The 71266-nt window shown below is 42.4% G+C and overlaps 4 protein-coding genes across 5 annotated transcripts; 2 read left to right on the top strand and 2 right to left on the bottom strand.

Moving 5' to 3' along the window:
• Positions 1-2466: 2466 nt before the first annotated feature.
• ankhd1 (ankyrin repeat and KH domain containing 1) lies at positions 2467-31758 on the bottom strand. The gene is given in 40 exon segments (XM_039812805.1): positions 2467-2526; positions 2675-2842; positions 2934-3118; positions 3247-3498; positions 3668-3793; positions 4152-4335; positions 4551-5250; positions 5252-6082; positions 7173-7322; positions 7535-7687; positions 7895-8247; positions 8396-8592; positions 8729-8897; positions 9004-9120; positions 9211-9306; positions 9397-9559; positions 9971-10146; positions 10261-10474; positions 10965-11107; positions 11973-12118; positions 12237-12348; positions 12460-12599; positions 12707-13139; positions 13260-13547; positions 13727-13989; positions 14150-14252; positions 14410-14553; positions 14660-14787; positions 15332-15419; positions 15694-15803; positions 15930-16121; positions 16328-16409; positions 17302-17457; positions 18353-18447; positions 18575-18808; positions 18905-19052; positions 19160-19307; positions 19536-19692; positions 27985-28138; positions 31295-31758. Coding segments are annotated over 40 exon segments (8037 nt in total). The 5' UTR covers positions 31574-31758.
• A 4897-nt stretch (positions 31759-36655) lies between these two features.
• hnrnph1 (heterogeneous nuclear ribonucleoprotein H1) lies at positions 36656-42545 on the top strand. Its single transcript, XM_039812803.1, is given in 10 exon segments — positions 36656-36779; positions 37765-37861; positions 38094-38249; positions 38337-38480; positions 39416-39554; positions 40302-40486; positions 40752-41039; positions 41136-41219; positions 41422-41514; positions 41748-42545. Coding segments are annotated over 9 exon segments (1269 nt in total). The 5' UTR covers positions 36656-36779; positions 37765-37779; the 3' UTR covers positions 41846-42545.
• A 6-nt stretch (positions 42546-42551) lies between these two features.
• On the bottom strand, positions 42552-52161 carry rufy1 (RUN and FYVE domain containing 1). The gene is made up of 17 exons (XM_039812800.1): positions 51828-52161; positions 51408-51587; positions 51167-51284; positions 50956-51057; positions 49290-49413; positions 49111-49172; positions 48831-48966; positions 47713-47814; positions 47511-47627; positions 46179-46346; positions 45991-46088; positions 45784-45903; positions 44176-44305; positions 43757-43851; positions 43616-43664; positions 43422-43499; positions 42552-43338 (listed from the first exon to the last, which is right to left on the bottom strand). The coding sequence occupies exons 1-17, from the start codon at positions 52159-52161 to the stop codon at positions 43195-43197; spliced, it is 2157 nt and encodes a 718-aa protein (XP_039668734.1). The 3' UTR covers positions 42552-43194.
• A 2407-nt stretch (positions 52162-54568) lies between these two features.
• On the top strand, positions 54569-58111 carry hbegfa (heparin-binding EGF-like growth factor a). Of its 2 annotated transcripts, XM_039812801.1 has the most exons (6): positions 54570-54824; positions 55637-55870; positions 55970-56168; positions 56269-56424; positions 56571-56657; positions 56772-58111. In XM_039812801.1, exons 1-5 carry the CDS (start codon positions 54737-54739, stop codon positions 56641-56643), a joined length of 750 nt encoding a protein of 249 aa, XP_039668735.1. In that variant the 5' UTR covers positions 54570-54736; the 3' UTR covers positions 56644-56657; positions 56772-58111. The 2 variants fall into 2 exon arrangements, with proteins under 2 accessions (XP_039668736.1, XP_039668735.1); XM_039812802.1 differs by lacking the exon at positions 56571-56657 and having other exon boundaries at positions 54569-54824.
• Positions 58112-71266: the final 13155 nt, after the last annotated feature.

Raw genomic sequence — 71266 nt, 5'->3', positions numbered from 1 at the left:
AATAGTGAACATGTTTGCCAATCTTTTTTTAATAAGATCCCCACTCTTCTCACCAAGCGGCAATATGTACACTGTACGTACGTACGTACATACATACACACACATATATACACTCAACTAAAGGATTATTAGGAACACCATATTATACTGTGTTTGACCCTATCCTATCAATATGGGCCAACATTTCTACAGAATGCTTCCAGCACCTTGTTGAATCAATGACAAAAAATGAAGGCAGTTCTGAAGGCGAAAGGGATCCCCCCCACACCATTATACCCCCACCACCACCAGCCTGCCCAGTGGTAACAAGGCATGACGGATCCATGTTCTCATTCTGTTTACGCCAAATTCTGACTCTACCATCTGAAGGTCTCAACAGAAATTGAGACTCATCAGACCAGGCAACATTTTTAGTCTTTAACTGACCAATTTTGGTGAGCTCGTGCAAATTGTAGCCTCATTTTCCTATTTTTAGTGGAGATGAGTGGTCCCCAGTGGGGTCTTCTGCTGGTGTTGCCCATCCGCCTCAAGGTTGTTCGTGTTGTGGCTTCACAAATGCTTTGCTGCATACCTCGGTTGTAACGAGTGGTTATTTGAGTCAAAGTTGATCTTCTATCAGCTGGAATCAGTCAGCCCATTCTCCTCTGACCTCTAGCATCAACAAGGCATTTTCGCCCTCCAGGACTGCAGCACACTGGATGTTTTTCCTTTTTCAGACCATTCTTTGTAATCCCTAGAAATGGTTGTGCGTGAAAATCCCAGTAACTGAGCAGATTGGGAAATACTCAGACCAGGCCGTCTGGCACTAACAACCACGCCACGCTCAAAGTGGCTTAGATCACCTTTCTTTCCCATTCTGACATTCAGTTTGGAGTTCAGGAGATTGTCTAGACCTGGACTACACCCCTAAATGCATTGAAGCAGCTGCCATGTGATTGGTTGATTAGATAAATTCATTAACATGAAATTGAACAGGTGTTCCTAATAATCCTTTAGGTGAGTATATATATATATATATATATATATATATATATATATATATATATATATATATATATATATATATATATATATATATATATATATATATATGCCATGGGACCTTTAAAGTGAAATTAAAAGTCTGTTGAGTGTTAAGGTGGACATTGAGACTGGGCCTGTCTTGTGTCTAAAAGCCTCCTTCCATTTAGATCGACTCACCCAGGCTATTAATTTAAACTGTGTTCACAATGAATTTCCCTACTTATGTTTTGTTTTCTTTAAATAACCTGGTAAATAAAGGCTGTATGTGGAGTAGATGTCACCTGAATGCAGGTGTGAGTGTGGTGCTTTATCTCAAATACAAACAGGACACCATCTTCAAACGAAAATGTATAATCAGGTGTTATGTTGATTATTTCAGTGACAATACATGGGAACATTTGAAATATAATCTTAAAGAACAAGAAGCATATCATTTATATGTATCAGCATTTTTGCTTCAATGCTATTAAAGCACAATAAAAGGTCAAATCCAGCTTGCTGGACTGGTACGGAGCCGGTTATACTTTGTTGTTCCATAGTGCTAGCCTGAAGCTAAATATTTTATCACCATGAGCAATTTAGTTTTACACAATAAATAGTGTGTGCGGTGTGTGTGTGTGTGTGTGTGTGTGTGAGAGAGTGTGAGTGAGAGTGAGAGAAATCTGATAGGACCAATTTTGCATCAATAAAAGGCAGCTCTCAAGACTGCACAATGACTCCAGCTGTAAAGAGGACTGTCAAATATGAGATGCAACAAAAAAGCCAAAAAAAATACATTACTCATTAGATGAAATGTGTACCATGTCTTGATGTCAGTTGAAGTCAAAACATGAAAAGGTAGTAGAGAATGTTTTATAAAACCACACAAATATATTTTTCAATCTTTTTATTGAATATTAAGGTAAATATTTCACATTAATACAGGCTACATAAAGTAGAGCCACTATACGACATGAAATTTACTCTCATTTTAACCCTTTTTAGTATGTAAACAATTATACATGTATTTACCACTCTAAAAGGTTCTGATTTCTCTTTCTCTTTAGGTAATCATCTAGTTCTGGGCCAAGTTTAAATAGCTACTTCATGTTGAGCCCCCTGCAGCCCAAGAACGGTGTATGCGGGTTTAAGTCAAAATCGCTAAACTACGCAGAGAATGGATCCTGTTGAACAGGTGATTGCGCATGTTTGTTTGCATCATCGGGAGACTGATAACAGCTCTCGCCCAATTTCCTCTTTATGTTTGAGATAGGCACATCAAAGAATGGCGTCAAGAGAACTTCCAATTCTTTAACCTCTGCTCTGCACTCTCAGGTCACTACTAAAGTTAACAAGTTGTACATTTTTCTTTTTTCGTTGTCTTATTCGGTCATATTTGTCAGTTGGTATTTGATGTTTGCGCTGTGGGTCATGCTGTGTGCGTTTGATTGCTGTGGACGCTGTCTAGTTGACGTGGTTCAGGTGCACATTGCCCACATGAGGTGCCCAGGTACCAGGCCACACCTGAGGGGAGAGACACCAATAAGGGGTATATGTTAGAACAACTGTAGTCAATATTATGTGTATCTTACTAATGGCAGAAGTGCAAGCCTGACAGTTTAACTCCAAGCATATGATTAGACAGCATGGGTATAATAAAAGAGGACAATACCTGCTGTTGTGGGTCAGAGTTATCTGCATTGTTTGGGACCACTTTGATAATTGGGCTCCATGCAGGGTCACTAGCGTGCAAACCATTGTACATCGGTCCCCCTGGCCCCTCTGCCATGGGAGGATGAGGGGGCAGCATAGTTCCTCCATACATTGACATAGGCATCCCCTGAACAGGCAAAAACATGTAATTGTTAAAAGATGCGTACAAATGAGGAACTGGGGATGAAATACTCTACAGAGCTATGGCTTTGTGTTACCTTTGGGAAGTCCATGTAACTGTTGGGCAAATGCTGATGCTGGTGGTAGTTGTTAGCAGGGTTTGCAATGCCTGTGTCATCCTGCTCCATGGGCTGGTGCTGAGAGAAGGCTGACTGCTCTGCCTGCAGCTGAGGGTGCATCATGTGGCTGCTCATCAGGGGCTGGGACCAACCAGACATGGCCTCTGTATCAAGACACACAGAGGGTTGGCACTAGTAACTATGTGGCTGTGTTTAAGTCACCTTTGTCTTAATTCTTACAAACAAAAAAGGACAAACAAAATACCACATCAAAATTTGCATTTGCTCTTACCTGAAGCACTGCCGACCCCAAATGACCAAATGCCTCCCTGTCCAACAGATGCCGTGTAGCTGGTGGTGAGGAGAGGTGGGTTGACAGAACCCGTCTGCCTGATCCTTGCCAGCCGCTCTGTGCCGATGGGTGGGGGAACCTTCCGGTCCTGCTGCGAGGAGCTGCCTTGCTTAGGTTGGGGAGGAGGGGGCACAGCGGAGGTGGAAAGGGCAGAGGATGACACCGTAGATGGAGGTGGGGCAGGAGACTCACCTGGTGAAGAAGAGACAGTACAGGAAGAAATCGTTAGGGGCAAATCAGATTTACACATTTTAAAGTATTACTAAAAGCAGAAAAAAAGTCTAAAGTCTAAATAGATCATTTTAACTAGAAAAGTTAAAAGAAAATCCCAATGAGAACAAGAAGAGTGTGAGCCTATTACCTGATGTGGATGCACTCCATGGATGAGGGGAAAAGTGCTGTCTGCTGAATGAGGGTGTGCCAACTCCTGTATGACCGTGCAGATACACAGGGCTGCCAGTGATACTAGTGGCATAGCTGGTCAACGCTGTAGGTGCACACAATTAAGAGACCGCTCATTATTGAGCACATCAGAAAGAAAATTGTACCTCAAAAATTCACCTTACCATGGCCTCTGTTGTAGGTCATTTGGTGTGAAAATTTGAAAATAGTTAAAAAATAAATTAAAAATTCACCTTACTAAAAAAAAAAAAAATACAAGGCCTTTTGTTTTGACGTGTTTACGATGCTACCTTTTTTATCACATGTATACAATTACTGTTAATAACCCCTATTTTGATGCAGTTCATTTAGTTAGGTTCCTCTTAAAAACTGATTCCTGTAATTAACCCAGTTAAATAAACATCACAATGAGCTTGTATATACACTACAATAAATATTCATACCGATGGGGCTGTTGACCATCCTCTGTGAGGCAGAGCGGTAGCCAGGGGCTTTGGAGCTGTCTGGAGGAGGTGGGGGCATCATATTCTCCATTTGGCCCATGTAGGCTGGTGGGGCCGAGTATGACTGCTCTGGAGCCGATCGAGTCGGCAGATGGCATGCACCCCACACCTGATTGTTTCCAACCTGCAAGGCGAGCACAATTGATGACAAAGTAGTAACTATTGAGTGTGGTATTATTGATCTTATGTAACAGCAAGGATCTCATGACATGTGTACCGTTTAGTTTATTCAGCCATTTAAACTCCTTCTGTATCATTTAAAGTCTCTAGATAAGAACAGCTAAAAGTAAAACAAGATGTCAGGGTAATGTTTACATTATAAATGTTACTTTAACTCACCTGGTTATTGTTATCAAAGATGCTGCTGAAGTTGAAGAGGCCTGCAGGACCAAAGTTGGGGGGGATCTGCTGAGGCTTGCCTGCATTGGCCACATGCTGCATCTGGGAACCGTTCATCATCCCCAGGTTAGAGACCTGAAGGGAGCCTTGAGCCTGGGCTTGAGCTTGGTTCTGGGCTTGTGGAGGCAAAGTTGTCGACTGGGACGTTTGGTTTTGGGTCTGCTTCGGGGGTTCTTGCTGAGCATTGAAGGGCACAAACACAGATTGTTGCTGCTGCTGCTGCGGTTGTTGCTCAGGAAGCGAATAGTAAGGCCCTGGTGGCTGCATACGATGGGAGACTCTGGGCGCAGGGGCTGAGAAGTGGGGTACAGTGTTGTTGGGGTGTGCAACATTGTGTGAGAGGACAGGAGGAGGTGCTGATGGGTGGTGGGAGCTCGGCTGTGGGTTGAGGAGGGGTGGTGGAGCCTCTGTGGATGGTACAGAGGAGGGAGGAGGTAACTGCTGCCGAGGCTCTGGCTTGGGAGGTAAAGCCATGGCAGGGGCAGTGAAACCCACAGAGTTGATGCTCTCGCTGACAGAAACAGCCTGGTTTTCTGAAGATAGAGAGGGCTTCTCTTTACCAAGAGGGGCGACGGCACTGGACTCTGTTTTAGTTAGCTGGATGGGGGGCTGTGAGATAGGTCCGACTGACTGCGGGGGGGGCGGTAGTTGTAGTGGAACTGTGATGTGCAGGAGAACCAGTGCCTCGTACTGCATTGCCGCCACTAGTTGAAGTAGCCACAACAGACACGGGGATGACACCAGCAGGCTTTGGGTCAGGGGCGAAGAGCTGTTTCCTGACAGAGGAAGGAGTGGGGATGCTCGGCTGGGGATTGTATGGAGTAGGATTAGGGGTATGAGGCGAGGCCGTAGATGTGTTAGGTGCACTGGTGGTGGCGGTGGTCGTGACTGAGGCTCCTGAGCTGGCTGAGTTGCTGTGCTCATTATGGGTCGAGTTGGCTCTGGCCTGGCCTCCAGTGCCGTTGGTTCCTCCATTGTGCTTGGGGGAGCTGTTGGCACTGCCGGGACTCACAGGACGCACGGGGAAGGATCCCCAGGTGCTGGCGGCGGGAGCGAAGGTGCCACCAAACTGGGCCATGGGTAGACGAGGGTGTCTGATCTGGTGCATGGTCTGAGCAGCTAGTAGAGCCAGCTGAGGGTGGGCGTACGCCAAGGGCAGAGACACAGGGAAGGGCTGTCTGACATTTGATGACAGTCCCTTCCCAATCTTTCCCCCGGCCTGAGAGGAGGGTGAAGACGAGGATGAAGAGGGCTGGAACGAGACGCCTGTGGAGACCAACGAGCTCAGGGATTTCGGCCCAGTGGTTGAACCGCTGGTGGGCCCTGTGGTACTGGGGAAGGAAGCTGGGGTCATTTTAGAGCCTGGGGCTCGGATGTGATTCCTGGGGATCAGATCTTCAAGCTCTTTGGCTGGGTCTTGGATTAGAGCATTGATCAGCTGGACAGCATACCTTGTAGACTCTGTCCCTCCTCTGAAACAACCAAGCACACTTCATTCAGACTATGTTCTTGTGTTAAAAAGTATAACTTATCAAATTCAGCCTGATCTTTTTCGGGCCTCAGTTTTGAGTATTTTGCACAACATAGTTAATGTCATTCAATTAACCAAAACACTGTTTATCCAACTGGCTGCAGCACATGCTGTTATTAGAACCATTGCTGATATGTAAAGCCATTGGTCTACTAACCTTAGGTTTCTTAATGCACAGGAAATGCTTTGAGCCATGTACTAGCAATAGCAAATGTTTACTGTTTATACCATAACAATGGTGAACAAAGCTGCAGGCCCCACATCCGCAAAGGCCTACTGACGAAACACATTCATTGGTTGCAGCCAGTGCGAGCGGAAGCCAGCTGGCCTGATCAACAGTTGATACAAGTCTCTGCATCTATGAGTCTATGTTCCCCAACACTGTTGTTGAGACAGAGAATTTTGTGTGTGAAATTTGTTCTAAACCTTATAGGCCTAAGAGGGCTGATGATTTTATGTATTAGCTCAGAAAACTATTGTTTTGGAGAGTTTATCGACTGTTTTGAGACAATTGACCATTTTTTGTGTGAAGTGATTTGGAGAAAATCATGGAAGGAAATCATGTCATGTCACACTATTGACTTATGTAAAATCTGGGTTTTTTCATACACATTCACAATTAAAAAAAAAAAAGTTAGTGTCAGCTCTTGCACTCAAATGGCACTTAGACTCTAGCATCGCTACACGACAATATGTCCTGACTTGTCAAGTGTGACACTGTTTGGATATGCAGTTCTCGAAAAATATCACCGTTCCGAACAGTTTTGAACGGGCACTGCACTAGTTAAATGCTAAAAAATGAGTAAAGAGGATGAGATGTAAAGAGGATAGGAACATTTAACTTCCCTGAATTCTACAAATCCATTTGTCCCCATATTTTAAACCAAGTGTTGGACTGTTGCACTGTAAAACTAGCCCAGTGGGAATGAATGACATCATCCGGAAGGGGCTTACATGCTTTATGCAACTAACCAGCTGTTATACACAAGCTGCAGTGCTGTTCATAGTCCACCAGAGGGCATTATTTTTACCTTATGGTGATCATCCTCTCCCCGTTCTTGTCCTTCTGTTTGTCTACGTCAATGTGAGCTCCTGTCACGTCCTGGATGGCTGTGATGTTGCAGCCACCTCGGCCCATGATCCGAGACACAACAGAGGCTGGCACAGACAGCTTCTTTGATCTTCAAAAGAAATTTAATTATTTGTGCGTCTATACTGGCAGATGTTAACACTACTGAAGGTAATTTACATTAATCGATACCCTCAAACCAAACAAGTTTTGTTTTATCTTACAAATGTGTGCACATTAATAAGTAAGACGTGGCCATGTTAATCAAAACCCTGTGGAAAAAGGTTGCAATGCTCGCACAAAAAATTAAAACAAACAACTGACCTTCTGACCACTTCCTTCCAACCTTCTTCTCTCTTCTGGCCTCTCTTGGGGCTTGTGAGGCTGAGCTTACTGTTGGGTGAGGTGATGGGAAGAGCCATGGTCTTGAATGGAGAGGGTAAGCAGTTTGAGGTGGAGTCGCTCATGTCCAGAGCTCTGTGACAAAACCGGCAAAATAATGAAGATATAATCCGTTATCTGTCATGTCGGTTGACACTTGGAAAATGTTCCAATGTAGTTTGAATGTAAGGCTGCAATTTAACAAAAACGTACTGCATATAGCTCACACGTAAAATATAGCATTTTAGCTATTAGCTTGTTCTCCCTAGATGATAAATGTGCACTGCTCCATAAGGGACTCACTTTTGCGTTGGTTTTGAGATGGAGACTGTGACCTTGTTGTCCAGCTTGCCGTCGGTCTGCGGCTGAGGACAGTGTCTCTTCTCTAGGCCGCGCAGGAGGCATTGGGCTGCTCCTGAGGAAGGGACTGAGGAGGAGGAGGAGGAGGAGGAAGAGGAGGAGGAGGAGGCGGAGGAGGTGAGGTCAGGGAGGTAGTTGAGCTCCTGACTCTTGCCGCCGCTGCTGCTGCTCTCACTGGCACAGTCTGTGCTATCCAAGGGGTCAGAATCGCTGTTCCCGCCCGTCGCTCCCCCTCCCCCACCCCGTGGCTCACCGTGGATCTTGTTCTTGTCAGCCTTGTGCTGTGCTAGTGCAACCTAGACGGAAGACACGTACACAGACGTCATCGTATTGTGTTTTTTTGCATAGATTGAGAGACATTTAATCTTGAAAATAAAATCTACGAAGCACATTATGAATCAGCAAAGACAAACAATACCATTGACAAAAAGCAGTAGTGCTCACCTGCGGATCCTGTAATATGATGGGTTCATTGGGCGAGTCCTTGGTCTTGTTCTTTTTGTTCTTGCGATTGGTGCTTGGGGTAGTGGCCACACCCGCTCGCTTCTTACCAAAAGCTGTAGTGAAAGTGGTGGAGGTGGCAGATATACCAATGGTGGTGGTGGTGGTTGCACTCGGAGGATCAATAGGAACCTCTTCTTCTAAAGGGGGGGAGGGGGAATGGGTAAAATTCAAACAGGAACATTTACCAGCCACTTAATTACTAAGTATATAAAATAAAACTCAAAAACAATTATGCAGTCTCTAAATGTATAGCAAAAGTCATAAAAAGGTTACCGTCAGCTGAGTCCTCCTTCTGCTCCAGCATCTCAGAGAAGTCATCCTTGGTTTTCTGCCCCTCCTCTTCCTCTTGCTTTCTCTTCTGCTCCTCCTTCTTCTTCTTGCGTTTCTCCTTACGTTTCTCACGTTTTGCAGCCAGGGCCTGCTTCTTGCTCTCCTCTCGGGACTGTCGCACACAACACAGTTGTATAAAAACGATGTTTGTCCACATCCACTGTATGTATTTAGAATGCGTTAACCTCCCAAAGCACAGCCGTGGGGTCAGACATTACCTTCTCCAAGTCTAGCTCCTTAAGGAGAATGCTAGCATTCTTGTTGGCCTCGGCTGCTTGCTGGTCTTTGGCTTTGACAATGGTCTCCATGCACTGGTGGCACTTCTTCAACAGCTCCTGCAACAAAGGGAAACCAGCAGCTGGAGTTATAGCTCTGCCAATTCCAATAGATGAGGCAGACTTATGACTTAAAGAAAACCAACCTACCTTGTCAGCGATGGTGGCGATATATCTCATGCACTCAATGTCTGACGGGAATTGGTTGACCTCTTTCACAAGATACTGCACCACCTTCACATGACCCTGAAATGTTAAGTAAAATGGTTAGTAACCAGAGGTTTGCTGAAGTGTAGCGTGACACACTAAAATTCAGGGTTTTGGAAAACTCTGCACCTTGCGAAATGCAGCCATGAGTGGGGTAATCTTGCGGTTATCGGCTGCATCCACATCAGCACTGGCATGAACTAAGAGCTGGACCACGTCAAAATGACCGCCATTTGCCGCTAGCCAGAGAGGAGTGTTCCCTTTCTTGTTTCGTACATCGATATGAGCACCCCTGCAAAGACAGGAAGACGTGTTGCCTTAAGGAGTCACATAAAGGCATTGCAGCTAAAAGGGCAGGGAGATAAGACATGTACATGGATGAATCTATGGGCGATGCCGGATTTAAATAACCAAAGTAAGTGTGCCTTTAAATTTATGCCTCACCAGCATTCAAAATGTAAAACATGATGTGAAAAAACACCATCTGTAGTTGCATTGAAACCAGCAATATGGGGCTTTGTTCACAGACAGCCTGTGCCAGCACAATGCCCTACACACGCATCAAACTACTCACCGGCAGGAAAATTCTGACCTATTGCCCAGCCTAAGCAGCTAAATCACTCAACAACAGGAGCGACTGAGGATTACATCATAATAAAAACTAGAATACGGTTCTGTACAGAAAACACCCAAAAGCACTTACCTGTTGATAAGCAGCTCACAAAACTTGTAGTGGCCCTTGTCAGCAGCAATGGTGAGGGCAGTGTCTCGGGATGAGGGAACAGGGGGAGCGTTGACATCGGCGCCTTTGTCCAGAAGCACTCGGCCCACCTCTGCGTAACCTCCTGAGGCTGCCTCCATCAGAGGAGTAAGACCAGTCTGCATGACGTGAGAAGTTACTTAGCATGATGGCCAGCTGCATCGTGGGCTCGCCAGTGTGGGCCCGCAATATTGACAAATGTATTCATTATGTCTGGAAACTGGGAATCTCACCTTAGCACGATGCTCTACGTTGGCCTTGCGATCTAGCAGCAGACTGACGACCTCAGCCCGCCCCTGGAAGCAGGCTAGAGTCAGAGCTGTGTTTCTGTTGGTCTCAATCTGCGCGTTGATGTCCGAGCCCATATCTAGCAACAGCTTCACTGCCGGTACATGACCATTCATGGCTGCCAGCATCAGAGGAGAGATTCCCAGCTTACTGCCAGTCCTGGTGAGAGTGTAAATAAATCAAATGTTTAGAAAAATACACAGAAAAAAACAAAATAAAAAACATTTAGCTGTTTAATGTGCTCTGAGAAGCATAACATGGATCACCTAATATTTGTCTTGGTTTCAGTAAACATTATTGTTTTATTGCAATTTAACTTTACATGCATTTTTACTTTTTGCAAAGCAGCATTTAACAAAGTAGCAGCTGCTATAAAGACTTGGTTTTCAAGTTACAGCCTTACTCTTTCCTCACTCCATATTTATAACAGAGTTAATCACTATGCTATTACTTTTGGGTGCGGCTAAATCCCAAAAGGCACATTTTACAGAGATGCTGTATTTGTTTGGCACTTCAATAGCAAAGTGCAACCTTATTCACTTTCAGGAACTAAAACAATGTTGTCCCATTCAGATCAAGGAGAAGGATTGTATCCTGATACTGAACCTAATGTTTCACTCATACCAAGGGGCCAAAGTTCTTTACTCACCTGGAGTTTATCTCAGCTCCAGCATTGAGGAGTATCTTGATGATGTTGACATAACCCCCAGAAGCAGCCAGGCTAAGAGGCGTGTAGTCGGAAACATTGCGGTGTTCCTTATTAGCTCCCCGAAGCAGCAGCAACTCAACCACCTGACCAGAATAAATGACAGTTGCATAGTAAAAGGTCCAATATGTAATACATTTACTGTAATAAATACAAAAATAACCCCAATGCGTCATCAGATATTAAGGAAACATGCTAAGTTGAAATACTATCTTTTCTGACAACAATGCTAATGCCAGTATTTTCTCCTTTTGAAATTTCCGCTCCATGATGGAATTTCTGTTTGTGCTTTGGCCTGTGTGTTGTTATCAACTGTCCAGTTTGACAGCCAGCCCAGGTTGCCAGATATACCTGTTAAAATGTAAACCCAGCGCGCTACAGCTGTAATGTTAGTACAGCCATGAAAGCAGCAAACAAACAAAAAAAACAGGATCAACGGAGATAGATTCTACCCCACCTAAAAAAAAAAAAAAAATGTTTTTCACAGTTGCGTGACCAGAGACGTAACCAACCCCGGATACATATCAGAGATGCATTTTAAAGATGGCGACAGCTTAGAGCCCAAAAGGTCGCAGAGTTGGCTCATTTCCTCCTGAACAGGGGGGTTGTCTGTCAGTTGGGTACAGAGCTCCGCGTGACCACGGGCTTTTATGACAATATGTCAATATAGCCAGCATCTAACATTAGCTACTCGGCTGTGCTGTGGAGTAATGTCTGGCTATGTGAGACAAGCGTCTAGCAACATTGTTGGATGCTCCGGTCTGGCAACTAACATGAACTTGGAGTCTGGGGAGGAGGCGTCGGGCGAGACGACTCTCTCCAGTATTTTAAATTTGTACTGCAGTAACTATTTTAAACACTAGCTGTCATTATTACATATTGCACCTTTAAAGCCAGGAAACGACTGAACAGAAATGTCACTATTGTAAGGTAAACTGAAAAGACGTTTACCTCCTGGCGTCCCCCAGAGCAGGCCAGGGAAAGGGGCGTGTCTTTGGTTCTCTCTGACTGAGCCTCAATGTCACCCCCTTTGTCCAGGAGCACTTCCACCACTCCTACATGGCCAGCAGTGGCAGCCAGGATCAGAGGAGTAAAACCTGCAGAAAACAGGGGGAATATCAGGGGGTTTGGGTTACTTAATATATGAATCAGCTGTTATGAATTAAAATCAAATTCACACCTCCCTATAGTACATAATACCATCACATTTTTTACCTTTTTTGTCCCGGTGCTCAATGTTGGCTCCCCGCGCAATGAGGACCGACACAAGCTCTTCATGTCCTCCTGCACACGCCAGCGTCAGAGCGGTGTCATGGTTACTCTCCGTCTGTGGGGGAAACAACATCTCTTAACAGGGTAGAGGACTTTCTGCAAAAGTGTACTCACTTCAATTGTCAATTTGAAAATCTGTCATGTTAAAATTGGCCTTGAGTCTTACATGTGCATCAATGTCAACAGAGGGGTAAAGGGGCAAGACCGAAGGGGGCGAGGCGATGTTTGCAGGCATCTGTGTGGGTGGCTGGGACAGGGGTGTGGGTGAGGTTGTAGTGTTCAGCATGGGCACACGGCTGCTCACAGCTGCAAAAGAGGAAAAGAAAAAAAGTTAAAGGGACCAACAGATTAGGGATTAGTAGACACTCACTTCCAATGAGAATCAACAAGAATCCCAAATCAAATGCACTCACCGGCCATGATGTCATCCAGCGTGTCCGTGAGCGTCTGTGCAGGTGTAGCGACCATGAGCCCATCTGGGGCCTGCTGAGGTATCATACCTGGGCCTAACCCAGCCAACTGTTGACCCTGCTGCTGCTGGCCCAGCATCTGCTGCCCCACAAGTACCCTCTGTAGCTCTGGGCTGGTGCTTCCCGGGTAGTCTGCAGGGTTGTAGTCCGGCAGGGGTTGTATAGGGACGAAGGCAGTCTGAAGAGGCGGTGGAGGAGGCTGGGGCTGGGCCTGTGGCGAGGGGGGTAGAGGAGGCTGCTGTGGCGGCTGTGGCCCATTCCTCAGGATTGTGCCCACCTGAGGAAGCTTGGGGTAATCATCCTCTTCTCCGTCTGCCTCTTCCTCAGAGCCATCGTCGTCATCGTCGTCTTCGTCGTCGTCGTCCTCCTCTTCTTCCTGAAAAAGTAGAGAAAACACCTTAAGACCCTAGGGTCAATAAACAGTATTAAAAACGAGTCCGAACTAACATCCTAAGGACACACAAAAAAAAAAAAAAACTAAATTTCTGAGTTTCACCTCATCCCCTTCGTCTCCTGGCTGCTCCTCTTGCTCCCCATCTTTGTTGGCCTCTTCATCTGTATCAGAGCCGGTGTGTAGCTGGGCACCTGTTGCGGTGGGAAGTGGCCCTGGAGCAGACGTCGTACTTCCCGGCCCCGGGCCTGGGCCCTGGCTCTGTCCAGCCTCCTGCTCCTCCTTTAACCCCTTCGCCTCCATGTACTCTTTGGTGAACTGTTGCTGTGTTTTCAGCTGCAGCTGGCGCTCAACCTTCTGCAGCTCCTTTAAGATTTTCTTCTTCTTCTGCACCTAAGTGGGGAACAGCCACATCCGTGTTTGACTAACTTCTGATACGGTGCTATGCATGCAACATAATATTTTAAGTGTGAATTTGATGTAAGACAACATCCATCTTAAACTTTCTGAAAAAAAAAAAAAAAAACAAGATTCAAAATGGGATCACATCTTAAATGGATGATGGCTTATACCTGCTCCTCTCTGCTCTTCTTCAGCTCCTCAATCTTGTCTTTGGTGAGCGGCTCCCCCTGAATGAGCTCTAGCGACTGAAGCTGGGCCTTCTCAATGGCGCTGATTCTCTGGCCCAGCTCGTTCAGCTTTCCCTCCGTCTCTTCCACAATGCACTCTAGAGGCTGGCACAAGTGGAAGGGCGGCAGAGGCTCTGCTTCAGGCCCCCGGCCAACTGAGCTGGGGACACCGGGCTGAAGGGCTGCTTGTCTCTGTTTGGACACGCCTGGATTTGAACGGAAGAGATCCAAGAAGTTGGGAATTAGGATGGGTTAACAATAAAATGCCTCAAAACTGGGGATCTTACAGCTAAATGGCTGAGTAAAGTCTGCAACTCCACTTCGTGACTACGCGCACTGGGTGACAGGACTTGTTGCACGGATTACCTTTGCTGGAGACGGGTGGGGGTGTGGCGATGTTTGATGGGGCTCTGTCGGGCTCCTGAGGGGGCACTACCATCGCGAGAGCTTGGAATGGGACACGAGGAACCTGTTACGGCAGAGGGCAAGTTAGTATTAAGCAATCAAAAACAACTATTAGACTTGCCTTTTACTAAAAGAAAAAATAAAGAAAAAAAAGATCTATACCAAAAGATCTATTCCCCAGAAGAACATTAATACAAATTGTGATTTATTGCTGTATTTACCTGAGAGGTATCTTGCGAGGGGGGAGTGAGCTGAGAGAGGTCAGGTGCTGGGACAGACAGGATGTTGTTGGGGTAGTCCAACAGGTAGGACACCACATTGGTGTGGCCACCCTTAGCAGCTTCTATCAACATGGTTGAACCATCCTACAAAAGAGAAGACATGCATGGTTTCAATGATGCGTTGTTATTAAACACATGTGGACACATAAATATTCTTACTGGTCTAATCTATATCCAGAGTGAGCATTACTTTGAGTCTGTGTGTAGGATCTGCCCCATGTGCCAGCAGCAGCTCCACTACAGCCAGATGTCCTCCAGCACAGGCCAGAGACACCACTGTGTGGTCATTATTGGCAGTAGCTCTGTTCACATTAGCACCTGGACAAGAGAAGAAGAAGGGTAACCACAGTAAGTCACTGTGTGCGAGATACGGGTCTAATTATTACATTCACAAAAGCAATCTCCCTCAGCCTCTAACCCATATGAATTAGGGATACATCCTATACACAAACAAGTATTCCTGCATTAGGATGGGTGAGACTACATAACATGTTTGTAGGCTCATCAATTCACCAATACAAGTACTGTGAAAAATTAGTAATCTAAATATATTACTGGTGTCTTAGCACTTAGTGACAACACTGCATATAAATTGAAGACAAAACCTTTTAAATGTCTTTAGCACTTCCACATTGATCAGCCTATAAGTGTAAATCCATCCAGGATGATGCATCTTTCAGTTTAATTGCAATCAATAAAACCTTTCAAATACATATTCAAGCTTTTGATCTCATCACTTAATTATAATGATCCTTGACTTTTTAATCAATTGACTCAAATAGCTTTTTAGTGGATTTAGGCAAAGACAAATAAATAAAAGGACATTTAACTTGTTTCTCTGAACAGCTGTTCAATTACACACCTTTGCTGATAAGGAACTGCACTGTACAGAGATGTCCCGCCCTTGCTGCTTTCATCAAGGGTGTCCGCCCACCTTCAGACTCATGTTCCTGGAAGACAAAGATGACGATGTGTTTGTGAATGTTTAGCCCAGAAGTTAAACAACAGAGTTATGAGTCTTATTTATCAAGAAAAATGTGACTCATCAAAAAAAAAAAAAATCAGCTACTGTTGTAGCTCTACTAGGTAGACTGTGTTCAATTGGAACAATTAACATATGCGAACAAAAGACTCAGACTTTATTATGCATCTGTTCTGGTTTCTGGTGTTATCTAATAGCAAAGGGCCAATCATAAGTGACAAAGATTTAAGGTTATGGCGTACCAAGTTGGCTCCAGCCTGCAGCAGCACATCCGCCACATCAGTGTGTCCGTTCTCACACGCGTATGTCAATGCTGTGTCGCCCGTTGCCGTGGTGGCATGAACGTTTGCTCCTGAATGACAAAACCAAGAGATTAGGATTGTAAGAACAGCAGTATAACTAAGATATTTTTATATTGCAGCTAAGCTTATCTCTTTGTTCTCCTAAAGAGCTCCATGCCTCCTTTCCTCTAGCTCACCTGCAGCCAGTAGGTATTTCACCAACTCCAGATGGCCTTCCTGTGCAGCCTCCATTAGAGGTGTGGAGCAGCCCAACTCAATGTCGGCGCCCGCCTTGATAAGGAAGTCGGCCACTTCCAAGAAGCCTCCGCAGCATGCTAGAGTCAAAGCTGTCTCCTGTGTCTCCTCTGTCTGGGCATTGATGTTAGCACCTGGACAACAGAACAACAACAGTTAGTGATTGGTAACCAATTTGTTTTCATAAAATGCAATAAATGCATGCTTTCTTTAATAAATCAAAAGACCAACACACACACACACACACACACAAACACACCCCCCCCCCACCACCACACACACACACACACACACACACACACACACACACACACACACACACACACACACACACACACACCTTGAGCCAGCAGCAGTGCTACCATCTCCTCGTGGCCTTCTCTAGCCGCCTCCATCAGAGGTGTGTAGCCTTCATCATTAACCTGGACACAAACCGAAGCGAGCTCAGATGAGAAAATATTGGGGAAGAGGTATGACTCACTGCAAGATTACTCTGTGTGTCGGCTTTTCTTTTGTGTCCGTGTACTCTCACTGAGGATGGAACATCACACACACCCACTGTAGTCAACATCTTTACATAAAATGTGTGGTGAGGAGGAGAGATCCCCAAAAACCTAAAGCAGTGTAATTTAGCCTGGCATCTTGTGTTCAAGTCCGTTACCTCACTGCCATATGAGTGCGTTCATTTCTTTATTAGGATTTAAATAACCGCAATGAAATATGACCAAATAATTTTTTAAGTTTTCTTACTTGCTCTATCTTGCATTTTCGTGTTGGTTTCATAAATGTCAATTAAATGTCGATAACTTAAATTTGCATTTCAGAAACTAGTTCTTATCTAAACTCTTATTCCTATCAATATTCTAAGACTATAGTTGGTAAGGTATTCAGCACAATGTTTCCCAAAAGTTGAAGGCTATTCACCACAGAAAAATCTCTGCTGCAGTATGTGTGGAATCAAAAATTGCTACATACACAGCCAACCGCTCCATACTCCCCATCAGAAACACACTCTCTGCTTACTGATCACTGGCTTACTTTATACACACATATGCGCCGAGTAATTCTTCACAAGGAGTTAGCTACTTGTTGTGTAGTCCAACATATTTTAGTTGTAAAATTATTCCAAGATGCTCAGACCTAGAGGGCGCCCAGCAGCGTTAGATAAAAAACAATAGCGGTATCGTTTGTCCAGGAGCTTATCGATACTTTGGTTTTGACCAGTCCGGAACCGGTCCCAGTTTAGTATAGGTTCTGGATATCCACCCCTACTCCTGTATTTTATGGTCTTCCCCAATCTCTCTCTTTACACACCTCCTCCAAATTGGCTCCTCTCTCGATGAGCAAGGCTGCCAGCTCCACGTGGCCTCCACAGGCTGCAAGAGTGAGGGGCGACTCAAAGGAATCGGCTGGCATGTTGACCTGCGCACCGCTGTCCAACAGCAGCCGTGCCACCTCCACATGGCCGTCCTGGGACAGCGAGACACACAGAGAATGTAGAGATAAGCACCTGAATAAATATATGGGATCACTGTATAATTAAGCTAATGTATAGTCACTATGCATGACTCCAAGAACCTCTACCACTCTCCACAATTCACTTTTAAAAATGAGGTTTTCGATACAAAACAATTCCTGATGACTCAATATTTTGTTTCCATACTTTTTCCTTACGGTATTGTTACATTCACAAGAGTGTAATCATAAATGTGCATTAAAGAATACAGAAAATATGATGAATATTATCTCACTATTTTCCCCATCATCATATGTTCTATTTATTTTAATTTTTAAAAACAGTCTGTAGACTAGGAAACATGAAAAACACCATCAAACTCTAAACTAGCACTGGGTAAGAAGGTTTAAATCATGATTATGGGACATAGGTAATCACACTTGCGCTTTCCAAATTTACTAAAACAAGTCAAGTTTTTTTTTTTTTTCCCCACTTAGGTGCACAAGTACATGACTGTGTACTTTGCCAAGAGCTCTGTTAAAGAGCTTCCGAGTGTGGACGCTGAAGGCTTGCAGCTGTTGATGTGCTAATTTTGCTGCGCTATCAGTTTAGACAATTCATTCGCTCATTATTATTTTAAACTGGTTTTAACGTTGGATCTGCAATTTAACAGGGATACAAAAGGTAGTCTAGAGATACACACTGGGACTTTACAAATGTGACAATTTTGATGTTGTTGGAGATTACATTTGAACTTAAACTGAGTCGAAAATATTAAACAAACTTAATTTTTACTAAAAATGAATTCAATACTTGTTTGAAACAAAATGCAAGCAAATATAAAACAAGAGGCAGTGTGAAATAACCGAGAAGAAAATATTTAGGTAATGGTTTGGGTCAGATGCTCACCATGCACGCTTCCATCAGTGCCGTGTGCATCTCATCCGTTTTATGTTCCTGGTCTGCTCCGGCCTCCAACAGAAAACGCACCATGTCTAAGTGACCTGCAGGAGACAAACAAAAAACCCATTTTCTAAACCCTCTATCACTAAGTATGAATAAACAGCATGTTAATGAAAAGAAACCTAAATGAGGTAATCAACAGGACACACACTATATTTGAGTTCTGACCTTTGTAGCAGGCAAGTGTGAGAGCACTCTCCTTGAACTCATTGGAGTGAGTGTTGATGCCGGCGCCATATTCCAAGAGTACCCTGGCCACTTCTACATGGCCAGCACTGGCCGCCTCCATTAGAGGTGTGTGTCCGTTCTCGTTGTGGTCCTCAATATTAGCACCCTCTTTTAGCAGCACCTTCACCACATCCACAAAGCCACCGGCACATGCGTACGTCAGAGCTGTGTTGCCTGGAAAACAGCGGAGAAATGAATGTAAATGAGCGTAAAACACAGAGTGTAAAAGAAAATAATCCCAATTGTAGAGCAACGAAGAGGGGGTTTTACCTGTGGACGATTGTGCGTTAACATCTGCCCCGTGGACCAGAAGCAGTTTGACGATGTCGACATAACCTCCACTGGCAGCAGCCATAAGGGGCGTTATGTCCCCCTTGATGCCCCGGTCCTCCACATTGGCATGCATGGCCAACAACACCTAAGGATGAAAGATTAAATGATATTAAGAAACAGTGTACAAGCACTACAGACTGTAAATCAAAGTTATGCTACATCACTTCCCACTGCAACCTCGCTTTCACATACCTGTGCTAGTTCATAGTAGCCAGCTGAGCACGCGAGGCACAGAAGGCTCTCCCCTTCCTCTGTGTGTTCGTTGACGCTCCGTCCCTCGTCGAGCAATTTGCGCACAGCGTTGACATCCCCGTCTGAGCACGCCTCTGCTAAACTACGGCTGAAAATAACCAGACTGCTACAATTACTGCCACTGTGACAGGTGAACACACATACGCCTCACATTTACGCAAACACTTCCAAGGAGCCAAGACACCCAGACATGCATACACACTGTACTGATTTGACAGAAAAGAGAACGACTATACTAGGATTTAATAATTCATTACTAGATGAAACTGTGTAGAGGACAAACATATGTCAGTGTCAGTATGGGCGAGATACATACTTGTCAGCTTGGCCGGCGTTGAGTGTGTTTTCAGCTCTCATGCGGGTCAGGGCTGCTGCGGCTTCGTCCAGGGCACAACTCACAGATGACGTCAGTCGCCGTAGCACCTCGGGGTCTGCAAAAGCTTTACCATCGGCAGTGGAAAGTTTACCTATGCCTGCCGAACACCAAAAGGGCAGAGGTGCATAGGGCAAGGCAAACCACAGGGGAGCACAACCACACCAGACCAGATGAAGAAGCAAGTCCAGTCCAGCCAATCCAATCCAGGGTTAGTAGCAGCATACACAAAGAGGGAAAAAAGAAAAAAAAAAGAAACAAAAGAAAATCACACACAGAAAACACACACAAGCATTTGTTAATATGGCTTAATATCTTTTCACTACTTTCAATACACCATCTATGATTCTTAACTCTACTATAATGTCGCCTGGGTCAAATGAGAAGGTACAAAACAATATCTGCTGGGTTACTATGGGAATGTCCAGGTAAGAACATATCTGTGACCAGAATTTGAATGAATATAGGGAGGGAGGTGACGTTTGTCCTATAGGCTAGTAGATATAGGTTCAGGCGGTTAATGGCTGAAGAGAAAAACGTCTCATCTGTGTGAATTATAGATGGGTAAGAGGCAGTGAATGTGGGAGAAAACAGAAAGTGGAGACAGTGGTCAAGAGAGAAAAACAGCTGGGAGAAAAACAAAATGCCATATGAGAGAAAAATGTGTTTGTGTATGCACGTTTGTCATGAAAGAGAAGAAAAGCCAAAAGAGGGGAACAAAAGGTAAGAGCAAGCAGGAGGAAAAAAAAACAAAAAAAGAAACAGCTTTTGCTAATGGCCTACATTGAAAGATCTTTTTCAGAAGACAGAACAAGGACCATTCCCTAAGTAATGAAACCAGTCCAGTGTTTGTGTGTGACAGCGTATGGTTTTAAGGCATGTGTGTAAAAAAAGGAATCAAGAAGAAGAAAAAAAGTGTTGGCTTTGAACGTTTTCGGCCTCCGCCTAAACCCACCCACTAGCCATGCAGACGTGAGCTCCAGTACTTCTGTCCTCCTGTGTTTCCACCACCAGGCCTGCGACTCAAGCTAAACTTAGCACGGCTCTCAGACAAGGATTTCGCAATAGTCCCAAAGGCAGAGGGAACCAAGAGGTCAAGGAAGTTGATCATTAATGTTTTACTGTATCATGTTTATCTCGGAAAACACAAGTAGTTCACTGAACCAAAACAGACTGAGCATACATCAGGGGTTTTACACACTGCAAATACCTCGGATGAAAACAAAGAAAAATTGAGGGCGAGGGTTTCCTAACAATCTTTTGGAAGGCCTGTTTGTACATTTCTAAAAAAATAAAAAAAATATATATGCGCTTATATGGCTGTGAATCACTCTCAACAAAAATAACTGTCACCCATTTAGAATGAACTCCTTAAATGAGCAAAATAGACACTGAGCTCTCACTTTAGGTCAAGACTGACTTGGAAGTACAAGCAGATATTTTTGCTGTGTTTCAACTGTAACAAGATACTGGCTAGCCACTGAGCAGCCTCCATCCACTGTACCACCAACACACTATGCAATCTGAAGAAACATTTTCATCCAAGATGCTAATTAAAAGCTCAGCAAACGTTTGTTTGAGAACAGCAAACACAAAAATGCAAGCAGGTCACCTTTAAACCTCATTGAATATTTGAGCAAAAGCCGCCGTCACCTGTTATTTTGACATGAATGAATCAGTTCGTCAATCTATAAACTAACTTTCTGACGTAGCAAATGGCTCACTAGGCGGAAATACACATGACTTGTATTTTTTGGTTATTCTTAACAACATACCAGCCCAATTTACTGTTTATCAGACCCCAGATGAGACAAGAAGCTAATCTTAGGTAATGTTGCTGTTACAGTCCCTCTGCCTCCGACTCCCGTTGCAGGAGAACGCTGTATTCCTCCGACACGCTGTATTAACGTTACGGTTTTAAAACTGTTTTCCAGGTTAGTGGGGGTGCATACCGCTCAAAACCAACATGAAAAACGTAGCTAGTTATTTTCACTCAGCGTTTAGTTTTGTTGTTAAACTGTGTGTGTAAAATGAGCGCCGCAGTGACGTTAAATCACCCTACGGTACCGTCTATTTGCTGGATGGTTTCAAGGTAACGGTCCCCAGCTAACATTAGCAGATAAGCCCGTACACTGACGTCCAATTCACCCCCCCCCCCTACCCCGCCGAAAACAATTCTAGAGGAAACACCGCAAAGGAATCAAGTCCAAATCCAGGACTGTACAGTGTTTACCCATAAGCACTTGCTCCTGCACTGCTCTCCCAAAAACTCTGTCATGTTTACATAGACAACATGATCTTCTATCTAGTTGGGCTAAAAATAAAAAATAAAAATAAAAATAGGGGAGGTGTATATACCAAATGCTTGTTAAGAGCATATAACAGGCATTTACACTAATCTGGCAGCACCAAGACATTTACATGCAAATTGTAGCACAATTCACAGATTAAGGCGGTAGTTTTGTCATATGGGTCACATTGACTTGACAGCTGATGAATAAACAGGTTTGATATTCAGGTTAATATCCAGAAAGATGTAAAGGAAACATTGAATTTGCTGCACCGAAATCAGAGGTCAAATGAGGGAATTTGTTGCGTTTTGTATGTAGAAACACCACTTTGCATCCAGTCCAATCCATGACCTTTCTGACAAATGAGCAAAATGAAAACTGCAAATGAAACCCCACAATAATTCAAAAGTAATTCACATCTGTGAATTGGGTTAGGATTTCCCCAATACCAAGCTTATTTTGTCGGACATAAAGCTTTCCAATACATTTACCTAAAAGCTTCCAACATCAAGGAAACCCTCACTGGGGCGGTCCCTGACTTAGATAGTGTCCTTTCCCATACAAATAACTTACTTAAGGAAGAAAAAAAAAAAAAAAAAGGGGAGGGGGTCAAATGTAGGCTTCTTGTGGTGGCAGGGAGAACTTGTTGCATTCTGGGTAAGATGTAGTAATGGTAGTGCTCGTGAGCTAATGAGTTACTGCAGTTTCTGGTGTTTATTATAGTCAGTAGAGTTACTTTTAACACTGATGTAAAATGTGTGTTCAGGAATTAGTCTGAACGCTTGGTTTACCTCTTGTTGACAGTGAAGAAAACACAACCCCTTGTGAAAGACCAGAAATGCCTCTTTACTTCTTAACAGCAGAAATAAACTGGTCAACTGATGAATATTAACAGACAGATAATGCATTGGCCACGCTTTTCAGCTACACCTTTGGGCTCTACAGTTCAGAGCCACAGATCTTTAAAATGCAGGCCAGGGTTGTATGCAAAGTGCATTTATCAGCATGAGAACTCATTTTCTCTCTGCAGTTGATTTACTATTTTGTTGTCCACTTGCCTTCATTAAATTAGGTTTTGGGGCCATTTATTACTGGACCATAACTGCACTGAACCTCCTACCTTTGTGTGTTTGATTGTTTTGCACTTTAGGTCTGCTTTATTGTTGTTCTATAAAGTTTACACTAATGTATTAACTAGGTCTTGGACCGCCATTGAACCAGTTTGGTTAAATATAATAAAAGATCAGGGTTGAGTTTACCTTACTTTTATTCTTTGGGTTATCATTTGTTCATTTTTATTATATTTCACTTTGTTTTACTGCCTTTTCTTTCCCCTGAAATTGCCATTTTAAAAACGCTGCTTAATGCATTTGTAGCCAACCAGTGTTTGCCCTATCATTATACGGAGAGGCCCGTCTGACTGATGAGGAATGATTGATTTCATTCATTTGGTTTTTTTCATAATAAATTATCTTAAGAAATAAACTTGATATTTACATTGAAATAATGTCCCTTCATGATGTATAGTGCAAATTTTGTTTTAAGTAGTATTGATTAAGTAGTTTTTCTGAACGTGTGTTATTTCTATTAGATTGTTTGTCGTCATAGTGGTTTATCTTTAAATGTTGTAGCATACAGAGTTGATGCATTAGGCTACACATCACCAAGAAACGTACAGTGTCTGACAAAAAAAATTATTTAGCTCTGGACCACCAGAGAAGCACAGGAGCTGACCGAGTAAAGACAAGCTAGTCAAGCTAGTCAAGCTAGCCATCTCTCGCATCTCAAAATCCCATGTATGAATTTGCTTAATGTTTCTTACTTACTAGCTAATGTTATTTAATTTTAAATGTGTACCATGCACCTCCCTCATCTAAGTTTGATTAGTGTGCAAAATTATGGTTTGACAGACGAGCAAGTTGTGACTGCCAAGATGTGACAAAGGGCACAATTTAAATCTTATTATCATTTTAGGCTGACATTGTAATCTACAACTGACTTAATCATGATAGCCTGCCCACATGATTTTATTTCCAAACATAGAGCAACAAAGGCTCCCCAAACATGTATGTAAGGGTATATATGTAAGGGTTGGGCTTCAGCTTTAAAAGTACCCTGTGGAATAACATTACATTCAATGATACTCCCCAAAGTGCATAGTCTGTACCCTTAAGGCCTTATAAACATGTATAATGTATTTCTTAATGTTTTCATTCTTGAATGGGAAAAAATAAAGTATTATTATAAGTAGTATTTATAATGTATTTTGTGTATCATTAAAGATGACAAACAGTCTTCTTTTACAGGCACATGGTTATTTTTTGGGGCACAAGCAACAACTGTCGCTTTCTGCAGTTAGCAGAAATGTGTATCACGTCTCCCCCATGCTCAGCGTGTACGTGCGTCCTCGTCCATGCACTGTTAGAGCACTAAATGCCAACAATTTATGGACATGTACATCACAACATTGCTCTAAAAGCACCACAAGTGTTCACAAACTCAACCTGGTACATTTCAATGTACATGTATAAGATATCTTAAGGGCAAAAATTTGGTCATCATGCTGGGTGTGCATGTTAGGGAGTTACAAGTAAAGGCATTGAGCGGTCAATCGGTGTATAACTGCTCTGGCTGTTGTTCAGAACTCTATGCTGATTTATGTCACACTTTTCTCATCTCTTTTCCGAAAACACACAGCCTATCATCGCTGGCAATAGAGAGGAAAATGGAGTTCAGCAGGGAGCACAAACTATGACAGAAGCAGGACTGATTATTACCAAGAACCTGCGGGGGAAAGTCCATTTTCACACCCATGCACACCTGGTCAACTGCTGCAGAAAGCAACATGCCCACTGCATTGTCACAAAAGTTACAAAAATACGAGCAATGCAGACCTCTAAAAGAATCTTTTCATCGCGTTAACACTTCAAAAACTGTACATTATAAACTTTGCAAAGGTAAAATATCTGGCAGATATGTTCTATTGAATTGCAACAAATTGTAGAGATATACCCAATAAAGTTCATGTAATAGACAATTATGCTATGAGGAAGGCGTCTACAATCTTCAATGATTGTTTTGTCCATTTTCATCACATTACAGCTTTATTGACAAGAGAATAGAAGATATTAGCCCAAGTATGGTAGGCGGCATCAATAGCTTTCATTAATAATGATGACTTGTCTTAAATCTTGCACTTGTTGTAGTTAGGTCTGCTGGGCATGAATAGTTACTTTACAACACTTACAACAGGCTTGAAAAACAAAACTAACCCTAACCAAATAAAATACATTTTAAATGGCCTTATTCAAATAATTAGTTTTCATTATCAAGGTTTTTAACCAGATCACCCGAGCCCTTTAATACCTTCTGACACCAAGGGCCCCATTTTAACGATCTAAGGGCACGGCGTGAAGTAGGGCTTTGACATTTGCCCAAAAATCATATTCGAAGTTCGTTTGTTTATTAATATTAGAATATATTCAAATATTTATTAATAATATTTTGACCATTAAATGCCTTCAGTAAGACCTATACTGATATCAAATTTACGTTTTTTTATTTATTTTTTTATTACAAGTCAGACCCTGGATTTAACACAAACACTATACTTTGGACAGGAAGTTCGGAGCTTTCACCGTAGCCTACATAAGTGGTCTGATGTTAATACTTGTGTGCTGGTGTGTGCGTCGAGTCGGCGTGTGTGTGGCGGCGACAAATCTGGCGACTTTCTGTAGAAAAGACAGCGACTTTATTGTCCAGCGATCACGGAAGGTATTTCTCTCCTGTGGGCCCCAAAATAGTCTACCCTCTCTTCTGTTCTGTGACTGAGGAGCAGCCCCGCCCTCCCCTCTGTGTTCTCTCCTCATGTGCAGTAGCACTGTAGCAGGCAGGTAGAAAGGGGAGAAAGGACAGGGTGCGGGGGCCGGTGTAGGTAGGCAGGGAGAAAGACGCCGCTGAGCTGGCCAGCCTCCTTTGAGAATTAGGGGGGAATGCAACGCTACCAAGCCACGGCCGAGAGACGTGCGTCGCCACAACGTTTAGTTACAAATTTAGAATGCACGAAAAAGCCTCGGAATCTGAATTGAAAACATTTACAAGCAAACACATTACAAAAAATAATGCCTATAACAGGTTCGAATATTAAGGGCTGCCTAATATTCGTTCAAATATCATAATTTTTTTTTAAATATTCGAATGATATTCGAATAACGAAGTTCGGAGTCAAAGCCCTAGCGTGAAGCGCATGGCATCCAAATCCACTTTTGCTAGTTTGACGGCAGAAAAAAGGGTCTGTGCGCCGGGTGTACTTAGTCTCTTCATTAATTCATAGGTGTGTTTTGGGCGTAACATGCAATAAACCAATCAGTGTCATCTCCCACTCCCTTTTAAAAGCCAGGCGCGTTTGTACCTTGGCGCATGTTTGTGTGCTGCTGTGCTTGCGTGTGTGTGTGTGTGTGTGTGTGTGTGTGTGTGTGTGTGTGTGTGTGTGTGTGCGTGCGTGCGCGTAACAAGCATAGTGTGCACGCGCTGTACACGAGCCTAGGCGCATTTTACTAATTCGCTGTTAAAATACCAATGAAATGCTATTGACTTTAGAACAGGTTACCTCAAGATAGCAATACGCCAACAATTCACCTGAACACACCTCCCTGTAAGACCAGCACGCCCATGGGCACAAAGATGGGCGCAGGTGCATTTGCTATTTAAACGACGTGGACGCTGGACGGGAAATTGACAACTGCGTCGCTCTTAAACTAGAAAAGACACTTGCGTCGGGCTTTGCGCTGCGAAGGGTGCAAAATAGGGCCCCACGTCTGATCCTTACGGTTTTTGACCTACACCTACCTACATATTACAGCTGCACAGTGCACATGTAGCCTACACTTGTTAGAGATTAAAACTAGAAAAGCCAATGAGAAAAATACAGCCTCTTTTCGGTCCCCAAAAGAACAAAATGGTCAAATTCAGCAACCAGCAGCAGGACTGTGTCAAAATGTTTTGTTATTTTGGCTTTGTAATCCAGCACAATGGCCTGGAAGAGAAACAATGACACAACAGCTATGGAAGGTCAAGTGCCATAATTCATCTTTAAATTGAAGGTGTTTACATCCACATCAGATTAACAACATGGATATTGTTGCCCTTTTCATAAACAGTACCCTAATTTAAAAGGGGTCTAAAATGTTTTGAGAAAATTAAAATAACCTCAAACAAAAGACATTCATAGTTGGTTGCAAATCTTTTGCAATAAACAATTGCCTGAAGTCTACAACCCATAAGCATCACCAGATGCTTGGCATCTTCCCTGGCGATGGTCTTGACAGGCTTGGTATTTGGCTACTTTGTTCATACAGGGAATGAAGAGAGGCTGTCTTAATCTTCCTGCCACAACCGCTACATATGGACACTCCTCTCTCTCTCTCTCTCTCTCTCTGCTAATACTATAGGAGACCTCACAAATCAATATAAGAAAACATGGTATTATTATCATCATCATTATTATGCAAGCTGTAACCAATCTTAAGCAAACAGATTAACGTAAATTGTCAACTTTTCTGTTCTGAATAGTCAAGGAGAAAGGGGAGTAGTATGAGATTAGCCATTAGCCGTTCAACACAGACTCTCTACATGCTGTGTGGAGGCTCAAGCGTGTTGCAGCGTTAATCTGCCCGGTAATGTTCATAAGCCTAAACGAGGCCAGGACACCCAGCCCTAATGGATTAATCTACAAAAACCTTCTTACACCTAGATTACAAGTTCTAATCAAACTAGTTTACCCAAATCACTTTCAAACTATGTGCTGATTTGACACTCGCCGAACCGGCGGGTTCTCTTTATTGCCATTTCAGCCTTAGGCCTTCTACAAACTAAGACCTCAACTATTGTTGGGATTTAAAAGGGATAGTGGGAGAAACGACAGAGGCAGAAAGGTGTGGTTTTACTTATGTAAAGTTAGTGTATGTAGTTAAAGCACAAATCAAGACAGATTGGAGACAAAATAGGTGTGGCCAATGAGATACTGGTCAGCTTAAAATAAAAAATAAAAATAAAAAACGTGACAAGTTAAGCTGAATTAAGTTAAGACGAAGCAGTCATACCTGCAGCTTCCAGCAGAGCTTCAAGTCGAGCCTGTGTTTCTGGATCAACAGTCCTCAAATCTACTCCATCTGTGGCGCTGGACAAAAGCAACTCTGACGCTGTTTTCATGATGGGGTTATCCAGGTCCTCCTGGTCCAAAATGAATGACTCCACCTAGAAGAGGTATAGAGGGGAGGGTAAAAGAACAATCATTAGCTGTTTGTCAGCGGTTTTCATGTTCATTTCTGATCAACAACTGGAATTTATATAAAGTCGAGACCTTGAACAGTATTTGTGATATAGAATAACTCGTGAATACGTGCGGAAACAGTGCAACATGTATTATATTGCTTAATACATCACTTATTTCCATTATTCTGTACAGAAGTGGCATGTTGCGTTTGTTTATTTACGGTTTCTTTCACCAGGAGGGAAAGCAAAAAGGAGCACAGGGTGTAAGAGAGTCAAAGCACAGGAAGTGCTATGGCCAGGAATTAAAACCCCTGCACACATGGTGAGATTCAGCTGAGAGTCAGCTGCCCAAGTACAGCACCACAGTCTCATACCTGAGCTTTGGCCATGTTGGCTATCATGTATTAGACATTTTATTTTACTCCCAAAACCCCAAGTGAGTCAATATAAGAAAACAAACTTTACTAAATCAACAATGTTTTATTTACTTCTAAAGTGTAGCTGCAGTGTCAATTAATGGCCATTCATATTGTTTACCATATAAATTACAGCTTTACTCATATAGGTTACTGTACGGTAGTTTACAGATGAAAATAAATGATTACATGCTTTTCATCTGATGACAATTCAAAATTGAGTAATGTTCTAAAAATATAACATTACCTAAAAATTATTAATGTAAACAAACACCAAAAAAAGTTAAAGCTGACTTATAAATATTTAACCAATTGTTTCAAATTTTAGAGGTGGAACTTTAGTAACTTCTTAGTTGCACCACAGGTAGTAGTGTAAATTACTCATGACATATTCAGGTACACAGGTGGAATACATCAAAGTATGTCCATAAACATAAGCAATAAAAAAAAAAACAGCCAATATAAGAAAGAAAGTAGACTGTACAGAGAGGCCAACTTAAAACTACAGATTAGAGCTTTTAATAATAATAATAATAATAATAATAATAATAATAAAAAAACACTTCAGATCTCTCCTTAAAAGATAAAACTTTGTTGTTACGGGAAAAGTATTTTGGTTTTCATCTAAAAGGAACATCCTATTGGCACCTGGGTATACTGACCCCCTATTTACAGTGTACCGATGACTGGTTTTTCCTAAGTGTAACGTCATGTTATGTCTTGGAGACCTGGTATGCTGGGAATGACAAATTTGACAGACATTACAACTAATTCAGCCTACCCAGAGGGTAAGAATTTTAAACAATTAAGATTTTGAATAAATAACAGTTTGCCAAACAACCTTTGACTAAAACTGACAATCCCTGTCCATGTCCATCCATAAGCTGCAGCCGGCATGCAGGGCCTGGCCCATAGAGTAAATGTTGGGAGAGAGTCAGCATTCAGCAATTTGGAGGAATTCAGCTATACGATCGGAACGCAGAACAAAACAACCCATGGGGGATGTAGTTCTACTAGGGCCTTTATAATCAACAATGGACATCAGTCTTCCCTATTAATGAACTACAGTTCCCAGAGTGTTGGTATCCAGAGAGCTGGAAAGGCCTAGAATGGCATCTGCTTAATCCTGGGGCTCAGATTTTAGCTACTGCCCAGAGCAGCGAGTTCTCCTCTGGAGTAAAACACCACAACAAATGCTCCCTTTCAGGCTTATATAGTAGGCTGGGTGAGCTAAGAAACATGACACGGAGGACACATTTGCAATCTGATTCAATTACACTGCGCAAGATGCAATTGTCAAACTTGATATTTTCTCCTTCGGCTACTACACAGCTGATGCTCAGACAAAAATGGTCATGCTATATTGACATTGGTATCAGCTGACATTCTTAATGTCATGGCTGTAGTATGTTTCAGACGGATGCCACTATGGTCAGATATTAGTTAAGTATAATAGAGACAGCTCAACAGGTAATGTGCATTGCTCAGCTCCTTGATTACAGTGTTTGACCGTAAATACAGCATCCTCTTTTAGAGGACATTGAATATTACGTTAGAATTAAAATGTCATTAATCTGAGACCTTTGATACGTTTGTGCAAATCACATATTTGCTTTCTAGCAGTCTGATCGGTCGCGATTCCTGTGTCTGCTGCAGTCATATGACATGGTAAACTCGATTACACGACAATATCATGGCTGAGAAGTCTGAATATCTTAATAATGACAGCTCACATTAGACAATATTAATTAGGCAGTAGAAAATGGTTGGGTTATGACATAGTAACCTTTGGATTATTTTGTGAAAATTCCTCAATGGCAGGTTGTGTCACATTCTTGTCATCTAAGAAGGTGACGTTTAGGTGACTTTGAAATTAGTGCTGTAGCGACAAATATTTTGTATAGTTTATGTATCCATCTGAGCTAATAGAAAACGTGTCTAAAGTATGTTAAGCTGAGGAGTAGATGCCATCACACCTGTCCCCGTGTGTGACTGCTAGCACATGGAAAGTTGGACACCTCTCAACATTAACTCTAGCTGCTCTCAATTGTGACAACGCAAATCAAGTTAACACAGTTACTGGTTGGTTGTCTGGCCGAAAAAAGGTGAAGGGTGGGGGGAAAAATGGTTTATTTGTCAACACCGACTGTCTAAAAGTCGAGGAGTTCTGCGAGGAAAAGCATAATCTATACGTATCGAAAAGTTAGCGGAGGGACGATCGAAGTTAACGTTAATTTACATGATTTGGAAAAGTGACGTAATTGCACCACAACTACGACATGGCAGATAGTTAGCTGGCCGTGTGCGTCCCTGGGTTCACGGGCATCTTCCATTTGCTGTGGCTGGAAAGCTGTTGGAAGAGCTGCAAACTTGTGATGGGTGTTGCGAGACGGCACCGAACGAGGCCGTCGTCTCTTCCACCCGAGCTAGGCCGTGGTCACAGCCTGCGCTGCATAAATAAAACATTTCAGCTGCTCAGCGTGAACAACTGCTCGTGTCTCACCAAACATTATCGACATAAGACACCCCATAAGCATCTGAACTGGCAAGAGGTGTTGTTCGATTAAAGTGCAGGCTTATTTTACGTAATTTCAGCGGCCTGGGAGGGGGTGGTTGCCAACTGCGAGCTAATTGGCTAGCTAGCCGCCAGCTCGCGCTAAGAGAGGAATGTTGCCTAGCTCTCTGGTTAGCTTAGCTTACTAGCTTAGCCTAGCGTAGCTACCTCTGAAACCTCGTCTTCGTCGCTGCCGGATCCTGGACCCGAGGAGAGGACGGCCGCAGCCGCTAGTTTGAAATCCAGTCTTTCTGCTGCAGGCCCACCTGGTTCGCCGTACAAACGTACTTTCTTTCCACCTACACCAATTCCAATGCCCCCTAGTCCGACTCCTCCTGATGTCGCTCCTACCCCCATCCCTGCCACTGGGGAGCGAGGAGTCACCGAGTCAATCTCGTCCTCGAAGCCGTCCGTCAGCATTGCCGTCCCGGCTACTGCATCCTGCATACTTATGTTCACGATACGTGTGTTCACGAGCTAGTTGTTGACTTAAACGTCCGTCCAGGCCCTTTTTTTAGGATATTTGCGTGATTTTACTTCAGGGAATCCAGAAACTCTCCCGAAGCGAGGGTTGAGGAGGATCTCTTTCCCCCAGCCATTAACTTTCTAACAACCTAACCCGATACGCACTGTTTCTCAGAATGGCCGCCTCTGTAGAAAATCCCGATACCCCTATTGGTTGAGCAGAAAAAAGCTCTGTTTTCAATTGGTCGAAGTTAATGCTTGTCAAACTTGAGACCGCAACGTCATGTTAGGTTTACCAATATCACGAGGCTGTAGAACGAACGTCAAGACTTGACATGGTAGGCCAACTTAACTGGTAGCTAGCTTTACTAGTTCATGTAAACTCTTATTGGGAAATCACGTATGTAAAAGGGCTACAGTGAGAGTAAATTGATACCTGTTGTTAATTTTAATCACGCATTTAATGTGATTTAAAATGACAATGAATATCAATAACAACGTCACAAAATTACATATGTAACTGGCTTTATTGTGTTAGTGAGGATATAGAATAATAAGATTAGAATTTGAAGAAATAAAGGAGTATCTTTTTTTAAGGGGCAATGACATGAGACAAAACATAAACCCGCACACAGAAAAACAAGAAAAAACAATGGTCAGTTTGGATCATAATCACACTTGTTTGATGTTTTGCTGCCAATAAGCAACATGCAATCCTATTATATTATTTAACCTATTGTGTAGGCCTAGGTGACTTAGGTAATAGAGACAGTAATACACAGAGGTTTCACCATTGACTTCACCCACAAAAATCAAGAACTTAATTTCTAAACCGCTGAGGCATATATACACTTCCTTGAAGTGGCCCTCTGGTGCATGAAATAATTTTAAAGTACTCACAAATTTAAAAGTCTTTACTTTGACCCCAGTGAGTGAATTTGGTTTGAACTTTGCATGACTCCCACCGACTTTCTTGACTGTCCATCATGAACCATGAAAACCAATTGGCCCAGAGTGAAAATTGCCTCACTCAACAAAGTTCCTAAAATGCCTTCACTCTTTATGTTATTATTACTTATATATATATATATATATATATATATATATATATATATATATATATATATATATATATATATATATATATATATATTTATCAGGTAAGGGAAAATGGCTGTGCTAAAAGAGGTGTAATTCATTGATGAAAACACTTTTTGGGTTTAACTCTTGTGATTGCATAATCAAACAGTGTCAGGTCTCATTGCCAATGTTTCTGGTTTCTTCCTAGGGAATGGGTAATGCTTAAAAAAATACATTTAGGCTAGCTGGATTCTGTGAGACCAATAACATCAGTAAATGGTTTCAGCTTTTTGCAGTAAAATGTAGAAAACTAACACATTGACACTACAGTATATCTTTATAATTATTATGTGTGGCTATCCATGTTCTTTTCAACATCATGTGTTTCATATTCATACATGTACCTGTATTGGAAAATCTATTTGAATCCTTAATTTAAGTAATAAGCAGCAATATTGCAGTATAAAAGTACCCCATGAGAACTCCTGCTCTTGAAAGTTTGCTAACGTAAAAGTAAACATGTCTATTACCTAAATTGTACCTTAGAATCCAAAGTAAATGGAATGTAGAATGTGAAATTAATAATTCATTAATAATGACTTAGCAGTATTTTAATGATGGTCCAGGCAGTGGCAACTCAAATATACTTTTGCGGAGTGCAACGTTTCCAACTAAAATGATATTAGGAGAATATATATATATATATATATATGAAGTACAAAATAAAACCCCAAGATTTTCTACCTCTGAGATACACAAATATCTCTAATTAAATCCTGGAGGTTACCATTATTATAATGCCATTGGCCACCAAACAGCTTCTCTAAAGCAGGAGGAGGTGAAGTGCCTTGCTTAAGGGCACTGCTGAAGTTGCTGAAGGAATGGAAACTGCATCAATCCTTACAAAGGGTTTATTTATTTCAACATGTATCTGTAGCTTACTTGTATTACTTGCTGCAGGTTCACATCTCCTGTCCAAATTTCACATTTGTCACCAAAACCAACAACCAAGGCTAAATAAGCTTATGCTAACTAGATTACTATTACACATCCTCATATTAATCATCATCATCATCATCATCATCATCATCATCACAACAACTCCAAAATCTATGAGTTGTCTTACTAAGTGGGTTTTAGTGCTAAAAGTTTTTTTTTATTATTTGTTGGCTTTGATAAGCAAGCTTCTTTTGGCCTTGTTGTTGCCTATGAAGGACACATATTCTACTTTCAAAGAAGCTGAAAAGTGTGACAAGTTACTGACCACTGTAAACAGGGTAAATTGGATATGAAGGCCAGAGATGCACCCGGCCAGCCAAGGGCCTCATGCGTAACGTCATAATTTTTGGGCGTGGACGCAGGCCAGTCGGAAGCGATTGGTTATTCAGCCGGGGTTGCCAGGTTTGTATAAAAACCCACACATTCTGTCAATTTGAACAGTCTAACTGATTTGAACATACTAGTGCAGTAGCTACCCATTCAAAACGTACCTGTTCGGTACGAGACGATTGCTTAACCTCCGGTATTGCTGCTTGCAGCTTTCTCCAGAACCATTGTACCCTGAAATAACTTACAGAAGGCCACAAAAGCACTTAGGCCTAACATGCAACCCCACAAACTACTTCCTTACTTCTACTTCAGAGGAAAACATTGTACTACTACATTTACTTGACAGAATTTTTTTTTTTACTGTTTATGTTGCAGATTCAGATTTTACTCGCAAAATATCACAATTACAATTGAATGCATTTTTATTCATGAAACCTTTCAGAATTATAGCCTATTATTAGAGTTAAAAGCTCCACCTTACGGACATTAAAGCTGGGGCGGCAGTTTTATTTTTGGTTTGTTGGGCAAAAGTTACACAATAATCTTTCAGCATATTCTATTTCAAGTGTTTTCAGAGAGAACTAGACTTCTGCACCTCCTCCTTGGCTCTGTTTTCAGGCTGTTGAAAATCTAGCCCGTGACTGGAGACTTTGGCCAATCACAGGTCATTTCAGAGAGAGAGCCTTCCTATTGGCTGTTCTCTACTGTATTGGCTGTAATGTAGATGCGCATGCACATTCCTTCGGAGAAAGTTCTGTTTACTGTAGCCAAAGACTCAGGGCTGCAGCTAATTCAAGGCTAAACTGTTAGAAAAAGTTTAGCCTTCTGCTATCCCTAGCTCACGGCTGCGACTAATTCAAGTGCATGTTTATGTAGCTAACTAGAGCCTATTCACATTATGTCATCTCAAATTGCTTTACAACGAAAACGGGACAGTCATTCTCATAGACTTGCGGCATGCCATCGGGATGAAATGAATGATTAGTACTCTAAATGTTACTGTATGGAGCTGGTGCCCGAGCTCGCCTAATGGGAGGAGCTAGACAGAGATGCAGGAAGAGGTCACATTCTACTTCAAATTCTGGTGTTTTTTGTTTTTTAATCCTGCCACTTTAAGTAAATCGGAGTAGGCTACATTCTGCTGATAATTCCTCTCTTCAAATATTTACTTAAAGTAAACATTTGATGGCAGGCCTTGTAGCCAATTTTGCAGTATTAATAGTTTAACCTATACTTAATAGTTTTACTTCAGAAAAAAATGAGTACTTCTACCACTGTCAATTATACCAGTGGTGGAAGAAGTATTCAGATCCTTTACTTTAACCAAAGTACTAATACCACACTGTAAAAATACTAGAGATGTTCCGATACCATACCAGTATCGGTATTCGGCCCGATACTGCCTAAAACGGCGGTATCGGTATCGGGAAGTACTGGAGTTTATGCACCGATCCGATACCACGTAATGAAGCCCCAAAGAAAATCTACGTTAAAGTAGTTTATTTATGTTCTTTTCATTATAACTATAAAAGTAGTTCTGGGGCATTCCTTTGTTTTGCGTTTGTTCATGTTTCACAAAGAGTTTAATCTGAGCCAGACCGACAACAAAGAAAGAAATCATATCACATCCATACAGAGATAGTAGTATACAGATGTTAAAACATAATGAAATATATGACTCACTGGTATCGGATCGGTACTTTCGTAACGGCCATACCAAGTTCAGGTATCGGAATCGGTATCGGGAAGCAAAAAGTGGTATCGGACCATCTCTAAAATAATACTCCGTTACAATTAAAAGTCCTGCATTGAAAATGTTACTTATGTTAAAGTATGTAAGTATCATCAGGAAAATGTACTTTAAGTATTAGAACTAAAAGTAGGCTACTCAATGCAGAAAAATCCTCACATTTTAGAATCTGGAAATGATCAAAACTGTCCTCTCAATCAACTAAGTGTTTAATCGTCTAAATATTTCAGCTGTATAGGCCTATATATTGTTGGGTAGTTTAATTTACAATACAACATTGTATTTTATAAACTTCATGCGTTTTGTGTGCAAAAATCTTAATTTGTAAGTAACTAAAGCTGTCAAATTAATGTAGTGGAGTAAAAAGTACAATATTTCCCTCTGAAATTTAGTGGATTAGAAGTAGAAAGTGGCATGAAAAGAAAAGACATAAGTAAAGTACAAGTACCTCAAATTTGTAGTTAAGTACAGTACTTGAGTAAATGTACTTAGTTACAGTCCACCACTGGTCAATACTAACATTCCCAGTTAGAGAAAGGGTGAAAAGTAAAATAAGACGCTGTTTTCTAGTCTCGCCAAAACAAATAATTTTGTCATTTTAGTCAAACTGATTTCACATAAGATTGTATAAAAACACAGGTCCCTACTGTTATCCTCGCTTCACATCAAGATAAACTGTCCTGCTACAGACGTGAAGTAGCCTAATCACAGACCTTTGCCTCATTCATGGACACATGGCTGTGTATTATTGGAATTTGATACAATTCAAAACACAGCAAGCTACTAATATTGGTAACAATAGTATTTCAATTGTTTGATGATGATGAATAACGTGATTGTGTTTCAATTTGAAACAGAGGGTTCTCTCCCATCCCGGAATGCTCCCGTGGAGGAAGGTCTGGCAACGCGAGACTATGTAGTCCCTGAAAGGGGGATAGTTGGAGAGGTTTGGCAACCCAGCGCAATAGTTTCAGCTGCATCACGCAGACCTGGTCATACAAACTCGTGTTGTATCTACGCTTGTATCAGGTAAATTGATTAATGCGACTATTGTTTAATGTGCCGGACGTAAACGCAGTGCTAACTTTTCATACTTTAACAGCATAACATAGCTACCGGTGTGTGAATCAGATTATAATATAATACCGTTATTTAGAGAATGCTAGCTAGTCAGAGCTAACTTGCTAAGTGTTAACGCTGATAACATGGCGCCGGCTGAGAGGGCCGCTTTGTTCCTGTGTCTGGGTGCGGTAGTGAGCGTGCTGAGGAGCTAGCTACGCATCCTGTCGAAAACGAATGCGGTCCCAGTTTATTTACTCAAAATGTGGCTTCTGCGAAGTCTTAACGTACAACATGTATCCAAACGCTTCAACACCAGAAATGTTCTGGGATGAAAGCAACTTAGCTGCACATAGTTGTGTCGCTAACGTGAGCTAGGAACGACGCCGGTTCGCGCTTTTTTATAAAGTGGTCGGTTTTTCGCGAGGGAGAGTTGGGAGTAAGGCAATTGTGACCACTACTTGCGATTTGCGTTTTTAGACGGCAACTTTCTGTGTAGCGGGGAAAAACCACGAAATGCAAGTTTCTTTGTTTTAACGTTAGTATAGCTACATGCTACCATTTAGCACAATCAGACGGCCTCAAGATGGCGCTGCCAACTAATTTACATTCTTCTATGCAACTCACTTGAAGACGACGGTGTCTAGTGACGATCTTGAACCTTTTTACCCTGTAAAAGGTGAACTGCGAATAAAACGGCGTCTTTTTTTTAGTGTAGCGAGAACACTAAAAAGTCACTATTTTAGTCCAATAAAGTAATACCTCAGCCAATATAGTAACTTTATAACGTTAACGTTACATGCACAGATGTAAGGAGGAAAATAACTAGCTAACATACCAGTAAATTCCTCGGAGATGGGGATCCGTGTGAAGCAGGACACTGAGAAAAGTGCTGACATGGAACAGAAATGCACTTAAATTCAGATATTAAACATTACCAAAAAATTTCTTTCAGGGATTGTGACCAATCATGGCTGATGAGGGATACGTAGTACGCATCAGGGGTCTCCCTTGGTCCTGCTCAGTGGATGAAGTACAAAGGTTTTTCTCAGGTAGGTATTTATTTTATAAATATATATTACAATCTTGGGGGGACTGAGTACCCAGGGCCCTCATCTGAGGAGGGCCCGGAAATATGCTAGAATGAATAACTGTGGATGCGGGTGGCCCATAGAAAATGCTTTTCTACAGGGCTCAGAATGTTGTGCTACGCCCCTGATTACAATGTTTAACAATATAATTAAGCAATAAGAAGTTATTTGATAATATAACTATCATATGCAGATTGCAAAGTCATCAGCAATGGAGGTGGCATCCACTTCACCTACACAAGAGAGGGTCGTCCCAGCGGAGAGGCATTTGTCGAGTTGGAGACCGAGGAAGACCTGAAGATTGCGGTGAAGAAGGACAGAGAAACTATGGGTCACAGATATGTAGAGGGTGTGTACAACTGCTTACAACTCCTTTTTTGTGAATTGTCTCAATTTCATGCTGCGATAGCTGACTGTTATATGTCCTGTGGTGCAGTTTTTAAATCCAACAATGTGGAGATGGACTGGGTCATGAAGCACACAGGTCCAAACTGTCCAGAAACGGCAGGAGATGGGCTCGTCCGGCTCCGAGGCCTTCCTTTTGGCTGCAGCAAGGAGGAGATCGTACAGTTTTTCTCAGGTAAGAAAAAGCCTTGCTCAGTGTTTAATTGTTAACTTGCCTGAATGTAAGTCGGTGATACGTACTTTTTTTGTTTTATTTTTTTTAGATCTTCCTTTTCTTGTTTCTCCTATGGACACTTACCAATTCTTCATCTGATTTTACAAAGACGTCACTATGCCATAGGATAATGTTTATAACCTACTGTATGTTCTTACATCATAGCATAGTCAAATTCATCTTTTTGGATTTATCAGAGAGGAAATGACGCCAGAAAATGAAGCTAGTTAGAATTTAAAAGGAGGAATTATTTGAAGACTTTATGTTTAGCTCAAGGGTAGGACTCTTGTTATGCAAGCACCCTTTCCCATCTTTGCCTATCATATCCATCTGAAGCCCATTTTCATCACTTTATTTTCTCTTTGATTGGTCCGATTTTAAAACGGTGTAGTGAAATGTTTAAGTTGTCTGTGCCTACTGGTAATTAACTAATGATGATGGGTCTCACTCATCACTGATTAAGAGTCTCTTACCCAAGTATCATTGTTTCCTTTTCCCCCATTTACTCACACCCTTGTCTTTTTAATACATTTTTCTTATATTCACTATATATAGAAAGTCTTACATTAGTTTCTAATGAGCAAACGGTAATTTTAACTCATGTCACCCACCTGGATCTTTTCTCTCTTCATCAACACACCAATACTTGCCAGATGTCCCGCACAGTGCCCTTTTCCATATTCTTCCTCTGTCCTTTCATTTCTGTTTTATCCCCAAAATACAGTAAACATAAGTTGTTTAAATGGCCAGTCATTGATTAAAAACTGAACTGGTATGTGTGATGATGTATAGAGTTTTCCATAAGTTTTCTCTCTCTCTTTAGAGAAAGTTATCTCTGTGATTGGGCATGTGATTTAATATGTCCCCTGCTGGGGTTATCTGTCCTTGGGTTGAAGGGTTGGAAATCGTGCCAAATGGGATAACATTGCCGGTGGACATCCAGGGGAGGAGTACGGGGGAGGCCTTCGTGCAGTTTGCTTCACAGGATATAGCTGAAAAGGCTCTAAAGAAACACAAGGAAAGAATAGGGCACAGGTGGGGATGGTTGGTTGGTTGGCTGGATAAGTTGCTTTTCTCATGGTGTGCACCCTCAACATCTGAACCAAATGCAAAACGGACACAACACTAACCTTGGCTAATTTAAGCATATATGTAATGTTTTACCACAAATGCATACACAAGTTGCCATGTTAGATTCAAATACGCCACACATTCACTATGTTCAATGGGAAGATTAATGCTTGGGCACCATTCACAAGTATGACACGAATCGTGAATTAGAGTACATGCTTAATTTTGAGAACAAATGGTGTCTCAGCACTAAACATCAGTCATGGTTGATAAATGGTAAGGAGTCTCCCTGGTGGTAAAATCAGAGGGCCACTGTACACATGGATCTGGAGCCCACTGTCGCAGGTAATGCTTAGAGTGAGTTGCAGAAGGGCTGGAGCCCTCTCTGTCCCTCTAAAACCAGGACAATGGCTGTCATGGCAAGGACACAGGACGCTCTATTGAATCAGAGATATAACTCACTTCAGGTAACCATAAGAAACGTGTTAAGTTAATGAGGCCCTTCTCAATTTGGACAGCTTAATTTTTGCAACTCAAATAATACGTTGTTCCTTTTTCTTTAAACAACTAGCACTAAGCACTCAAAGATATTACTACCTATGGACTACACCATGACAGCATCTGCATAGCCCAGTTTATTTAGTGTTGAGCAAATGCAGCCTCGCCTGGCCCATTCTCCACGGCCTCATTGTGGTATCTCTATGCTCTTAGGTACATTGAGATCTTCAAGAGTAGCCGCGCTGAGGTGCGGACACATTACGAACCCCAGCGAAAGCCCATGGGCATGCAGAGACCCGGCCCCTATGACCGGCCCTCTGGTGGTCGCGGCTACAACATGATGGGCCGAGGGGGATCCTATGACAGAATGCGTCGCGGAGGCTATGGAGGAGGTGGGTGTCGAGCAGACTAAAGCTTTTTAACCTGTGCAATTGTTTTAGATAATCACCCACCCTATGTCCCTTCACGCTAACACTTTGCAACACAGTGCAATATATTGATAAGAAAACCCCCAAAAAACCCTTTTTTAATCTCAACTCCATATATACAGGGGTTGGGAGGGAGGGAAGGGGAAGGGTCTCCCCCCTCTCCCCACAAAAAAAAAAAACCCACCCAATCCCCGCCCGCGCGCGCCCCCCCCCCCCTAACATTTTTAAATTTTAGACAGACATCTACAACGTAAGTCAGAGGAGCGACTGCAAACGATCTGCAAAACGACTGGATTGCTGACGTTTTCTTTACTCGGTGCATATTGCGGACGTTAAGGCTGCACTTTACACAAATGTGTTAATTTGACGTCGTTTGTATGTCTTTAGTTCTTCTCGCCATTGAATCCAGTGCGGGTCCATATTGAGATCGGCCCAGATGGCAGGGTAACCGGGGAGGCGGATGTAGAGTTTGCAACACACGAGGATGCTGTGGCAGCCATGTCCAAAGACAAAGCTAACATGCGTAAGTTTTTAAAATAAGTGACTTTACCACTCGCAACCCTGCGTATATGTAGATGTTCTTAGTGATGTTCACGCTTTCTCTCTTTCTCCCGCTCAGAGCACCGCTACGTGGAGCTGTTCTTGAACTCAACAGCAGGTGGCAGCAACGGAGCGTATAGCAGCCAGATGATGGGTGGCATGGGTGAGTTTCAGTTATGGGAGGTTGTGAGACTAGTGGCGTTGGCATTTGCATTAAAAAAAAAAATGCTTGCACAAAATGTTTGTGGCCTTGATGCTTGGGCAAGCAATGGCTTCACAAAATCAGCACCACAGTACATCATCTAGGGAATAATTTGGGTTTTGTAACGTCCCACTGAACCGGATGTGATCTGTCCTCTCTACAGGGAACCAGTCGTCTTACAGCGGCGGCCAGCTGAGCTCAGGCTACTCTGGTGGATACAGCAGCCAGGGCAATATGGGCGGCTACAGTGACTACAGTGAGTGTCAGCTCTGTCCATAATGGGTGTCTTCTACATCCACCCTTAAGTACAACCTGCTCTCAACAAACCTATTTGTGGCACTAAAGTATTACTGTGCACCACAGAGAACCCTTTGTACAAAACTCTGGCATGATTTGTTTTAGCTTGAAGGACAGAAATGTAGGGTTTCTGTGTGTGACTCCTTGAGGAACTCCTCGGTCCTATTGTGTGTATTCTCCGTTTCTTGTTAGGTAACCAGGGCGGAATGGGAAGCAGTTACTACGGCGGCGGCGGCGGAGGAGGAAGCAGAGGCTCTATGAATGGACTGGGCGGGGGATGGGGAATGTAGATAATTTTTCTTAATTTGATTTTTTTTTTTTAACTCAGCATTTTGCTGGCAGGACTGGAAACGCAAGTCTCACCTAGTAAACATAGGGGTAGGGTCAGGTGAGGTTAAAAAAAAAATATTGAGGGGGTAGGGTTTGTAATTTTTTTAAGTATATGATCTTCAGAGAGAAGTAAGATCATCTGGTTTCACAACAAGTGTCAGAAGTGCTGTTTATCTTCCCCATTCCTCACAGATTTGACACATAACTGAAACAATGCTTTAAATTTTCATTACCAGGAAGTGTGCCGTTTTTGTGTTCTTGTTCTTGAAAACCCTGGCTGTTCCCCCAAGGTTTACTCATCCTGTACTGGTGGCATTTAACATTTAGTTTCAATGTGTGAGTGCATGAACAAAGAAGTCAGAAAGTGTCTGGTATCTTCTGATGTTTATAACTGTTTCACCTTCTACATAGTGTTTAGTCTTTTTTTATTTCCAGTCAAAATGTTTGAATGAATTTAGGACTTCATGTGCTCAGAGCATGTATTGTTTTCTTAAAGTGTGACTGACTGTTAGAGTTTTTTGTTTTGTTTTTGTGGATGAGGGCTACGTCAAGGGCAAGTGAATTTAAAATCTGCTGACATGAAGGTTTCTACTGCTTCAAATGCTATTTGTATTTCCTGTGCACAAAGTGAATAAACTAGTCTGGAATATCTAATTGAAACAAGTGTTGCAAAAAAGGAAGCTTTATTCATTTATCAAATATCTTGGATAAAAAAAACTTTTGGTCACCACTCCCGAATCTGTTAGGAAAATGGCTTTGTAGCAGTGGACACAAAACCCTGTGGTAATAATACATTCTAAAATAGTTATTTGTCAACATTCTAGTCATTTACACAATTTTACATATAACCATCAGTGGGGGCTATAGCTGTTAAAAAAAAAAAAAGTAGAGGCTTGACAAGTTTGAATAATATCAAGGTTAATTATCAGAATCGCAAATGATCTTCAGTAACCAACAGTATCTCTGATGGGACCTCGACATCACCTCATCTACATCCACGGGTTGAATTAGAAAAACGCATTAAAATGACTCCGTTTAACAAGTACTAAATTGTCAAAGTGAGTTATTCCAGACCAAAGAAACACATTGATCGCATAAATGATCCGAAAACTATGTCGACCTCTAAGCAAGACTTCACAAACTATTAGCTCATCCCATCAGTGTTAAAAAGGTTCTCCCCCCCCCTTAATTTAATACAGATGAACTAATGTTCCTGAATTTCAGGTAGCAGTGGAAATGTTACACCAAATCACATTTCCCTAAGATTCGATGCCATTGTAGTTGAACGTGGAGAGTATATGCAGTGTTGTCAGGAACCTGTGGAGGAGCTTCTCTGCAGCAGGAGGGCGTGGCACACGTCGCAGACCCGCACCGGCCGAGGGTAAGACGGTAAGGCCAGCTCGTTACTGGAACAAGTGTTGCAGTAGATGTCTCCGCAGTTTCTACAGTGGTGCTGCAACGCACAAACGTGGACACCTCGTTAACATATTGCTGTGAGATGATTTTGATAGAAGTGCAATGGAAAAAAGGGAATACCTTTCTGCGTGCAATGGAGAACTCTTTCTCGCATTGCTTGCATTGAGTGGCCTCATCGTCTTTCAGCCAGGCGTGGCCCTAGTGGGAGCAATGAACGCACAAGATATGGTTGTCAAGTTTTTTTTTTGTCAAACTTTTTACGGCTTTAATTGTACAAACAAAACAAAAAAAGTACACCACTCTTTACATTTTACCTTTAGAGCTTTGTTGACCTCCTTGAAGTCCTCCATCTTAAGTTTCGACCTTTGACAAAGACAACACGAAAACCTCATGACACGGTACACGTTTAAAAAAAAAAAAAAAAAAAAAAAAAGACTCAAATGAGGAGTACTGACTGGCTGAGATGCAGTCCCATCTCCTGCAGAGCCTGTTCCTGCTGCTCACACTTCTGCTGCAGCTGCTGCTTCTCGTGCTTCAAATCCTGCAGCTCCTGCACCATCAATTCACAGGAAACAAGCTCCTTAACATCACATACTGTGCATTATTAGTCCGTATTTGCTCACACCACTTTAAGCTGGTATTGTATTATTATTTATAGAATCAAAATGAAGTTGACACCCATAACAAAAAAAGCACACACATATACCTTTTTCTATAAGTGATCATTTTGTGTCTAGAAGTATGTAATTAATTTATGCAAATCAAAGGGCATTGCACATAATGAAGTTTCCTGCATAGAGAATTCAGAAACTACTTATAAACTCTAATTCTCCATCATTTGGGGAGAGGAATTCACTTCCTGTGTGTGTCTGACCGTGTGCAGGCCCTGGAGTTGTTGCAGCTGTGTGCGGAGCTCAGTGCTGTTGTCCTGTTCCCGCTGGAGAGCTTTTTGAAGGCTTTGCCTCTGTTCCCTCTCAGTGCGAAGGTCATTCTCCAAACCCAGCCTGAGAACGGAGAAATAGACGCGGTGATTAAAGCCTGTTCGTGTGCAGGACTAAAACAGAGCTGCTTTGGACTGTGACAACTTGAAATAAACTCCCACTTAATACCTGCAGTGTTTTTATATCAGTTGGTTTAAAATTGGTGTAAGATTGTTATAAACTAATCTAATACTGGCAGTGAGTTAGTACTGGATCCCTTTTAATACAGATTTATAATCTAAACATATACATAGTTTTAGTGTAAATATTTCAACCGTCTCACACTTTGCCGTTATTGTTGGAACTCAGGATGTGAAGGAGCCTTAAGTATGTCCAGTGCACCTTGAAAGGAAATCCCTTTCCCCGACCAATACCACTGAATAGGAAACCTTATTCTACAGTTTAAGATGGGGCGGAAGGTTACTCACTCTTGGAGCTGATTTTAAAGTTTGAACGGTCTTTTAATGAACCCAGATGTGAGCTCAGATGCTTCCAAGATGAGCTCCTCAGACTAGTGTTAACTCATGTCAGACAAATTAGTACAATGTCTTAAATCTCTGCTTTTATTTCACGTGCAGTACATATTTATAGTCAGGTTATCCTTCTGTTGGCCTCGCATTGCCGGACCTTCCTCCACAGCGCTGCGGAGGAGGGTCCGGCTAGTCCACACAGCACTTTGGGATGGGAGGAAAAACATGCTCTGGTTTATTGGCATTTCTTTAAACCAATCACAATCGTCCACTGGGCGCCGGACGGAGCCACGGTGCCGCGGGCAAAATAGCCTCGGGAAGGAACTTGTTTTGGTGGAACGTGCACATTCAAAGGTTTTTTTAGTCGTGCAACAGAAAACTCTGATTGGACAGATAGTCTAGCTAGCTGTCTGGATTTACCCTGCAGAGATCTGAGGAGCAGTTAACCATAGTCCTAGGACTGGGCGATATGGAGAAAATCAAAATATCACGATATTTTTGACCAAATACCTCGATATCGCAACGATATTGTAGTCTTGACTATTGGTGCTTTCACAAACTATGCACACAATAAGATTTTTGAGAAATAATCATCAGTAATGTTGATATAATAACTAAGTGGGTAAAGGCAAATAATGGAACAGCTAGAGCAGTCTGGTGTGTTCAGAAAATGACATCACTTTACTGTAATGCAGCCTTTAAAACCAGGAAAAGACACCACATATGCCATATTACGATATCCCAAATCTAAGACGATATCTAGTCTCATATCACGATACCGATATAATATCGATATTGCCCAGCTCTACATAGTCCTCATAAATCCACCGCAGTTTAAAATGCCAACACAAAGAAAGTGGAAGGTGACGGACATCCGGCCGAAATGAGGGACATCTGGCGGAGTTTCCAGCGGCACCTGAACAATCCCCAAAATGAAACGTTGCCCATATAGACTATCCTTCTGTATAATGCTTTCTGTTTTCTAACTTGTGCTTTATCCATTTGATTGTAACCAACTGTGTGTGTCTTAACCTTAGTGTATCCAGGTCCGTCAGTTGTTTCTGCAAAGCGTCCACTTTCCCTTCCAGCTCCACCCTCATATCTTTGTCTGATTGGTCACTTTGTCTGCGCTCGCGCTCCGAGTTCTGTAGTCTGTGACGCACAAACGACCAAGAAGTAGAATATTTATTAAAAAAAAAGGAATATCATTTTAGAAACAGAAACACGCGCGCTACATACCTCTGCTCTAGTTCAATCATTCCTTTCTCCATTTCATCCATCTTGTGCTCAAGCTGCGCGGCCTCCGCCTGCTTTTTTTCGGCCTCTCGTTCCGAGTCCTTAAGAGCCACACGGGGGTTGCATTAATGTGCGTTCTCGCTGAGCGAGCCATGCAAGACGAAAGAAAATGTGGATTCATGCGTGTCTACCTGAGCTTTGTGGAACATCTGCAGGTTAAGAGTCTTGACTTGGTCGAGCTGGAGCCGCAGGGCTGCCAGTGTGTCCTGTTTCTCGTGTGTGTCCTTCTCCAGCAGCTTCATGGCCACCTCCATCTCCTGCTTCAGGCCCACCTGGAGCTCCAACTCATGCTCCAGCTCCTGACATCATGCATTGCAAACATACAAAAGGCATGAGTCAAATTCAGTTCTAAGAGCCTCATCGGTACAAAACACGCCCGTTTTGCTAAAGTTTCTGTTGGGTTTCTTTTTAACTACCTAATTTAATTATCAAAAAAATAAATAAATAAATAACATGGATGGATGATCCCATACAACGCGCTTTGTGAGTACAACAAAAAATCAGATCTCTACTTTCATTGAAATTTGGGTGTTTTATTAAAAGGTTTTTAATTTCACTTTATGAGTTTTTTTCCCCCCAGCCTGCCTATGTTCCCCCAGTGGCTAGAAATGGTGATAGGTGTAAACCGAGCCCTGGGTATCCTGCTCTGCCTTTGAGAAAATGAAAGCTCAGATGGGCCGATCTGGAATCTCCTCCTTATGAGGTCATAAGGAGCAAGATTACCTCCCCTTTCTCTGCTTTGCCCACCCAGAGAATTTGGCCCACCCATGAGAGAGAGACATCATGGCTTTCAAACAAGCAAAGTGGCAGTTGGTCAAGGCCACACCCTCCACCTTGCCCCCCCCCCCCTCTCTCCTCCTCAATAGCTACAGACACAGAAATGGCACATACTAAGGAAAGCTCATTGTGGGACTGGCTCTAGTGGCTGTAATTCTGCACCAAGGCTGAATTTAGGGAAAGAGACTTCAGATATAGTATTAGGGGCCCACTGAGGTCTATATAAAAGCCTCCAAAGAGCACCATGTCATGGGAAAAAAATTTAATGTTTCGGAACAGTATCCTCGCTGAACGTTGACCCTTCTGCGATTATCCTTCCTTTAATATTAGTCTAAATAATTCATAATGTCTGCTTCTTTAACTCAAGAATTAGGTATATAGTTTCCTATAAATGAGGTTTTTAAATCGACCATGAATTCCAAAAATAAGTGTAAAACTATAGTGGTAGTAAGTTGGTGTTAGTGGTGTTTATACATGATAGTGAAAAGAAACGTTAAAAAAAAGCGCCAAAAACATTAAAAAAAAAAAAGGCACCAAAAGTGACAACACAAAGCTTAACAAGAGGTTCATCAACGTTCACACTGCTGGCGTCTGTCTAACTATGGACTGACAATAGAGTATGAAGTTGAATTTGTACTCGCCACATGCGTGAAATATTCTAGTGCTATAGCCACTTGATACCTGACCTGGCGAATGTGCTTTTCCTCTTTATACTGCTTCCAAACCACATTGTACATCTCATCCAGGCCCTGTCGAGTCTGTTTGTATGTCTCCAGCTCCACCTGGCTGTCCTGAAGGGCTGCCTGAAAAAAAACACATTATACAGTTTAGGGCATTTGTTGAGAGTAGATGTGGTTCAGTTGCAGTTACTTGTAGATGCTTTCTGACCTCTTCCTTTTTCTGGCTGGACTGCAAGATCGTCTCATTCTCCTTTCTTAGCTGTTCCTGTTCTTCTCGCAGAGAGTTGATTCTGTCTGTCGCTGCCGTCAGCTGAGGAAAAGAAAACACTCTTATCAGCCAGGTGAAAACCTAATACACACAGATGCTATGTTGTCATGAGAGGTGAAAATTCTTTCATATGAAGGGCCAAAATGTATCTGGATGGAAGGCCAAGGGCCAAAAATAAATGTTGATTACTGTGATTCTTCATAGATAACTTACTTACATTGCCGTAAAACTCAGATTAAGTACTTTTTAGCTGCACAAAATGTGGGTGTTGTAGTCATCATGGCTAGGAATTTACAGCACTTTCAAAATAAGAGGAGAATAAGCATAAGCATGTCAGTTGCCAGGGGCGGGCCAAAACAAAAAGGAGCACAGGCCCCAAATTGGGGTGGTCTTGCTTTCGGGAGACGACTGGAGCAATAACAAAATGTGTCACACCCACCAAGTAGGAGCACAATCACACAGCAGCTCACACTAGGGGTGCAAGATATATCGTTATCGCAATAAGTATGCAATATTTTGTGGAGCGCAGCGTCCCATCCGTTGGCTGTGTGTGGCTTAATTGTGTTTGATTTAGAGGCCGCTTGAAACGCTATAATGATCCTCATTTCACTGGCCAGTCACCGTGCCACTTGCACATGTTAGTGCACGTCGGCGCACAGGCCCACTACGTGACAAACCCTACGGAGCGTACCACGTGTGTGCACATTTCGACAGAGTGACAGTGTAAGTGAAGAAATGGATAGAGACAACAAAACAAAACGAATCAGAGAAATTAAAGTTGTATCCTGTTCTCTTTATATATATACTGTAAAATATATACATATACACAGTAAAACGTCCTGTTCTGTAGACATGCTCATTATTTATTTATTCATATTGGACTGGTCAGTTGAAATAAACCTTGTGTTGTAAGAAAACTTGTTTAATTTGTATTTTCCCGTAACTTTTGTAATTTTACACGTTTAAAAATATCTAAATTAATATCAATATCGCAATATCACATTTTGTCAATATTGTGCAACCCTAGGTCACACACACACACACAGTATATGTCTGACCTCCTCTACAAGTTTGCTGTTGGTCTTCTCTATAGAGTCCATCTTAGCCTGAAGGTCAGTCACGGTGCCACTTAGGTGACGATTTAACTCCTCAATGTAGTGCTTCTGATCCAATATGGCCGTCATCTTGGCATCACTAACAGAGAAAGAATACAACTGTGCATTAGGTCTGCTTGGGATTAAAATGATCATTATCATGCCGGGGGTAGAGTTCAAACTAAAATAAGAACATATACCAGTTCAAAACATGATAAAAAAAAAAGCAGGGGAAGACACTCACTCTTTCGGAGTCTCACTGTTGGCAGGGTCTTTCAGATAAAGGGAAAAGTCAATGACTCCCACCTGGATAGGAAAGAAAAGCTGATCACTGTGTATCCTAAACTAAGGACTGGTTTCTCGAAGAGAACATGAGGTGCGACAGCTGGGAAGTGTAGGCCTACAAAACCTGTCGGCACTCACCTGAGAATCAAGATCCTCCCCTTTAATACAGAGGTTAGCGTCGATTACGTTGAGGCCCACCAGCAGTCCGCCAATCACTGCCCCCTCCTCCTCCATCATCAATGCTCCAGAGTCATAAAACTCACTAGGGGACAAAAAAGGTCAGTCACGGTGAAGTGTAGAAAAGTAACCGCTAACTGGCACGTGCAGTGTTTCCTCTATGTCGATTTTGTAGTGGCGGCCCGCCATGGCAAAATTTCTGCCGCCACGGTATCAGAAATAAGGCAGACGCACAATATCGGTGTTTTTTGCCCCCAATGGTGCCTTCCAGGCAGCGCTGCCTGGAAAGCACCGTTGGGAGGCACTGGTTATGGTTTTGGTTAGGGTTAGGTGCCTTGAAGGCAGCGGTCTGGAAGGAGCAGTTGGGGGCAAAAAACACCATCGAGCACAATGTAGTCGCGGATGCCTTTTAAATTATCCTGCCGACATAATGCACACATTGCAATTTAACAACAAGTAGAAGTATTCAGAGGTTATTGGGCCCGCCCAGTTTAACTCCACATACTGTTGTGTTGATGTAGTTTATTGTCAAAACGTTCGCTTTCTTCCGAGTCGACTATTAAACCAACAGCTCCACCAAAAACGTCACCACGGTGGGTCCGTTCTAATTGGACAACGTTCAACTTGTCGGTTCTGTCGGCTCATCGTCCGGATATCAAACATCAGGAAACATTAAAACGGTAAGTGAGTCAGTGTAATATAATATAAATTGGGTTTTGGTTTCCCTATGAAGAATTTCTTGTAAAATTCATTTTGTAGACCTGTTGTAGATGTTAAGTGCCCTATAGTTCCTCAAAAAATACAGTTCAATCACAACTGAAAATATGCCTCATTGTGTTTGAATAGAGGAGAATAAATATATTTGTTTGTGTTGCAGCGAATTGTCAGTTCCTTTTCATTCGTAAAACATTTGGCGGCGGGGCTGGGGTTGTTCGGACAGACCTGCCCGCACTGCTTAAAAAAAATCCTCAAGGAAACACTGCACATGAATAGGTTAATATTCTACTATAAAATACTAGCTATATTAAAGGTCCCATGACATGGTGCTCTTTGGATGCTTTTATATAGACCTTAGTGGGCCCCTAATACTGTATCTGAAGTCTCTTTTATATAGACCTTAGTGGTTCCCTAATACTGTATCTGAAGTCGCTTTCCCGAAATTCAGCCTTGGTGCAGAATTACAGCCACTAGAGCCAGTCCCACAATGAGCTTTCCTTAGGATGTGCCATTTCTGTGTCTGTAACTATTGAGGAGGAGAGAGGGTGGGGCAAGGTGGAGGGTGGGGGTGTGGCCTTGACCAACTGCCACTTTGCTTGTTTGAAAGCCATGATGTCTCTCTCTCATGGGTGGGCCAAATTCTCTGGGCGGGCAAAGCAGAGAAAGGGGAGGTAACCTTGCTTGTTATGACCTCATAACAAGCAAGATTCCAGAACAGCTCATCTGAGCTTTCATTTTCTCAAAGGCAGAGTAGGATACCCAGGGCTCGGTTTACACCTATCACCATTTCAAGCCAATTGGGGACCACAGGCAGGCTAGGGGAACGCATATTAATGTTAAAAAACCTCATCAAGTGAAATTTTCATGCCATGGGACCTTTAAGCCTACATAACTAATCCTGGTTACTAACCTCAGGAGATCTTTGCGGTCCAGTAAAGCTTTCATATAGTCAGCTACTGTCTTCTGCATGAGCGCTAAATGCAGCCATGCCCTTGCTCTCCCCAAGCCGGTCCTGAAAAGAGAATAAAAGTACAATTTAACAACCAAAAAACCCAAAAGAGTTTATAGCATGTCTTACATTGTACAGTAGGTAAGCTGGAAAATTGTTTGAAATAGCATACTTAATGCCAGGCAGGTCTCTGGCACTTGTGGCAATGTTAACAGACTCTGGACACAACTTCTCCACCAGTTCCAAAGGTCCCCATATGGACTTGTTCTGACCAATGAAGGATTTCTTGGCTGAAAAAAAAAAAAAAAAGAAAGAAGTAAAAGTAATTTCTGCTTGTTTTGTTACTGATATGGATTTGGATCAAAATAAAAACTAATTCTGTTCAAAAGGGTCAGCCTCGTGGACTATCCCACCTTTCAGCCCATGTTTGAGGCAATGCTCCAGGACGACAAAGAACTGCTGCAGAGGAGGGTAGTCCGAGTCCAGCGTCCTGCCCAGACTCAAGGAGGACTGAATTAATACTTTGATGCTCAGCTTCATCATGCTGAGGAGGTTGGCTCTTTCTATTGCCATGGGGTCTTTGGGGGAGAGAACTGTAAAGAATAAAAACATTGAACTTTTATGGGATGCAAGCTCGTGTCCTTAATATGCAGAATAAACAATGTAGTGTCATGCAGCGTGATCTCGTGCACGGTCACTATTTAGCTCTTGAATCCAGACAGTTGACAAATAGCTTATTGAGACGGACTTTATGGCTGCAGTGTTTTACAACCTAACTAGCGTTAGGTCAGTTTGAGTGTCACATGTTTATAACAGTCACAGCCTGACGTTACCTGGAAGCTTTTTTGAAGTGTTGTTGAGATCATTTTCGGACTCCCTCTCCGTCGGGGAGCTCGCAGCGGATCCTTGGGAGGGATTTCTCGGGGCAGCAGCGTAGCTCACCCCGCTGCTAATAGTTTCCGTGGCCTTCCGAGCCAGAGACAGGATAGGAGCCGACCAGCTGCTGCTCTCTGCCGCCGCCGCAGCCGCCGCAGCCGGCTTCTCTGTCCGCTCCTGGGCGTCGCTGCCGCCGGACTCGCCGTCGGGCGAGGCTTCCGAAACTTCGGGCTCATCTAGCTGTTGTTTTGCTTCGCCGTGCTCAACAGCTGTGTTTACCTCGTCGGCCATGTTTGTCCCCCCCTCCCTTCTCTCCGAGAATTCACGTGACCAGACCAAAGCCAACGCGCGCTGCTCAGGCGCTGCTGTGGGAACTTTTTTTCTTCTTCTTTGGAGGTATTGGCGGTTAGGATGTCAGTTGCACTACCTCCACCTACTGGACTGGAGCGTGTGTATATATATATATATATATATATATATATATATATATATATATATATATATATATATATATATATATATATACACAGTACAGGCCAAAAGTTTGGACACACCTTCTCATTCAATGCGTTTTCTTTATTTTCATGACTATTTACATTATAGATTCTCACTGAAGGCATCAAAACTATGAATGAACACATGGACTTATGTACTTAACAAAAAAGTGTGAAATAACTGAATTAATAAGGGAAAAAATTCCACTAATTAACCCTGACAAGGCACACCTGTGAAGTGTAAACCATTTCAGGTGACTACCTCATGAAGCTCATTGAGGAACACCAAGGGTTTGCAGCGCTATCAAAAAAAGCAAAGGGTGGCTACTTTGAGGAATCTAAAATATAAGACATGTTTTCAGTTATTTCACACTTTTTTGTTAAGTAGGCCTACATAATTCCATATGTGTTCATTCATAGTTTTGATGCCTTCAGTGAGAATCTACAATGTAAATAGTCATGAAAATAAAGAAACACATTGAATGAGAAGGTGTGTCCAAACTTTTGGCCTGTACTGTATATATATACTTTCCACCCATCTCCATCCAGGTATCAGCTCTGTTTCTCCTGTTGATGAAAACACTAGGCTACAAAAAGTAGATTCACGTAGCCTACTTTATGTTCTATATTAAAGACTCATGGAATTACAAGCTTATTAATTAACTACAAATATTAAGAACATCAGTATATTGTGTATTATATATAATTTAATGGCAGTACAGTGATGCTTCAATTGATGCTCAAATGTTTGAGCTGTCTAAATAGTCTGATTATTTGATCTGAATAATATGGTCACCGTTAGATTTACCTATGTCATGGTTGGTGTTATTTTGCTTATCTTACTCCGAACTTTCCAAATCGGACGCTAGCAACATTTCATTAAGACTTTGTTATGAAAACAAACTTCTCTAAATAATGCGTAATCTAATTATTCTTAATCTCAGGGCTTCCTCTTGACAAGATAATTCGATGTAATGGGCAAACCGATTAGTGACTTCTGGCCCCTCCTTTTACAACTCCAAACAAGTCCCATTGCAGTCTTCTCCAGTAAATTTAGAGCAGGTGTGCTGTAGTTCCCATTTCCAACACGTGATGGCGCAGACAAGCTGTGCGTTGGTTATTTGCCTTTTGAACCTCTAAAAAGGTGCATTTATTATTTATAGGCCTAAATAGATTCACCAGTCCACTTTAGACCTTGCAGTTGTTATTATTTTTTCCGTATTATTGGTAGTGTTAGCCCACCATTTTTCAGTATCACTCTAATTATTGTATGAGCAACTTTGCGCTCTTACACGTATGTGTGTCTATAGACTGGGCACATCTGGATTCAGCAACACTGAATCCTTAGAGTAGAGCCATATGGTAGACTGCAATTGTGAGTAAATGTTTAAAAAAAAGACGTGATTCAAATAATGATTTATTAAAAGTAAAATAGTAAAAGATAAACACAAATAAAAAGGCGCACAATTTGGGAACTATTTGCATATTTATTTGTTTTGATAGTCTATCTATCTATCTATCTATCTATCTATCTATCTATCTATCTATCTATCTATACATATATATATATATATATATATATATATATAATATATATATATATAATATATATATATATATATATACATATATCCAACAAATACAAAGTGAAACTATAACTACTTACAAACTCTTTAAAAATGAATCTGAATCCTAATTAGAGTAAATAAGGCAACATACACTGTGGCTGATAGAAACGAGAGTCCGCGCTTTAAAAGACAAAAGCACTTCAGGTAGGCCTAGGTAAAAGCTTTAAAATGGGACTAACATATATTAACCTAGGCCTATATCATTGCTAAAATAACTATAGAATGAAATGTCAACAACTTCCACGGAAACGGCTACAGGATGTAGGATGTATCACATCTTAAATAGTAATAGTCTACCTTACAGTGATGCCTACCACTGTGACCATCAGAGTCCTTTTCATTTGAATTGAAAGTGTCCTTAGCCTGCATACTGCAGTAGGCTACTCCACACCAAAAGTGTCTTAATAATATTTCGTTAATGAATGCAGTGGTAATATATTTGTAATAACACTGTGTACAGTGTAGGCCTATGTCTGTATCATCTCCTACATGTCTATACAGTAGCCTATGTGCCTTCTCCACTGAGCAGCCTGTGTAGGCGTGGTGAAGTGAAGAAGCCATAAATACCGCGGAGCCTCTGTCCGGACGCTCCTTCACTCCGCTCCTCTCACTGGAACATCCGGGACGCACCAGTGCACTGAAGTAACGCGCAAAGGTTACAAACACACCGAGAAAAAAAGAAAAAAAAAAAAAAAAGGAAGGAATATTTAGAACCGGAACAACTGGAAGGAATACAACTTGTAGATGATCATATTTCCCCCCCGAAAAATCTCTGGACGTTTTGACATCATGAGGATTTTCAGTGCTGTGCTCTTACTCGTTCACGCCTTGGGTGAGTTTTAATGTGCGCTCATGTACGATAACAAGTTCTTCCTCTGTTGAGGGACATGATTATGTTTGACGTTAGCTTTCTGTGTCTACCTGTGCGACACCCTCTCTTCTTGACCAGCCTATCGGTGTAAACCTCTCCAGCATGGCCGGACCGGGCTCTAACATGTCTTGTAAACTTCATAACCTTTAAGGCAACGGTTTTCGTGATGCCAGGCTATTCGGGAGCTAATGGGGTCATCTCTCTATTTTAGAGCATGCTTTATGTAACTAGATACATTTATTTTTAACTCATATTCTTGCCTGACATTAGCTAACTGTCTGTCCATGCATTTCGTGTGTGTGTGTGTATGAGACACAGAGAGTATATGCCAACTTCTATTTGCCCTCCCAACTACATTTCCCTTTCAAGCCCAACAAATCTAAACCGACCCTCTAAGGGAGGGCCTGCCTTTCTAGTTCAAGCCCAACTTTTGGCCAGCTTCCACTCTGCCTTAGTGCTCCCGAGCAAGGCAGTGAATACCTACATTCCCTTAAGGACCGTGCTTTGCACCTGAGTGTGTTACATTTCTCAGCAGGGATCAGCATGATTGCGCTGAAAGCCAAACATTCTGCTTGGAGCTTCGCTGTACATGCAGAACTTGTTTCAACTTGCCCTCAGAGGTCCTCCCACCTTGGCACACTAACCTGTGCGCACTGATCGTCCCTCAGAGGGAGAGTTCCGGAGGTGTTTTGGGGTCTATTCTATGAAAAACTGTATCAAACCAAACGCACATGCAGTTTTAACATTTAAAACACTCTTATTCTCTCCTCCAGTGGTGTCCAGACCGGCCAGTGGTGCTGCAGTTGACAGGTATGAGAGCGACAGGCAGCGGCACACAACTGTTATCAACTTGGACACGACCAAAGACAGGAGGGTGGAGGAGGAGAGCAGAAGCGTGAGTGCTACAACAGCGGAGAATGGTCAGGCTGGCGAGGAGTATGGAGATTATTATTATGAAGACGAGTACGAAGATGGCATGTCGGGAGACTATGGGGAACTGCCACGAAGTAAGGGAGTTTGTCATTTTCACCAAGTTTCTCACCGCCGTTTTACTTGCTAGAGACAATAAAATGTAATTGTTTTGTTGTTCTGTTTTTTTGGTTTAGTTGCCATGGTAAGCAAACCCAAAGACCCCTCTGCCATCCTGGAGACTGAAAGCACAGAAGGAAAGAGAAAGAGAGCAAAGGGAAGAAAGAGGGGGAAAGGCAAGGGAATGAAGAGGAATCCTTGCCTGAAGAAGTATAAAGATTTCTGCATTCACGGCACCTGCCAGTACCTGAGGGACCTCCATGCCCCGTCCTGTGTGTAAGTATCAGCTCTGCATCCATCCGCACGCCAACTCCCCCGCTCGGGATCCACCAAATTATTAACCTCTCAACCCGTTCCCTCTCTGTCCGGTCTGCAGGTGCCACCCGAGTTACTCTGGGGAGAGGTGTCAGTTTTTCACGTTGCCCTTGGAGAAGCCTCAGGAGGGCTACAACCGCACCACAGCCCTGGCGGTGGTGGCGGTGGTGCTGTCGTCCGTCTGCCTCACCATCATAGCCCTTCTATTGTTGCTTAGGTAAGCCAAACACACAGAGATTCACTCACAAACACACACTACGCACACACGAAGGGCTTTTCTAGAGAGTTAGCCGATACTTGTCGCAGATAGACACAGGAAAATAGTCTGAACAAGCTCCTTTTTTTCCCTTTTGTTTATTACAGGTTTCACAAGAGGGGAGCGTATGATGTAGAGAATGAAGAGAAGGTCAAATTAGGGTTAGCGTCCAACCACTGAAGAGACTAAGAGAGGTGAGTAGCGAGGAACATGGTTACAAACAAACACGCTGACAGACGTCTTCATTTTTGTCGTCTGAACGAAAAAAGGTTTTGCTCATTTGCCTCTCTCCCTTTTCTTCATCTTAGGCAAAGATGTGGAAATTCTACCTCAAAATAGAAAAAGAGAAGTGAACCGCGAATGGAGGTCCTAGAGGGAAACGATCAGACATGAAGACGGGAACAGAGATTGTCGCCGGCTTTAACCTCTGCCAGATGTTCAGATGTAAAAATGGGCAGGTGAATATATTCAGAATATATATATTCAGAAGAAGTGGGCCCACCTGAAACTGGAATACTAACAGCCCCGAGGATGGACTGGAGATGTGATGAGCACGAAGGAACGAGAAGAAGAAGGAGAAGAAGGAGAAGAAGAAGAAGAAGAAGAAGGAACATGTCTAGACTCTGCGCTGCTTCTTGACTGTGTGAAAAGAGGTCGTTTCAGACTGAACTGAACACGTTTTTTTTAACAAAAGCATTTTGTATTTTCCTGCACAAGTCCATCTTTTTTTTTTGTGTACAGTAAACGGTATATTTATAATTTTTATTTATTTATTTAAGCTAACTGTATTTATAGAGACTTTAACCACCTTCAGCCGTTTTAAAAATAATGATGTTACAGTTGTTTTTATATTTCTTATTGGAACGATATTTATTTATGAAACAGAAAAGCAAACGATGCAGAAGCTCCTTGAGATATTCAGCATTTCATGGAAAGAGTTATGATGCATAACTATCTGATTTCTGGCTTTAAGTTTGGCACTCAGTAGATGATCAATAGCACTGTGATTAAAAAATTGATCGTTGAATAGACAGGATCTTTTTTTTATTTTTTTATTTTTAAATTCTGGTTAGTTTCATTGAGAGCAATGCTTTTCAGGAACGCCCTGCTCACACTCACACAGTTACACACATTAACAGCTGAAGGCTGCAACCAGTTGGATCTGTCAGCCAATCAGCAGCTCCTCTGTAGAAGTTGAGGGTTCAGAGGTTCCGTGCTCAAAGGCACACCAGTGGTGGTAACGGGGCGGGGGGCTGCTCTTCCAGCTACACTAAACACGCAGTAGGTTTAGTGTTCTGTCTCAATGTTATAAGATCAGATCAATGCCTGTCATTAACGATGCATTGCACTTGCTATGTATTGAGTAAAGCTTGCTATGTAAGAGATAAAAACTTCACTCAGCAACTGCGATGTAAAGAAACCTTTAAAAGGGAGTCAAATATCAAATGCACTGTAGCAAGAATTTGGTATGAATATGTTGTCTTACCATCATTAGAGGAGAAACTCTATGTTAAGCTGTCAAGCAAAAACAAAATGTGAATCCAAGTGTTCCACCCTTTCAAATCCTGTCCTGCAGTTTTGAAGTGATTTTTATTTATGTGATTTCTTTTTTTCCAGAGCAAATAAATAATAAAAAAAAAAAAGACTATCAGATTTTTGGACTCGTGTAGTTTTTACTTCATTTGCATCAAACCACTATTCTCTTAACATTAATAGGAGTTTCAGATGTTGTACTGGCAGACCAGTTAGTAATTAAGAAAGGTCAAGTTTTATTTTTGCTCTTTGGTTCACTTCCTGAGTCGGACCACGCATTAATGTGATATTTTAGGGTGGCCGGTCTGGATAATGATAACAACAGAGTGTTCTTTTGGACATTCAGGAGCTGTAATTATAGTAAACATAATATTTTGATTTCCCCTGTCTCTGACTTTTTAACCAAAGCACCTGTATCCTGGTCATTAGTGCTATTATGTTGCAAATAGTTTTAGTCAGTGCTGTGTAGATGAGTCAGAAAGCCCTTTGCTATGTTTAAATCTGGTTATATGGGTAGGCCGGGCAAAGTGGATACCAATGTTTAATCACAATTTTCTTTTCCCAATTATACTGTTAAGCAAATGATTCCCATTGGAATGAATATGTTTCCCAGAGGCCTTTCTCTTTGGGCCACATGTAAAAGAAGACATTATCAGTTTCATGTGTTGACAACAGCATCATCAGTCTCACTGACAGATCAATCATAACGAGTGCGGTCAGGACTCACTTACCGCTGTGTGTACGTACTGAGCCACGGGGAACAGATGTGCGGCGTAGGCCTACAGGCAGCGGAACACCTGTTCAGCCACAACACATGATGCCACAGCACCGCACACAATTACTCACACAGCCAACAGAAGTCATGTTCAAAGACACACCACCAAGTATAACATCTGAGACCTACAACCAGCCCTGAATGCTACAGAGTTCAGAGAGACCAGCAGGATGCAACAATGCAGTCATGTATGCCGCACGCAGGTTTAATTGGGGTAAGAAAAGACCCAGCTGGACTCAAAGGCAGGCTAAGACCCAGCCAAACGTTAGTCACCCCTTGAAGTCACATCCTACGCGGATGTTGTTACACCGACACTGCGTGTGTGGGTTTGTGTGGGTTACAGGGGTTAATGGAACCATCACAAGAAAAAATCCACAGCAAAACAGCGCTGTTTACATGTTTGCTATGGTATCGTTTTCAACCCTGTTAGATTCCCATACTTTCTATATATAGTGAATAAACAAGATGCTGTCAGACTCATATGTTCACACAGGGGAATGGTAGTTAAAGACAGATGTTCAGCTGAAGCATGAGGGTGTGGTACCTGATGTAGGACTTAGCACTCCTCATATGTTGAGCAACTAAAAAAAACAGCAGTTCAGCATTTAACTTTCTCATACCTATGTGCTCAGTTTGCATTTTTAGCAGATGAACTCACTGCTTGGCAGATATGTTCAGTTCAATTCAAAATACTTTATTTGTCTACCAATGTGAGGCAAGCAATTCATTTACATGGATAAAAACAATATTATAGTGGAGGCCTATATCGTAGATATTAACATATTGCCACTGTCCAATGAAAACTATGTATCTCCAAATTTGATAATTTTTATTATTGTTTTTTTTTAAGGTAAAGTGAAAAATTGAGATCCTTTTATGGTTTGAGAAAAATCTCATTCTTCTTTAAAGAGTTGCCTCACACTCCTTTAACATTGTATGACTCACAATGGACAGGTTAAAAAAGTAGTAGTTTTTGAGAGAAGAATTTGAATTTGATGTGGAAAAACATTCAGAAACCCTTTGGCTGATCTTAAAAATACTGGTTGTCACAAAGCTGAAAACGGACCTGTTTGTATTAACTCATAGAAAAAATTATATTTTGGAGATGTGTTTTTTTAGCGGACAGCAACAATATGCTGACGACAATGGTTTCTCAACTAAACGTGGCTAAGTTTCCATTCTGTATTTGTCACTGGATTTCATACGTGGTACCTATGTAGGCTATATGAGCGTGTTTGCAAAAGCACACACATGTGTATGTGTGTTTGTATGTGTGACGGGGGCTAGTCATTTACAGTAGTGGAGCCACCTAATCCCGGCCTCTCAATGTCAAGTAGCAGAGCACACAGAAATAGTGCCGTGCAGTCATGCTCACATAGCTGCTATTCCCGGGCCTGATGGCCACCAAAGAGCCGGAATGCTGAGAGAGAAGGGAGTTTGCTGCGTTCTGTTTCTCAGTGGACTGGTGGACCACAGCCAGGAAATAATGTCCGGCATGGTTGCCCATCATCATCAGGCATCAGCGCTGCACCACTCCTGAATTTTCCTTGTAGGGTCACAGTAACGGCTCCGCTGTCGCTCGTCCTCGCCTTCTGAGTGTTCTTGAATGTTCCTAGAGAGACTCCAAAGAGGATATTTCCACAGCTCAGGAGGTATTTCCTTGCAGGTTGGCCAAAACTCACTGGAAGTGGCACATCTCATTGTGTGCCACACTCTGTGGGAATTGCCGGTGTACCAAGATTGCTATTGTTTGCGATTCCTTTTTGGCAACAGTTGTTAACATCAAGGTGTGCTCGCCTCAACTCCTTTTACTGTAGGTGTATTGTCTGAAACATAAAAGACTTTTATTTTTTTCCAACACATTTTGTGATACACATTATAATTAGTAACAATAAACAGTTTTAAATTAGAGTGATAATGTTTTAAAGAAAAAAACTTTTGGGAAATAAAGTGTACATTATGTGTGTTGGAGATTGTTTGCCTCATGCCAACCACCGATGTAAAGCCGTTACAGTTGAATCAGCTGCTTTGCTGATTACAGATTCTGTATCGGTGCAGCTTATGGGTGAACTGATAATGTTGCATAGTTGCAGCCGCCTAATATTTCTCTCTAAAGCTTTTATGAAAAGATCCATTAGCAAAGTAAACCACTCTGTTGACCTGATACGTTGCCAAATACACTTGAGTAATCAGATGCCACAGTGGTTGTATTGGATTGAATCAGTGTGAGGAGAGTGAGTTTGTTGTGAAAGGTGCTTCCTGCCCTGCTGAGGAGCAACAATGGGTAGTTTCCATACTGATATGGAAGTACGCACGCCAACAGTTGGAAATATAATTATTTTCTGACCGGATATATATCATCAACAGGAACACATTATTACCTGAAATTAATGAGTGTGTGTATGAGTGTCAGAATCTGCTTTAGATGTTAAAGTACACAATTTGTTATTCTGGCAAAATCTAATGTGTTTGAATGATGCTAATCCCAACTGCTCATGTAAAGTCGAAATGAAGGGCCGGCACAGCCTCAATGTGCCACTCAGGTCTGATTGATGAAGTGATAACAGCAACATATTTATTGCCGCATGACAAAAAGAGGCTGCAATGCCATCGGTGTATTGTGCAGTACAGCCTGTGTTGTCCCGTTTACACGGTGAGGACAGCCAAAGAGGAGGAGGGCGACGAAGATGACAGGAATGAAGAGAAGGAGTGAGAGATAAGGTCGACGTGGCAACATGAGAGGGGCGAGCGAGAGACGAAGAGAGGATAGAGAATGGGTCAAGGTGAGAACTTCTACTTAAGAGGGTGCAGACTTGTCTTCGCCTGCGTGTGGGTAAAAAGATTAAGGAGTTAGAGGAGAGTTGTCACTCTGTCACTGCCTATTATAGCTCTCACTCTTCCTATTCTGGTCCTTTGCTTGATTTACCCTTCAGTTCCTGTGAACTATGCCTTCTGTATTTTCTTTATTCCTGTCCTCATTACACCCCTATTCCCTCCTCCATTTCCTCATCCTTTTCCTGTCTCCTTTTTCTTCCTCTTCCTTCAACCCCTAAAACTGACACGTGCTCAGAGGCAGTCCCGCTGTTAGTGCAAAGGAAGCCACATAGGTCCCTGCAGCCTGCAAATGGAAAAAAATATTAAGTAATGAAAGCTAATTTTTCATTAATTTAGAAGATATTTACTTACTGACCAACACCCCTCATTTGTTAGATTAAAAATGGCTCATTCTTGAGTCATGCTCACTCTCTCCACTACTTCATCAGGCTCAGCTCTTAACCTCAAACATTTTTCTTTACCACTGCACCAAAAGCTGCAAGGGAAAAAATATTGACTACTGAAAATTTATCAGTAGTCAATATTATTTCCCTGACTCAGAGGGCTGCCAGGAACACCTTACTGTATCTTATCAGTCAGCCTTTATATCTATACCCTGCCTGCTTGGACGCACCATTAATATAATAGTTTGACATTTTGGAAAATACACTTATTCGCCTTTTTGCCAAGAGTTAGATAAGAGAAGATCGGTACACCTCTCATGTCTGGGCCTTAACAATGGAGATAGTGCTGGGAGTGAATTATCTTAGTTTAGCATAAAGACTGTAAGCAGGGGGAGATAGTTAGCCTAACTCACTCAAAAGTAAAGAAAATCAGCTTAAGCACCTCTAAAGCTCACTTGTCAGTCATGGTTACTTTGACGTTACTTTGGTTAGTGGTGGTGGTAACAGGGTTGTAATAATACGGGTCGCACAATTCCTTTCAAAATGACACATGAAAAAAACATCATGTTTCATGTTGTCTACTGCAGTGGTTCCTAAAGTGGGTTCCGGGGACCCTCAACGGTCCTTGAGGGAGTTCCAGGGGGGTCCCCAGCAAAAAGGGGAATAATTACTTTCACTATAATATTCCATCCATAAGTAACAAAAGTTTAGGAACCGCTAGTCTACTGCACCACGTCTGGTTTGCGCATGCATTAGTCACTGTAATCTGCTGCTGTGTGGGTAAGCAATTTGAATCCAGACGACTGTAATGTATTTGCATTTTAGAATGTATATTCACTGAATGCTAGCCGTATCGCAAACGCTTTTTTCAGATAATTAAAACCTTAAGGATTATAACTTAAAAGGGAGATTTGATTGAAAAAAGGTTGGGTTCACAATTAGCTTTGGAACCCAGGTCTGCCCCTGCTCAACACCGCTGTTTTCTATGTTAGTAGTGCAGCGCAGCTCAGTGCTGTCCCTATTCCACTTGCTCCTGATGCCAGCAGGAGTTGGGCGGGGATACCAGCAGATTCCCCTCTGCTGATGTCACCCTTCTGGACAGACACTTGTTATGTATCATGGTCACACTATTAAATTCTCACTGAGGTCTATTTAGGCCCCAAGGAGGCTGATCGCTGGTGGCATCGCATTACTTACTGGGTAAGAGGAGAAGAGAGCGTTAGAGCCATGAGAGAGAGAGAGAGAGAGAGAGAGAGAGAGAGAGAGAGAGAGAGAGAGAGAGAGAGAGAGAGAGAGAGAGAGACTGGGGTTGGGTTAAGAGGGGATGAGGTTAAGAGGCAGGAAGAGAAAGGAAGGAAGAGAAGAAAAGAAGAGGCAAGGGAAGAAACTGGATGTAACTGACCATTCCCATTAATCACCATCACCACTACCACTACCACACATACACATAAGCTATACAAAAATAATAACACACAAACAACAGCATGCCGGCAAACAGACAGGAAGACTGGATGACTGCATGCTTGACTCATTTGTTTTCTCTACCCACTTACATTATGCCCTGCAGTTCTCTGAAATAAAAAAAAAAACTCCTCCCATATCCGCCCAGAGTGTGAGTGTGTGTGCAGAAGCACCTAATGGTGGCTTTAGAGGATCAGCCCAACGCGTGCTGGCCAGTTGAGCTGGCTGACATCACAGCTTATGACAAAGGAGAGGCAGACGGATGTCAGAGCAGGCGGCAGGCGGCAGCAGGCTTCACTTACCGCAAGGAGTGGGCTCCAGGCATTCTTCTTCACTGTGTTTCCTTTGTGGTCGGCTGCTGTTGAAACACCTCACCCCTCCCCCCCCCCCACCACCACCTCTCACCCTCAAGGGCAAACACTTTAATCTTTATTGTTCCAGTTTCATCCTGAAATGATTGTTAGGAAAGAGTGGATGGATGTGGAGAAATACCTAAGATATGTGTATTTAATATACAGGCAGGCGAGGAATGCGCCTGTCCCTCCAAAGAACCACTAACACTGGAGGATTTTCAAATCTGAACTGATTTTTAAACAAAAGACATAATGACAGCTGTAACCACTTTTTAATATTTTAAGAACGCACACACCAGAAGATCCAGTCAAGACAATAGGACCACACACTTTGAGTTCTCCTAAAAGATTTCAGAGTGGCAATTCCAGGGACCTGGGATCTTACAGAAACTTGGTCATCAAATATGACTTAACAAAAACAAAAAAACATGGAGGCGGACTGTCGTTGTCTGATAGTTGCACAAAAATTGGATGACAATAAACAAGCACTTATATTGTTGCCTTGAACACTGTGGGCGAATCAGACCTAAAATTTGCCCAATTATCGTGTGTGGCCAGCATAAAACAAGAATGACATTTTCTATCTCTCATGAAATGTGTCAGATATATACACATATTCACAGAACACTGATTTGATGGTCCCATAACCTCTCACTTTACCAAATGTCATGGCAATCCTTCCGATAGTTAATAGTAAACCTCAAATGCCAACCTATTTCAGTCTAAACCAAAGTGGTGGAGTGACCAACGGACCACGCTGCTAGTGTTTGAATGTGTTGCCCTTTGATAGACTGGCAAGGTGTCCAGGGTGACACCCTGCCCTCTGCTCACTGCATGATGGAACGCCCACGACCAAGAACCGGAAAATTGAAAGCAAATGAAGGAATGATTTTTCCCCTCTTTTGAATTTCTTCATTCATCTGCCTCATCTCTCTGACTCCTCAACAAATTTACATTCCCACCCCCACCGCCGTTAGGCCCCCTAAGCAGCCCACAGACTATTAGTGGGGTCCCGTGACCTCAGCGAGACTTTCCCCTCTGCTGCTCACCGTCTGTCCGTCCACCCACTGTGACTCTGTGTGTTCCCTGTCTCCTGCCGCAGCCTTGAGACAGTGTGGGAGCTGTTCAGAGAGCAGGAATGCAGAGGGAGCGCTCCAAGCGTAGCTGCTGGAGGAGAGACGAGGGAGGAGAGGAAGGCAGGAGAGGGGGATTTTTCCTTGGATGAGGTCATGGATGATGGCTTCTCTCAGAGCATAAGCTGAGCTCGTGGCAGACGCGCCCCTGACCTCCCTCTGCCAGCATGCACACGCACACGCGCGCGCGCACACACACACACACACACACACACACACACACACACACACACACACACACACACACACACACACACAGACAGAGGGCTGAGCCCATGGAAGCACTTGGTGGGCAGAGAGATGACATCTAGTTTTCATCTCTGCCCATTACACCACAGCTAATCTCCCAATCCAGATTGCTCTGTCTTTATCAACACACCACACACGACAGCCAACTTTGCACAAGGCAGTACAGTCAATTCCCGGCGGGCCACGTAAAAAGCCCTGCTAAAATCTGCCCCATTACTAGCTGAGAGATAGATGATTACTAACACACTACAATTAGCGTGCTCAGCACACACACATATGCACCAGCACAGCTGATTCAACAGCAATATTGTCTCATCTTGACGAGTGATCTGATTGTGTATTAGTGTACTGATTGGGGGAGGAGTCCCGGTTAGTAGCAACTGTCGAGACGGCAGGATGATGGTGGTTATTATTGTGATTACTCAGCCCTTTTCCTCCTCATGTGTGAGTCACGGAGGCCGACGCTCTGTGGCTTTGTGTCTCGGTGTGAAAAATATCTCTCCTTAACCGAGCCCCCTTTCCCAGGGTGGATTTCGGGAATGTGACAGCACCAAAGCTTTGTCGGGGCACAATAGGGCCCCCATCTGAATGTGACACATCCCTGTGGAAGCAGTTGTTTTTATACGTCCTCTGATCCTCTTCCTGTGAGCTGGATTAGTTGGAGTCACTCTTACAACCCAAACCAAACTGCCACAGTCTCGGTGTAAGACAACAACTTTCAACACTAGTGTCAAAAATCTGAGAGCCCTGACACATCAAGCTAACAGTGGACTGTGAGGTGATGTTGGGCTGTTGTTGTTGAGTGTCTGCGGCTGACCATCGCCCACAGTTTTTGCACCGTGTCTGGCACTTTTGCCTTGTCCATTTCCGACTGCTGTTTGGCTGATGGAATCAAATTGGCAATGGCAGCAGCTGATGGAGTTCTCTAGGTGAAGATTTAAGATCTGCACTGTTCATTTTGTATGGGACGCAAATCATTTTTAGCGTATAAATGTAAATGTATCATAATAGCATGTTAACATTTGCTAATCAGCAATAAACAGTACAGAAAAAAGTACAGACGGGACTACTGGGAACTTCATTTGCTTATTCATAAAATGCTGGCTTACACTTGACACACTTTCAGCAACAAGCAAGAAGTGACAAAGGCAGTTTTGTGAAGCTACCTATTCATCAAAAAACAACTGGCTGACAATGCCAGTGTGAAAAGCCAGTGCAAGCAGCATTTGTTTTAACAGGGATATTCCCAACTGGTTTTACAAGAAGGAAAAAAAAAGACTATTAAATAGTTATTGCCTCTGTGTCAAGTGCAACTTTAACAGAAGACGTGGGGCATGAGGGGGCAACACAAAGCATTTGACAGGTCAACCTTTGTTGCATTGGTTCTTTGAGGTTGGCTTGTGTGTCAGGGTTCAAAGTGAAATTTACCCCTTGAACCCTGATTGAGGTTAATGTGTCAGCTGCTCAGCAAGGTCTAGTGTCTTTGAATTGCATTGAATACTTCTTTCAGTTCATTTATAAAGGCTGTGCAACCAATTGACGTCTACAGGACTGTTTGAGATCACTAAAACAGATCGGGACTTTCAGGTTGCCCTTTGAACCACACAGTTTTTTGTGTGTTTGTAATGCTATTTTCGTATCTAACTATTCAGAGCTGTCAACTCTGGAATTCAATCACAGTCCACCCCACCTGTTTTCATTTTCTCTTTATCACACACACACACGCACACACACACACACACACACACACACACACACACACACACACACACACACACACACACACACACACACACACACACACACACACACACACACACACACAAGCTGCCTCCCCATGAGGCCTCTGTTCTCTTTTCTAAGACAGTGGTGTCATTGTTCGAGGCTGCAGGTGTGTTTGCGACTCTGGGAGTTCCTTCATGCTAATTACAGACTCTTCACTGAGATCTTTTTTGACATTGAATTCCGTCCCTCCTCAAACACACCCTCCATATCTCTGTTTTGGCTTTTTTTTTTTTTTTTGACCCAACATTCAGGTCAGGAGCTGCTGAGCGATTACATCTCAGTGCTGCAGAAGCCTCCGAAGAAAATGAGTTTGGTAAACCATGCAGCCGCACTGTGACCGACCACAACGTCCTCCTGCTTCTGTGCTCATTACTGTAACAGACCTCTTTCCTCTCTGGTCTCTTCCGACCTACGTCCATCCTAGTGGGGTATCACCTCGCCCCCATCGGCCCCACATCAAACAGAGTTAGGTCTGCCAGGAACTGACATCCCCGCACTGTAAGTCTTTGTTTGAGTAGTTTGATTCTCTATGGACTCACTTCTCATTCCCTGCTGAGTAAGAAGGTACTGGCTACTGTCCAGGACTGACATTCCTGTCACTCCTGTGTGTGAGTGTGTGAGTGAGTTTGTGTAGGATCTCATTATAACACCTTATATAGAGAAAACAGGGAGTGTAAACCAGCGGTAGAGCGTCAAGTGAAGTAAGTAATGGTGGAAGTTGTTTTTGTCCGCTAATATGACCACTGAATCGGACACCATTCGCTAGAGTCAGTAGCAGCCTTTGCTGTCCATCTCTATAGTTACTGAAAGCAATGCAGAGCCTGGAAAAATAACACCATAAAATAAAATTGTTGTTGCGTTATACAGTCATTATTGGATTCTATAGCTGGGTGGGTGGGAGTAATTGATTGCAGATGTTTCTCTCTTTCTGAGACTGAGAGAAATGTTTTGTGTGCTCATGTGTCACAGTAGGCTTACAGTAGACAGTCAGGGTGAGGTTAGCGTTTTCCTGATCAAGGTTAGTCAGTCATCTTTAGGAGCTCCCACACCCTTTCCAATAGTGTCTGTCTCTTATTGTTTTCTATTTTTTGAAAGCTAGGAGATAATATTTTCTTTGTCCTGCTTTGTTGCCTTTGTCATTTTCCTTCGTCACTATCACTGTCTGTGAGTCAAGGTGGGAGTCTAAACGTCCTGAACAGCAAAATGTCCAAAGATATAACAAACTGCAGAGCAGCCAGATATTCATTTCCAAGATGCATTAGGTTTAACATTTTTATATGAACAATGGATCACATGTAATGTAATGCTCGATGGTGTTTTAAGCCCCCAACATAAACTTCAAGGCAGCGCTGCGACCGTCGACTTCAAGGCACCTAACCCTTACCTTAACCCTAAACCTAACCCTAACCATTGCCTAATCCTAGTGCCTTCCAAGACGACGTTGGGGGCTTAAAACACCAAACACCGTAATGTAAAATGTGACAGACTTATAGAATCATCACCCAACTCTGCTCAGCTCTACTGAGCTTGGAGGAGAGATAAAAACAGAGAATATTAGACTGTCTATTAACTGTCTGCTGGATGTCTAAACAGGCACATGTTTGCTAAAGCCACATCAACTTTTACAGGCCATAAGATGTCATATGTATGTGATTTTTAGCTTGTTGGCGTTCCGCCCCCAAGAGGCCCAAAAAGTAATGAATGTATCTATAAATAGTCATTGTCTGTGACTCACAGCACCACATTTTAAACATATTTTCCTTGAAGTCTTAAAGGCAATATTAATAATTAAAAAGCAAACAAAAAGGTAGCTCCCAAAAAGCAAAACACAAGTTTTGTCAACTGCTTTCTCTTTAAATTTGATGGGCGGGGATTAGCACTTGACTTGAAAACATTTCACTACATCAAGTTTTCTGATGCTTTACATAAATCACAACCACTATTGAAAAAAGAGACAGATTCTGCATTTATAGTTCTAATTTGTTACAGTAATGGGAGACTACCGTACCTCAAATGTACATGGATTGAGCCCTTACTCAGTAAACATCATAGGAATGATTTTCAACAACAACAACAACAACAACCCTTGGTACAACTTGGCATTAAAGCTAAAACAGGAATTTTATTTAGCTTTTCTTTTACCGATATTTATCTCACCCCTCCCTAACTCTTGCCCTGCACATTTCTGTCCTCTGTGACACGGTTTTCCATTCTCTTATCTTCCTACGAAGGTTGCTTCACAGTTGATAAAAATAACTCTTCTGTCAAGATCATTGTGTCTACTTACGCCATAGCAAACAGTGCTGCACTATTGTCTCACTTGCCTATTCCATTTGATGACATTTGATGATTTTTCTTTTTCTTTTTCCTGGTAATTTTTATGCTTGTGTTACACTACACATTGTTGTCTCTAGTCTGTCAAATGGGGCCATGCATGCATGTGTGTGTTTATTGTGTGAGAAAACTGGTGGATCCTCAGGCCAGGGGAGATACGCTGTCTGCACTTGGACAGGCTCTTCCTCCTGGCTGATTAATGCACAGTCATAACCACCACAAACGGAAACACAGACAGGCAGACACACACACACACACACACACGCACGCACGCACAAACACACACACACACACACACACACACACACACACACACACACACACACACTGACGACACAGTGCTGACCCTACACACCCAAGAAAAGGCCGGTCTTGCATAAACACAAAGATTGTTCTTTGTTTTCTTCTTCTTTTTTCCCCCAGTCGCTTACCAAGCTGCGTTTTATTCCATCTGTCTGTCAGTGGTGCTATTTAGAGAGGCTTTCTTTAGAAGTGGGTGTAAGTAGCCTAAAGTAATGGTGAACGCACTAAAAATACTAAATTCAAAATGACCTAAAAATAAACAAAAGAGGGAAGCAGGGAAGAAGAGGATGTGGAGGGATAACACACTAATGTCTGAACATTTAGTTTGTTTATGTGCACAGCTGTCATCTGCCTTTATATGTACAGAAATACACAAAAAGATACACACGGTATACCAATCTATCTGACTAAATGCTGCACACAAGCTAGCAGTTGTTTGCTAGTTTAAAAAAAGGCTAGCAGGTTGGTGAATTTACAAAAAAATAAAAACACAATACATTTTGAGTGATTAATGTTGGCTGCTGGTGATTACTCATTTAACCTTTTATTATGAGTTGCCGTTTTTCTCTCGAAGAGTATCGTCGCTGTCAATAGATAACGAGTACTGTTGCTGACGCCTTGCTGAACCGGCTTCTTTCAGATCTTCTACACTGGAATCGCTGACCAGTGATGAGTAAACAAACTCAAGATAAACTGATGCTGTGTTGCTCGAGCTGTAGTAATAGCAAGGCTCTTTCGTTATCTTTGTTAAACATTCCACTATTTTCATCACCACAACTCAATGTCAAGAAATTCATACTTTAAAACTATAACATGTATAATTTGTATGTGATAATAACATTTGTTTAATGATTCTGACGCCATAGGTTTTTGAGGAATGAGACAATTCCGGTGAAAATCAGTGCAGTCATTCAGTTGATTCATCACCACATTTGTGTCAGCAACAGTGTCTCTTTCAATGCTACCATTTAGGGCACCGAAGTATGAACATTTAAGATTCCACATAGGGGCTATAACTGATTCCAACTCCAAAGGTGATCATTTTTGGAATCTGTTTAAACACTCTTGGTGTTGTTAAACAGTAATGATCTCTCATAAACACTGCAACAGACTGAATAAGGCTTGTTGCATGCTTTTTGCATGCTTTTTGCGGTGGTCTCGGCAAACACGCACCCCCACGTGCAAACCTCAGCAATTACCTAATTGGGACTGGTGTGTGCCCCTGAGCCAACTTGCTTTTCCACCTCCTTTCAAAACACACCGGCAATCTGGTAACACCTGTATTTATTGAGGAGAGGGGCGTGCTACTGTAAAAGTTTGAACATATCAGAATCATCTTTAAAGGCCAGAATCAGCTTTAAACTGTGAACACATACAGGGAATATGACCCCGGCTTTTTGTTGTTCTCAAAGTACATACCAGTCCTTCCAGAAAAAGTTTTTTTTGTGATTGTCGCGGGCAAAAATCCTTGATTAGGCGGCACGTTTTCTTAAAAAATGTGATGAAATATGCGGGATATTTATGCAATTTTATGCGAGGAAATATTGGGAACTTGCAAAAATTAAAGGGAACTTGCAAAAACTGCGGTTTGATGAAAAAGAGAAAAAAAAGTGATTCCCCAACACCCTGCATTTCGATGATGTTCACATCGCGTAATTA

This window comes from Perca fluviatilis, chromosome 10 (genome assembly GCF_010015445.1).
Source record: "Perca fluviatilis chromosome 10, GENO_Pfluv_1.0, whole genome shotgun sequence".
NCBI classification, from domain to species: Eukaryota; Metazoa; Chordata; class Actinopteri; order Perciformes; family Percidae; genus Perca; species Perca fluviatilis.
The sequence above is the reverse complement of the archived record's forward strand: the minus strand, read 5'-3'. Positions and strand labels throughout refer to the sequence as shown.

What these genes read in the sequence shown, in the direction of transcription:
- rufy1 (XM_039812800.1), bottom strand. Translation starts at nt 52,161, where the DNA reads ATGGCCGACGAGGTAAACACAGCTGTTGAGCACGGCGAAGCAAAACAA. An exon ending in CCTCAAACATGGGCTGAAAG is followed by an intron (nt 51,285 to 51,407) that starts GTGGGATAGTCC and finishes TTTTTTTTTCAG; the next exon opens with CCAAGAAATCCTTCATTGGT. An exon ending in ATGATTGAACTAGAGCAGAG is followed by an intron (nt 45,904 to 45,990) that starts GTATGTAGCGCG and finishes TGTGCGTCACAG; the next exon opens with ACTACAGAACTCGGAGCGCG.
- hbegfa (XM_039812801.1), top strand. Translation starts at nt 54,737, where the DNA reads ATGATCATATTTCCCCCCCGAAAAATCTCTGGACGTTTTGACATCATG. An exon ending in CTTACTCGTTCACGCCTTGG is followed by an intron (nt 54,825 to 55,636) that starts GTGAGTTTTAAT and finishes TCTCTCCTCCAG; the next exon opens with TGGTGTCCAGACCGGCCAGT. An exon ending in CTCCATGCCCCGTCCTGTGT is followed by an intron (nt 56,169 to 56,268) that starts GTAAGTATCAGC and finishes TCCGGTCTGCAG; the next exon opens with GTGCCACCCGAGTTACTCTG.